A 72,089-nucleotide genomic window follows, 5' to 3' on the forward strand; every position below is an offset into this window, starting at 1 on the left:
TACCATATGCTAACCTATAAGATACTCTCAGTCAATTCAAAGATTTGAAATCATACCAAGTATCCTTCCTGACAAAAATTGAATGAAACTGGCAGTTAACAACTCAGTAACCTCTAGAAAATATGCAAACACATAGGGTCTCAACAGTATGTTCCTGAATGAATAGTTGGCCATAGAAGAAATCAAAACAATGCAATTTAGAAAGGAGGAAGTCAAGTTATCCCTGTTTGCAGATGACATGATTCTATATATAGGGGAACAATCAGACTCAATTAAGAGACTATTGGAACTCCTAAAAGAGTTTGGTAGAGTGTCAGGATATGAAATTAACAAAAATCAATACCCTTTGTATGCCCAGACAATGGCATGGCTGAGAAAGAACATCTAAGACCAATTCTATTCACAATAGCTGCAAAACATTAAATACATGTATTTAATTAATGTAACCAAGGAGGTAGACGATCTTTAATATGAAAACTGCAAGTCATTAAAAAAAGAAATAGAAGTCACAAAAAATGGAAAATTTTTTCCTAGTTCATGGATTGAAAGAATATTATCAAAATGTCCATACTACCAAAAGCAATTTTCAAATTCAATGTGAATATCATTCAAAATTACCAATGAAATTATTCTCAGATCTAGAGAAAAAGATTCTAAAATTCATAAGGAAGCACAAGAGACCCTGAATAACTAAAGCAATCATATATAACAAAAACAAAGCCAGAAGCATCACAGTACCAGATATTAAAACATACTACAGGACAATTATCAAAACAGCCTAAATAGACGTGTAGACCATTGGAAAAGAATAGAAACTCCAGAAATGAATCCACATATTTAAAACTTATTAACCTTTGACAAATGAGTTAAATCAATCCCTGGAGAAAGGGCAGTATCTTCAACAAGCAATGCTGGGAAAATTGAATCTCCAAATACAGAAATATGAAGCAAGTCTTCTACCTTACATCTTATTCAAAACTCAACTCAATATGGATCAAGAACCTAAATCTATGACCTGAAACCATAAAATTACTAGAGGAGAGCATAGGGGAAATTCTTCAAGACACTGACATAAGCAAAAACTTCTTGGAAAATAACCCAGAAGTACAGGTAATCAAAGTAAATATAGAGAAATTAGATTATATCATGTTGAGAAGCTTATGCATTGCAAAGGAAACACTCAGCAAAGTGAAGAGGCAACAGACAGAATGGGAGAAAATATGTGCAAACTATGAAACTGATAAAGAACTAATATCCAGAAACTCTAAAGAGCTAAAGAAACTCAAGAACAACAAAATGAACGATCCAGATCAGAAATGGGCAATGGTCTTGAACAGGCATCTTTGAAAAGAGGAAATTCCAATGACCAACAGACAGATGAAAAAATGCTCAGGGTCATTAGTCATCAGGGGAATACAAGTAAAAACCACATTGAGGGGCCGGTGCCAAGGCACAGTAGGTTAATCCTTTACCTGTGGTGCCAACATCCCATATGGGCATCAGTTCTAGACCCGGCTGCCCCTTTTCCAATCCAGCTCTCTACTATGGCCTGGGAAAGCAATAGAGGATGGCCCAAGTGATTGGGCCCCTGCACCTGCATGGGAGACCGGGAAGAGGCAACTGGCTTCTGGCTTTGGATCAGTGCAGCTCTGGCCATTGTGACTATCAGGGGAGTGAACCAATGGAAGGAAGACCTTTCTGTCTCTTCCTCTCACTGTCTGTAACTCTACCTCTGAAATAAATAAATAAAATCTTTAAAAAAATTTGAGGTTTCACTTCATCCCAGTTAGAATGGCTCATATACAGAAATCAACAAACAATACATGTTGGTGAGAATATGGGGAAAAAGGTACCCTAATCTGCTGTTGGTAAGAATGTAAACTAATATGGCCATTTTGGAAGACAGTATGATGATACCTCAGAAAGCTGAAAATAGATCTCCTATATGACCCAGCAATCCCATTTCTGGAAATTTACCCAAGGTAAATAAGATCAACATACAGAAAGGTGATCTGTACTTGCATGTTTATAGCAGCCCTATTCACAAAAGCTTAGATATGAAATCAATCCAGATGTCCATCATCTGATGAGTGGATAAAGAAGTTATGTGATTTGTACACCAAGGAATGCTACTCAGATGTAAAAGAGAGAGAGAGAGAGAGAGAAATTTTAAAAAAAGAATGAAATCCTGTAATTTGTAATACATTAGAGGCAATTGGAAATCATTATACTTAGTGAAATAAGCCAGTCTCAAAAAAGCATATATCAGGTTTCCCCTGATCTGTGGTAACTAATATAGCACCTAAATGCTTAGGAGTGAAATTGGCATTTTGAGATTTCATGATTGTTTACAGCCCTTGTCATGACTGTTTGGGAACAGTTTTTTTTTTTTTTTTTCTTCTTACCATTTGTTGAACCGTTTTCTTAGTGTAGTGTTAATCTTGTGAATGTAAAGTAAATTGAAAGTAGATCATTGTAAAAATTAAGAGATGGAATGAGAGTAAAGAGGAGGACAGGTAGGAGCAAGGGCAGTTGGGAGGGAAAGTTGTGAACTATCATTATATTCCTAAATCTGTTTATATGAAATACATGAAATTTACCATAAAGAAAACTGAAATAAAAAATAAAAAAAAATTAAAAAAAGGTGCTGCAATTGATTTTAAAATCTTGAGAAAATGCAGATAGAATAGTAGAATTATCTCTGCTGTGGCCCAGAAGTGCAGTGGAGGATGGCCCAAGTGCTTGGGAGACGAGGAGAAGCACCTGGCTGCTGGCTTTGGATCAGCACGGTGCGCCGGCCGCAGCGGCCATTGAGTGGTGAACCAACAGCAAAAGGAAGACCTTTCTCTCTGTCTCTCTCTCTCTCACTGTCCACTCTGCCTGTCAGAAAATAAAAAAGTTCAACAATTGATAATTCTACGATTCTATCTGCATTTTTTTTTTTTGACAGGCAGAGTGGACGGTGAGAGAGAGAGAGATAGAGAGAAAGGTCTTCCTTTTGCTGTTGGTTCACCCTGCAATGGCCAGCGAGGCCGGCTTGCTGCGGCCGGCGCATCCCGCTGATCCGAAGCCAGGAGCCAGGTGCTTCTCCTGGTCCCCCATGTGGGTGCAGAGGCCCAAGCACTTGGGCCATCCTCCACTGCACTCCCGGGCCATAGCAGAGAGCTGGACTGGAAGAGGAGCAACTGGGACAGAATCCGGCGCCCAGACCGGGACTAGAACCCGGTGTGATGGCGCCACAGGAGGAGGATTAGCCTATTGAGCCGTGGCACCAGCCTGAACTTTTCTTTTTATCTTTAATACTTTAGAATAGTTTTAAATTTAAAAAACAAAACTTGTGTGTGTGTGACGTAGTAACACAAAGAATTCCAATACACATGTGAGAATAGAACAATAGCAGTTATGTTTTCAGCTCAAAAATCAATTCAAAATAGAATAACTTGGAATTAAGTGTAAAATAATAAAAAGTTGATTCAGAGAAGGTACATAATTTTCCTAACCATTGGTTTCTATCTAATCTATCATCTAAATATTACCTATCATAATGTATCTAAATTTCCATTTTTTCTATTTTTATTTCATTTCTCTCTCTTTCTTACTATATTTAACTAATCAGTAAAAACTTTTAAAAATCTTTAAAGCTTTAATCTTTCTCAACTCTTCATTAGTCTTCAAGAATTTCTTATAAACAGCATTTTTTCAAGCAGGAGTAATTTTTCTACCCAGAGTTATTTGACAATGTATTGAGAGATTTCTGATTGTCCCAAATGGATTATTACCCTTGTCATCTAATGAGTAGATGCCAAAGATGCTGCTAAACATTTGGTAATGCATCAGGCAGTCACTTACAACAATGCTTCATTTATTCCAAAATATCAAGAGTGTTTAAGTTAAGCAAACTTAGTGTAACAAAATATGTATGGTACTTTTATAAAGAACTTTCTATTGGAACAAAAGAGATATTGATAAATAAGACTCTGATACTCCAGTTAGGTAAGCCAGGTAAAAAGAAGCTAAATATAGCACAGCCCATGGCATTTTCATACCCACATGTAGAAATATAACTTTAAAAATGGGAACTTAAATGACCCTGGCAATTTTTCATGTTTAGATATACTTCATCATAAATATCTAATTTGAAAATTCATGTCAAAGCAGTTATTCCAACTGTGTGACTGTGTTTTTACAATGGTGTTATTTGATAAATGAAGTTCTGTCCTTGTCTGACACACATAGCAAGATCTCAGTAATTATTGAGTAAATCACTAATTAAATACATGAAATAAAATGCATGAATTTCTTTAGATCACTTAGAGTCATATTAGGGTATAATTGTTCACCTATTTGATATCAATTATGAAGAATGATATATTGAAAGTGATGAAGCAATTTAATAGCTTTTTGAAGCAGAATCCAAAGTGGAATTAGATGTATAAGAGATTTATTTGGGGAAATTCTTCGACATGTAGAGGGAGTTCAAGAAAGTAAACAGAATAATCATACGGAGTCACAGTTCTAACAACAGTGTATAAGAATAGAAAATGTCTTGAACTGTTGTACAGTTCTAAAATGAGTGTGATGAGGACAGTAAGGAAACACATACTATATTTTCCCATTTGAGCAAACCCTGTTTACAGGAATGAAGTGCATCAATGTTTCCACTCTGCAGTCATCAACTGGGAGCAGCCAGTCCGAAGCTGCTCCCCACAGTGAAAGTTGTGCATGGTTCATTTTTATGGTTGTTACATAGAAAGAGAATGGTCTAGCCTATTTTCTACCTAAGAATCTGTACTAAGAACACCACATAATGACAAAATTGAAAATTTCCCTCTCCTTCTCCTACTTACGATAATAATTCATAGCTGTTAAATCTTTAAATAAGGAATTCTAGTGTGAGTTTCATATTAATTGTACATAATTCAGATTTGTAAACTCATAAGTGGATATCTGTAATCTATAGAGATTGCTAAATAGAGAATCCTAACTAAAGTTTTTGGAGGATAACAGAATAGTGTGTCTGACAAGTATAAAATGACAACCAATATAACTGATAATGTAATAATTACCTGATATGGAAAAAACTCACTATATCCACAGATCCTTATTAAAAAGTTTAAAATGTTCAACTTTTTTTATTCTGTTTTGTTTAAAAGGAAAAAGTGTTAAAATGATTTTAATATAAGAGTACCAGGATCCCTAACTTGTGAATCTATGATAATCCTCCCATAAACTGCTAATAGCTAGACTTAAAGTAAAAAATTTAAATGATGAATTTGACATAATTTGGTTTAAATTTGAATTTTACATTGGAAATATGTTCTCAGAATTCATATTTTCCATTGTGTGACTCTTCATTCTTTTCACAAATGCTCTTTTCAGCAATGATAAGGATATTCATGACTGCAGTATGTTGTGTTAATCTAAATCAAAATGCATGATCATATGGTATAATTTAATTTTTTTCTTTTTTTCTTTATTTATTTGACAGGTAGAGTTATAGACAGTGAGAGAGAGAGAGACAGAGAGAAAGTTATTCCTTCCATTTCACCCCCCAAATGTCCGCTATGGCCGGCGGGCTGCACCAATCTGAAGCCAAGAGCCAGGTGCTTCTTCCTGGTCTCCCATGCGGGTGCAGAGGCCCAAGCACTTGGGCCATCCTCCTCTTCCCTCCTGGGCCACAGCAGAGAGTTACACTGGAAGAGGAGCAACTGAGACTAGAACCCGGTGCCCATATGGGATGCCGGCGCCACAGGCGGAGGATTAACCAAGTGATCCACGGTGCCCGCCCTAACTTAATTTTGATATATGAGCTTAACTTCTTTTGGTGCTCATCTTTAGGTTATCCTACTTCTGCTTTATCTTTTGTACTAATGCCTCCTATATTTGTAGTGAGCATGCTAACACTCCCACTGAGAAAGAGATTTGTGCTGGTGCAAAATAAAGTGAACTAAGGATGGTACTGAAAATAGTAATAAGTGACTGACAAACAAAATTAATTTTCTATCTGTCACTTTCCACAAATGGCATTAATTTATAATCTTAAATTTATTTTATTTTAGATTTTGCCTTTTTAAGATTAGTTTATTTATTAGAAATGCAGAGTCACAGGGAGACAGAGAGAGGGAAAGACTGAGAAAAAAGAATTTTTCATTGGTTGGTTCACTCCCCAAATGACTGCAAAGACCAGGGCTTGGTTAGGCTGAATGTAGATGCCTAGGTCTCCGTGTAGGTCTCTCATGTCATTGCCAGGTGCCCAATCATTTGAAACATCTAAGGCTGCTTTCCCAAGGGGATTCGCAGGAAGCTGGGTGATAAATATATCTGCTAGGGCTGGAACCACTGCCTGTATGGGATGCTGGCATTGCAGGCAATGAGTTAAACAACTGCACCATAACACCAGCTCTGCCTCCTTATTTTTTTCCTGGTATCTAAGAGGCATATTTTAAAGGAGGACTAAAAAAAAACTCAGAAGTTCAATCTTTACAATTTTAAGACAATAACTTCATTTATTATCCTATTATGTTATTTTTATCTAATATTCTGAAAAGATATTGACCCCATGACTTCATATCTGACTTTATTGGCTATCTTCTTCTCCCACCAAACTATAAAGGAAAAAATGATAATCAAAGTAGAAACAAAAAAATAAGCAAAAGAAACAGATGGATATTTTGATTTATTTCCAGAGTCTACACATTTTGATCATTTATAAACCTTACTCTACTTAGATTTGCAACATTCATCTTGTCTTCCTGTGGAAGCCTCTTCAATTCACTTCATATCACTCTATATAACAGATATCTCAGAGTTTTTTCCCTTCTATTTTTGTCATATTTCATATGTGTCTGTGTTCTTTTTGCCATTCATTTTCCTATCCTTCATAGATTCAAAATTTATATCATTATTCTTTTTGTCCCCAAAGAATAGGAAGTTATTGAGAATAAATATACTAGAAATAAAATTAAAATCCCACCCTGGTGTTAATGTCTGAAACCACATACATATTTTCTGTATATTATCCCATTTATTATCACAATAGCCTTGTGATATAAGAACAATTGTTCACTATAGTTTCCAGATGGAAAATACGATTCTTTTTTTTTATTTTTATTTTTTATTTTTTTATTTTTGACAGGCAGAGTGGACAGTGAGAGAGAGACAGAGAGAAAGGTCTTCCTTTTGCCATTGGTTCTCCCTCCAATGGCCGCCGCGGCTGACGCGCTGCGGCCGGCACACCGCGCTGATCTGATGGCAGGAGCCAGGTGTTTATCCTGGTCTCCCATGGGGTGTAGGGCCCAACCAAGCACTTGGGCCATCCTCCACTGCACTCCCTGGCCACAGCAGAGAGCTGGCCTGGAAGAGGGGCAACCGGGACAGGATTGGTGCCCCGACCAGGACTAGAACCCGGTGTGCCGGCGCCGCAAGGCGGAGGATTAGCCTAGTGAGCCGCGGCGCCGGCCCGAAAATACGATTCTTGATGTGATTCCTAAATTTGGACATCAATTTGATTGAGTTGAAAGATGCCAGATTGCAGGTAAAAGTTTTTGGTTCTGAGTGTGTCTGTGAAAGAGTTTCTAGAAGACATAGGCATCTTTAAAAAACTGATTGCATTTATTTGAAAGGCAGAGTTACAGAGAGAGAAAAATAGCTCTTCCAAGTGGTCATTATGGCCAAGTTTGGACCAGGATGAAATTAAGAGCCAGGAGATTCATCTGGATGGCCTTGGTGGGTGAAAGCGGCACAAGCACTTGGACCATCTTCTGCAGCTTTCCCAAGTGCATTGGCAGGAAGCTGGATCAGAAGTAGAGCAGCTGGGACTAGAACCAGTGTTGTGATATGGGATGTCTGCCTCATAGGTGGCAACTTAATGCACTGAACCACAATAGAGACACAAAGACTAGCATTTGAATCAACAGACTGAGAAAAGATTATTTGCCCTCCAACTATGAGCGGTCATATCAATTCATTGAGCATGAATTAGAATAAAGTGATGGAGGCTGGCGCTGTGGCATAGTGGGTAAAGCCACCACCTGCAGTGCCGGCATCCCATATGGACTCAGGTTTGAGACCTGGCTGCTCCACTTCCGATCCAGCTCTCTGCTATGGCCTGGGAAAACAGTAGAAGATGGCCCATGCACCCGCGTGGGAGACCTGGAAGAAGCTCTTGGCTCCTGACTTCAGTTAGGCACAGCTGCAGCCATTGTGGCCATCTGGGGAGTGAACCAGTAGATGAAAGACCTCTCTCTCTCTCTCTCTCCCCCTTGCCCTCTCCCTCTCCCTCTCTCTGTAACTGTGACTTTCAAGTAAAATAAATAAATCTTTAAAAAAAAGAATAAAATGGCGGAGGACAGACAGATGCCCTCTCTTCTGGTGCTAGGACATCCCTATTCCTCTTCCCTGGACATAAGAACCCTTGATTCCTGGACCTTTGAGCTCTAGAGTTTACACCATTAGCATCCACCCATGTTCTTATTCATTAATCTCGGTCTGGAAGTTACACTATTGGCTTCTCTGGTTTTAAGCCTTCAGACTTAGACTGAATGATATCATTGGCTTTCCTGGTGTTCTAGCTTGCAGACAGCTTACTGTGGAACTTCTTAGCCTTCATAATCACATAAGCTGATTCTCATAATATGTTACTTCTGATCTATCATCTATCATTTATCCATCATCTTTGCTATTGGTTCTGTTTCTCTGAAGAATCCTGCATATATGAGTACATGTAAATTAAGTGTCCTATGCAAGGTCTCATAGTAAGAGTTAAAGTAATGGGTTAGACTTGAATACATCATATTTAAAGCTTGTGAACGATATCACTTTTACGATGCTGCCTCCCTAGGGGCCAGCATTTTGCCATAGCAGGTAAAGCTGCCACTTGCAATGCCAGCATCCCATATGGGCATCAGTTCATGTCCTGGCTGCTCCACTTCTGACTCAGATCCTGGAAAAAGCAGCAGAATATAGGCCAAGTGTTTGGGACCCCACCACCCATGTGGGAATTCTGAATGAAGATCCTGTCCCCTGGCTTCAGCCCAGCTGAGCCCTGGCCATTGCAGCTCATGAATCTACAGATGGAAGATCTCTCTGTCTTTTCCTGTCTCTGGAACTCTGACTTCCAAATAAATAAATGAATCTTGAAAAAAAAAAGTTGCCTCCCTGAAGCCTGCCAATGCTGTCAATTAAAATAAATGTGTTATTAAAATTAATGAGACATTACTTTAACATAAAAGTAATTGACATTTCTAGTACGTTCTGTTATATACTAATTTATAAAACTTGAACCATGGAAACAGGGTGATATCCAATATTTAGTTAATACTTAAGAATTATTCACCAGTTCCCTACTCAATATAACCTTGACTATGAGAAAAATAATATAGAATATTTTAATAAGGTGTTGTTAAAAATGCAGACATCATAGTTTAATGAAACATCAAAATTCAGCTAAAAATACCTGAAGAATGAGAAAAGTAGCATTTGTAAACTGTCTTTCAGACAAGTTTAGCAAGTCCTTAGAGTAAGTCATATTAAGTTAAATTACTGAAAAATAAACAGCATTTTGCTTGTAACTAATAGTCTTTGGAATTCTGACTAGCAACCATAGTACCTTCCAGCTTTGCACGCATGAGTCAGAATGAAATTCCAATAATTTCTTCACATAGCAATTGTATTTCTCTTGAACTGTGGCAAATATTTGAAGCATGAAAATCCTTTAATGTGAAACATTTGTGTAAGTATTTCATTGTTTTGGTTTCAAATACCAATTATCATTCAAATAATGGAACATTGTTTGGGTTATATATGTAAAGATGGAAAAGAGTAACCCTGGAATAGCATCACACTGAATTGACATGGAATCCCAAATGTTATATGCAAAAGAATATGATACAAGGACAGGAAAATTAAGCCATTGTCCTAGTGGGTGGAGTTAATATACCTGCATCATAAAACTGACTCAACTCTTCTGTGTCTTGGCATCTCTTTATATATCTTCTCCTAATTATTAAATAATACCGGCTTCTATTTTATATTCAATCTCTATATATAACCTGGTGTGAATACAAGAAGACATGAAGGCTCGTGATTAACTTTGCAATCTATGATAGCTATTAGACAATGTCATATTCTACATTAGTATAACACTTAAATAAGCTGTAATGAAATGTCTTATTTATTGAAGTCCTTAATGTCACGAAATATTTTCTAAAATGGCATGCATTTATTGGGTTTAGTAAAAAAATGAAGCAAATTCAACACAAATATTTTCTCTTGTTTGAAAAATGGATATCCAACTATTCTCAGAAATTATAGATCTGGCGATATTTACTTGAACAAAGATAAAAAATACATTTGGTATGAGCTTGTTAGGGTTCCCATGAAAAAGAACCATGGACTGACAGAATTAAATAACCAACATTTATTTTCTGACAGTTCTGGAGGCAAAAAATATAAGATCCACCTATCAGATTCATTTGTTTTTGAGGCCTATATCTTTGCATTGTATAGGACCATCTATTTACTATGACCTCACACAGTAAGCACTAAATCTGTATATTGTCTATGTCCTACTCTGCTTTTCATATAAGGACAGAAGTCATATCAGATTAAGGCCCACCAATAGGACTTCATTTAAGCTTAATTACTTATTTTTTTTTTTTAAGATTTACTTATTTATTTGAAAGGCAGAGTTACAAAGAGGTAGAGGCAGAGAGTGAGAAGTCTTCTATCTACTGGTTCACTCACCAAATGGCCATAAGGGCCAGGGATGGGCCAATCTGAAGCCAGGAGCTTTTTCTGGGTCTCCAGTGCTGGTGTAGGGGCCCAAGGACTTGGGCCATCTTCTATTACTTTCCGAGCCATAGCAGAGAGCTCAGTTGGATGTGGAGTAGCTGGGACTCAAACCAGCACCCATATGGGATGTTGGCACTGTAGGTAGCAGCTTTAACCACTACACCACAGTGCTGGACCCACTTAATTACCTCTCCAAAGTCAGTATGTCCAAATAGTCACATTCTAAGGTTCTTGAAGTTTGGATGTCAACATAAGAGTTCTGGAGAGACAGAGTTCACCCCATAATATCTTCTACAGATGTGAAAAACAGTCTTGCTTTTGCTTCAGATATTATTGAGTGTTCTAAACAGATTATTTATATTGCTACGGTTGCTAATTCTACCATTGTTTTGTTCACACTATTCTGAGCTGAAATGATAGGGAATGAAATTTATTCCCTGATCCTTTTTTTGCTAACACTCTGTATCCTATTTTGATCCATAGGTTTTCCTGTTGTACCTTGGAAAAAAGATTTAATAGCTTGGTAAATGTACAAATGGATAAAGTACTTCAGTAAGTAGAATTTAAACTTTCAAAAAACAACCTATTTGGATAGATTTTTATGTCAATATTTTGCCTTTGTTTTAGCTTAATCTTCAGTGAAAATAATCTGCAGAGGATTTGTTTGTACATTTCAGCTTTTTAATATATGTTACAAGTGTCCACACAACATATAAATTTACAAGTGATTTGTGTTAATATTTTCAATCCAGCCTCTGAGGAAGTGGGGAGAATATGATTTCTATTTTTTTTAATATATAGGTACAAATATCTTTCAACATTTCTGGATATTTAGTTAATCCAGTATTTAAAATTATAAAGCCAGCCCACTATCCTGTCTTTCAAATCCATTTTCTATAACTAATTAGAGAATGGAAGCTAGTTGGCTCTGCACAAATCTATATTAATCATAGAAAATAATTTATTTCTATATAAAAATCATTTTCCATATCAAGACATGTTCACAGACTTCACTAGGAGGAAACAAATTAAACAGATGCAACCATTTATCTCCATAAATGGATATTGCTCCTTTGCTTCCAAAATAAGATGTTATTTAATTAAAAGATAATTGGATATTAAACCTGAAAGCATTTTTAAAAGGCACTGCTTCACAGTTTTCTGAAATAGAGTAAATAAAATATAGTAGAACTAATAACTTGACATTTAGAATCCAGGATGTCCCATAGCTACTTTGGAATTAAATGTATCACTGCATGTATTGCTCGAGCAAGGCCACATACCATCTATGCTAATTTTTAATGTTTATTTTAATTCTCATTTAATTTTATGAAAAAGAAAGAATCTAAAAATATTCATAAGCATGCTTCTGTGGTTATAAGTAACCATACAACATTGCTTAATTTTCATAGGAATCTTAAATGATTTTTTTTTCTAAAAAACTAACCATCCTTTTGACAATTTTTAGTCTGGATTTCAAACGTAGTTTTTCTGGGACCCAACTTTTGCATAACCTAACATTGGGACACAACTTTTTTTTTACACAAATGGTAAGGATTAGCCTGCCCTGTCTTTGGCACAGAAATTTGGCTCAAAGACAAGTAATCTAAATGTATTGAATGTTGGGAGATTGCTTTCTAGTAACAGCCATTCTCTCAGTCTGAAAGATCTTCAACTGAGGACTAATAATTGTCCAGTCTTCAACAATGTCTCACCCTGGTACCTTGATCACAAATATTTGTAAAACCATTGATCCTGAACACCTTTAATTGGCACTTTGGGATTTCTGTTTTTAAATATATCATTATCTATTATTTGTCCTACTTCATTTGAATAATGATATTATTTGTTCAGTTATTTATCATTTCACTCCAACTTTGATGGCATCTATTGGATTTTTTTCCACATTGTCTGATTCAGAGCCTTAATTGCTAATTCACTGACAAAACATCAGATTTTTTTTTAAGCTCCATTATAATTTTCACTCCCAAGGTCAAGACTATTTTATACTAGTATATCATGATCATGAGATAATGTGTATTTTTTTTTTAATTTTAAATATATCAAAACCTTGAGGAAAAATTTAGATATTGAACAAAAGGATTAATGAATCATATATATGTATATATTACAGATTTAATTTCTTTTTTTCTCTCACTTATCCTTTCCTCAACCTCTAACACACTCCAACTTGATGGTAAGAATGTCTATTTTCTTTCTGTATTAGATAAATTATAAGACATTTTGCTGCATTATGGATGACCCTACAATCTCATTGTTTTATAAAACAAAATTAATTCTTTCTTTTATAACACACACTTATTTTTTTCTTTAAATATTTATTTATATGAAAGGCAGAGTAATAGAGAGAGAGGGAAAGACAGAGAAAGAGAGGTCTTCCATTCACTGGTTCACTCCACAAATGGCTGCAACAGCCAGGTCTGGGCCAAATGGAAGCCTTGATCCAGGAGCTTCTTCTCTGTTTCTGACATGGATACAGGGGTCCAAGCATGTGGCCTGTCTTCCATTGTTTTCCCAGGCATATTAGCAGAGAGCTGGATCAGAAGTGGAACATCCAGAACTCAAACCGGCACCCAGATAGGACGCTGGTGCCTCACTCTCCCTGAACATGATAGCTACATTCTTTACTGCCTACTTTTCTCACTCCCCAACAGAATTCGACTCTAGCACTGGGTTCATAATGTAGCATCTTGAAACCGTTTCCACAATTTCTCTGTTCTGAAAACCAGTAGATAAAGCTGTCAAATTATTTGCTTCCTAACTAAATCCTCCTCATACCTCTCACCACCACACATCCAGCATACATTGATAAAAGGGGGTCTTCCTAACTGCAATAAACACTTTCATTACAAACAAGGGAATCTGGTATTCATCTAGTATTCATTGGCTCATGACATTTCTGAAATTATGTTTGACGGGTCTTTGGGTCCTTCTTCAACATATCACTAGGAATATTAGTGGTACAAGTATTTGAGAAAATATCCACATGTCCATATTCAAATTGAGGAAGATAAGGTAACATGTAGAGATCCTCTCTGAACTGACTTGACAGCGTACTTGCTAAGACTGGATGATGCATTCTAGGCAAGGATAGGGCCGAAGGTTGAGACCTCGTTGAAAAGAGGAATTACAGGGTTCAGACTAAAATTTGATCAAAGAGCAAAATTATGTCCTCAAGTGAACATCATGACATAAGTAAATGCTTTAATAATGCAAAGATGAATCTGCACAATAAGTGTCGCATGTTAGTCAAGCAATGTTATTTTCCTGAATTGCTAAGTTTCATAAATGTAATGCCAAAGATAATAAATCTTCTGGGCCTTTAATTATGCTTTTCAGGGGAGTTACTTTATAAAACTACTTATTTAAAACCCTTGTTACTAGCAATTTCATTTTCAATCATTGTTTCTGCTATTTGCCTACCTAGCTGTTTCATTTTCTTCTCTCAAGGAATGAAAGACATTGCCTTTCTCTTAGTCCTCTCTATGAAGTAGAACTTTGAAGCTGTTATTCTTTGCCCTTTGGTCATACATCTTTAGTTGTGGCGTTCACTCACATTCTTGCACACATTTTCTACACACACGTACACAGGACTTTTTTAAAACACACCTTTCTAATTATACATGTACAACTGTAAGGTATTCATCATGAATTTTATTTTCTAATTTTTTTCTTTTCTAATATCTCTGGTTGTTTTACTGACATGCTTTTGATTGACTTGCTGCAAATGATATTTTTTGGATATAAGAAAATGCAGCTAGAAAGACTTGTCTCTATTTTTCATTAGGTATCTTTAATTTGATAAATCAACCTTGATTTCACGGGAACTCTAAAATGATGTCTGTTTAATGCACAGCCCAGGGTAGACTTCAAAGCACAACCATTGTCACATACATAAGCTTTTAAAGTATGTAGAGGTCTGATCATACCTCATTTTTTGGTGCTTTCTAAGGTTCCCTTTCTCTTCTATCCACACATCTTGATTTTCATCTAAATGGGTCTTAAAATATAAAAATGTAAATGACTCTGCTACTATCTTGTTTCTTTCAACACAGAGAGTCATGAATATTTCCTAGAAATTTTTTTTGGCTACCCAGTAAATCATCTTTTTTTTTGACAGGCACAGTGGACAGTGAGAGACAGAGAGAAAGGTCTTCCTTTTGCCGTTGGTTCACCCTCCGATGGCCGCCATGGCCAGCACGCTGTGGCCGGCGCATTGCGCTGATCCGAAGCCAGGAGCCAGGTGCTTCTCCTGGTCTCCCATGGGGTGCAGGGCCCAAGCACTTGGGCCATCCTGCACTGCACTCCTGGGCCACAGCAGAGAGCTGACCTGGAAGAGGGGCAACCGGGACAGAATCCGGCAAGGTGGAGGATTAGCCTATTGAGCCGTGGCGCCATCCCCAGTAAATCATCTTTAAATGAAATGGAAATCTTGCAATTTGATTATTGATTTAGTTCTTATTTATACACCAGTGAAACTGTCATCCTTCTACATTTTACTTGTTGAGGATTATGATTAGTGAGGCTTTAAGCCTGTGATTATAGAGTAGATTGAAATTATAATATTTTCAAAAATTAAAGAAAAATGTAAGGAAAGAACAAGTGGGATTGAAGGATGGAGAGAGGAAGAGAGAATATTATTATTATCTTAGAATTGTACCCATGCAATAAATGAAATCTGTTCTCTTTATAATAATAAAATTTAAAAAAAAAGAATGAAAAGTCTATTTACTAATAAAATTTTGTGCATCAGACCTCTTGGCCACAAATTGGCCAACTCAATACAGCTAATTAATTACATAATTCCAGGGGTCAGTGTTGCAAAACAGCAGGTTAAGCAGCTGCTACATGAGCACTGGTTTGAGTCCCAGCTACTCCACTTAAAGCCCAACTCCATGTTAATGCACCTGGGAAAGTACCACAAGATGCCAAAGTGCTTGGGTTCCTGCCACCCACATGGGAGAAACAAATCACTATCATGGCTCCTGGTTTCATCTGGTATCCTGTCAATTGGGCAGTGAATCATCAAATTTAAGATTCTCTCTCTCTCTCTTTCTCTCTCTCTCTCTCTTTCTCTTCATCAATCTCTCTCTCTCCTTCTCTCTTTCTCTCTCCCCGCCCCTCTGAAAATGTCCTTCAAAGAAAATAAATAAATCTTTTACAAATTACATAATTCCTTTGATACAGTTGCTCTTGGAAATAGGGAAACCACTTTGGCTATTAACATTTAGATCTGAGATATTTGCCAATATGTTTTGTTTTACCTTGTGGTATAAACTGAACAGTAGGAACAAAATGTAAAGAGATGAAAGCAAGATGCTATCACACTCAGAATTTTTTATTATTTTTGAAAAGGACATATATAATACCTTAGGTTTGAAATAGTTCTCTAAAATCAGTACTCAATGCATCATCCAATTTACTTATGCTTCTGTCCCAACCTCTCTGTGCAGTATTCCTATGTGTCTCTCTCTTTCTTTATGGGTAATGAGATTTTGTTAAAGGAAATATGTGAGGCCATTGTTTTTGCACTGAGTCTGTGCAGAGTGCCAACAGATGAGACCTAACAAAAATGGTGTCACTCACATTAAATGCCACTGAAATGTTAGAGAAGCAGATAAACCTCCAAAGAGAATTTTTCCTGAATGAAGGAGATTTCAACCTACAGAGGTGTTCAAAATGTTCATCGTAAAGGAATATCGAACAAAAAAATGCATGGGTTTCAAATTTTCATGCACCAAAATAAGCTAATATTATTAATTACGTTTTCCATAAACTTTTTGAAGTACTGTGACATGTGAGTCAGCATAACAAGAAAGTTCCCCGTTTAATCACTACAAAAAGTAACCCAAGGTAATCTGATGTTAACCAGATTTTTTTTTTTTTAGTGTTTTGTCATTATTCTCAACTTATGAAACCCACTATTATGTTATTGCTCAATGCAAACTTCCATTCTATTTTGTATCATAGAAGCTCTCCCAATTCATGTGTTTCAAATAAAAGTCAATTAGACCTATATCTAAACTTATAATTTTGTCTTTGACAATTTCAAGGAAATCAAAAGCGATTTCTCTTTAAGCAAATATTAATGTACTTGTTACATGGTAGAGACAATGAATGTATGTTACAGTCTTGAGTCAAATAATGTGGAGAGGTTGATAGAAAATCAATTTTTTAAAAAAATATCATGTAGGATCTCTGTCATTAATGTGGTGTACACTGTTATTTAATGCTATAACTAGTACTCCAACAGTATTTTTTCACTTTGTGTTGCTATGTGAGGGCAAACTGTTGAAATCTTTATATATACTGAACTGATTTTCTGTATATAGAGAGAACTGAAAATGAATCTTGATGTGAATGGAAGGGGAGAGGGAGCGGGAATGGGGAGGGTTGCGGGTGGGAGGGAAGTTATTGGGGGGGAAGCCATTGTAATCCATAAGCTGTACTTTGGAAATTTATACTCATTAAATAAAAGATAAAAAAAAAAAGATATATCTCAGATTCATTCAGCCTAAGTAAGTATTTCTATTAAAACTTGACTAGATTTTGCACATGAATATTTCCCCTTTTTGGTCTGCTATTTTAAAATCCCAAGTTACAAGAAAATGGAAGACTATGAAGAAACTCTATTAAATAGAAATTATAAAGTTTTTTTTTATCACTCTTTAGGCACAGATTATTAATGCTGCAATGACACTAAAGAGTATTAAATGCAAATTTGCAAGGCTCTAAAGAGCTTTATTAAGATAAGCAGCATTTTATTGAGTCAATTCAGTCGTTATTTTAATGAAAATCAGGCTAAATAAATCTCAGTGGACTCCACCACAGATGTTGTATCATGTATCCTGGGGAATAAGTAACTGAACTTGGCAGAGTGTAGAGAGAGGAACCTGGAAGGGGAAGCAGATGAGTGGAGAGGTGGAGTGCAGGGCTGCAACATTTCCTCCATTTCACTTACTGTAGTGCAACGTAGTGTCAGACAAGCCAATACTGTCTTGGTAGTAAAAGGCGAGTTTCTTAGTCAATGAAAAATGTTTCTTATCTTTGCTAAATGAAGAAATGCTGTCAATAAATATGTATATTTTTGAAATTCAAGAGGGTAAAAGGCAAGAAAAATTTTTAAAAAGCTAAGAATGGAAGAAAAGGAGGAACTAAATCAGTGGGAAGATAGGAAATTAGAAAATTAACAAGGGGATTGTGGGGGAGGAAGAAGGCTAGGATGGAGTCTACGAGGGAGGGAAAATAATTACTGAAGAGGTGGTAGAAACACCAGTGAGCCAGGCAGGAGTCTCAGTTTCTGGTCTTGTTGTGTGCAGCCAGCTCGGCATGCGACCTTAAACAAATGACATAACATTTCTAAATATCAGCTTTTCCATCCTTCACTTGGGATTGTCAGTCCATAGGTGTGTCTCTACATGTGAATGCACATTTTAAGTGGGAAAAGTCTTCGCTAGTTATTTCTGACCCCACACATTGTGCAAAATTAGTGTTTCTGGCTCTTGCCTACCAATGCCAATAGTGCCTCAGGGATTATAATAATAATCACAATACCACCTTGCTGTCATTGTTAAAGATCCTAAATGTCAAGATTTGTGAAGTGTTTGACAATCGTAAATTATGCATATTAAATTTAGGAGAAATTCTTAAGATTATCTATCCAATACTTTCAAGTATAGATATTGCTGTCTTTTGTGAAAAATGAGAGTATTAGCCTGATTTCCATGTTGGAAATATTTTGATGAGTGAATGAATGCTAAAATGAGTGAACATGTGAATATATAAGCACATAATATGTCAAATGATTTCTTGTACTTTAGTTTAATACAATAGTAATGTGAAGTACATTTTCAACTTTAATATTGAAAACTAAAATAATAAAATAAAGTGAAGAGAGTAGTATTGACATGTTCCAAGAATGAAACACATTTCCTGACTCTGAATACTGCAGTTTTCCCAATAATTTTTGAGCAGACATAAATGATGGAATGAGACATGTAGGTAAGTGGTCTCCTGGGTATCTCATCTCCATGTGAAATAGCCGTAGGAGTTACCACTCAAAATGATAAGCTGTCATTTTTCATAATACATACGAGGATACAACATTGTATTAAATTCCCAGCCAAATATTGCTAAACTACACCTCACAGAACTCGAATATACTTATGCTATCATTAGCAATGTAAGAAAATGGCCATTTCTCTGTGTTACTTCCCATTGTTCCCCCCCCCACAAAAAACATAATATACTTTTATCAAAGTATTTCTCATGCTTTCCATGTAAAAAGGAACAAGACTTTATTTGAAATTATTTGATAAATTTCATGTATGTTTAAAAGATACTTTCATTTTCTATTCTACAAATTATCTATTCACATATTTGTCAATATTATGTTAAGAATGATGCTGGCTCTGTAGCCTAGTAATTAAAGCCACAACCTGTGGTTCCAGCATCCCATATGGATGCTGGTTCCAGTCTTGGCAGCTCCACTTCCAAACCAGCTACCCGTTAATGTGCCTAAGAAAGCAGCCGAGGATGGTCAAATCGTTTGGACCCCTATACCCACGTGGGAAATCCAGAAGAAGTTCATGGCACTGGCTTCTGATTTGCAACCTCCGGGAGTTGCAGCATTTGGGCAGTAAACCACTGGAAGATCTCTCTCTCTGTCTCCCCCTCTCCCTGCCTCTCCATGCTTCTCCCTCCTTTTCTCTCCTTGTCTCACTCTATCTTTCAAATAAATAAATCTTTTTTTTAAAGTATGTATTCTTACTGATATCAAAATTCTCTTTATATATAAAATAAATTATAACTCTTTTTTCTTATTTTGGTTGCAAATATTTGTCCCAATTGCTTGTTGGTCTTTCACTTTTGTGATACTTTTTGTCAGGTTTTTTTTTGTTGTTTGTTTTTGTTTTTGTTTTTTTTTTTTGTTATTTTTGATGTTTCAAGGTAGTCTTTTTCTTTTCAAGGTTTTTGTTTTGCTTTGTCTTAAAAATGTTCCTTATGCTTTTATTTAAGTAAACATTCTCTCATATACTTTCTTGTAGTTTAAAGATAGTTTAGCATGACATAATTTGTCAACTTGAAATTATTATGCAAAAAATTAAGATATATTTTTTTCCTTTCCCCAGTGGCTTCCAGTTGTTTCAAAACCATCAGCTGAATAGTTAACTTTTCCTTTCTTGGTCTCTTTGAAATGATTAGATTATTGTTGTCCTCAGTGGTCTATTTTCCTTTTTCTATGGTTCCATCTTTTAAAGTAATTATGCATGTCAAAATGTCTTTCTTCTTAACCATCAAAATTCATGTGCAAAAGACAAAAATATCCATTTAAACTTTCATTTGCATATAATAATTTTCTTCCCCTTCCCTCTGGAAGTTTTAATTTAAGAATTGCATTTAATATTTTTATTTGTTACCTGCCTACCTACTCAATTAAAACAATTTCACATGTTAATTATATAATCTTCCATATGGGTAAAATAAGGAGATGACCAAAGTTTAAATTCACAAATCATATGGTTTATTGCTATACAAAGACATTTTGTCCTTAGGTTCCTAGTGGTTAAAGATTAGGAAAATAATAGGAACAAATCTCAGAGGGAACACACTGGATAGACATGGTGCATTAATCACATAGTGAATGAATTTCTAAATTTAAATTCTCATTGTTCAATTAGGGTAAAAGCAGGACTTTTATGGGAAGTTAAGCCTATTTAAAAGTTGGAGTCTGTGTCATACACGGCCAGCCCTTGAAGACGGTATTCAAAACAGACATCCATGATGACCCACGATGTCCCTTGATGCTAGAGGGCAGTGTTGTGCTGATCAGCACACTTTAAAGATAAACTCTGAGGCAAAATGTGTGGGCTTGTAGCTATCTGAGTGACTGGTCTTCAGAGAAGCAGCTATCAGAGTGTAGCCTGTCAGAGGCAAAGCTCTCAGAGGGTCTCACAATCTCGTATGTTCATATGTATTTTGAAGCCCAGGAGTAGCGATTAGCAATTCATGTATGAGGTCTGATAAGATGTGGTATTATATTCTCAGGGAAGGGGAAGTTAACTTCCAGTTTTTAGAGATGAGTTAGGATAAAACCAGATTCTCAAGAGGAATGGCGAGCACGCAACAAGCTCCTGTCACAGAAAACATGTCACTCGTGTAGTAAACCATGTGTTTGGAATCATTTCAGAGCTATATAGCATATGCTAAGATAAGATTTGCTTGAGAGGCATCAATCATTCCTTTTTCTAAAATCAAAGGTATAACTACCAATATTAAACAAAATATGAAACGATAAGGACATTTTTATCATTGGATTAATCAAAAACAGCAGAAAAGACCAAAAATCCTAGAGCTCTGCTGCTTCACAGTTGTGTGAATTTAGTGAAATTATTTAATCTTTGAGTCTTTATTTTATCATTTAGAAAATGTAATTAGCAGCAAACAGTTCATAGAATCCTTTGAATGTTAAAGTTAACACTTTACACAATACTGAAAACTTATTATCACGTATTATGACAACTTACTAATTTTATTTAATAATACACACTCATAATCTCACATAAACATAGCTGCTGTTGAATCATTAGTTCTAAGATCATCCCAGTTCTCTCTCTTTCTGATAATAATTCTTTGATTCTGCTAGATGACAAGACGTTGGATGAGGGCATATTCTGGAAGGGGAATGAGTTAAGTGTCTTTCCGAGGCTTCTTGTTCCTTATAAGAAATTCAAGCATATTTTTTAAAAACCTGGCATAGAAATTTTGAGACAGATGTTTTCTCATTTCTCTAATGTTACAAAGTGTCACAGAGAAGTGAAAATCTAAGTTTCAAAGCCGGCTCTGACATGGATTACTAATTTAGCCTTGGATGAAATTCTTCAAAATGAAAATTTGAGTAATAATGCGAACCTGGAGGAACTGCTTTTGAGAACAATTTTAGAGACATGTATTAGCCATGCATATATTTCACTTTGATCCATTAGTCACAGAATTTTTGGATGTTTCTTTAAAACTGAGACAATAGGTCAGTATGAATAAGTCATTCTTGGCTTAATGTGATCATATGCACATTATTAAAGCTACATTTGAGAGATTTTAGAAAGTATATTTGTCAGTACAGGCTATTATAACAAATTATTATAGACTAGATGGCTTAAATAATCAGCATTTATTTCTTCCAGTTCTAGCATCTGGGAAGTCCAAGACCAACGAGCCCGCAGATATATATGTGGAGCTCTTGCTGGTTTGCAAACAGCCATCTTCTTGTTATATCATCGCATCTGGGTGTCTCTTCTCATGAGAGCATTAATCCCATCACAAGGATTCCATCTTCCCAACCTAATTTCCTCCCAATGGACCCCTATCTATATATCGTTATATTGGCAATTAGAGTTACAACATATGAATTTTAAGGGAACACAAACATTCAGTACAGGGCAGAAATGGAATAGTTGATGTTAAATATATATTTTCTTATTTTTCCTATGCATATTCACTTGTAAGGGGTACTCTGTTTAGTGGATGGATGTATTTGTGGGTAAATTTATATTCATGAGTTTCATATTAGGTCGTGAACCCAAAAAGATGTGTTATAAGTTTGAGACTAAATCCAAGAGACCATTATATTTTTCTATTTATATTTTTCATGGCATTGCTATAAGCACTGATGATGGAAACACAGTTTTTGTTGCTGTTAAAGTAAATTCAGAGAAATCAGATTATAGCTGATGTAATTTAGATGTTTGGAGGTGGGGGATTTTCTGATAGCAAAATCTTATATATGTAGCTCCCAAAATGGAAAGCCTCTTTCAAGAGGATGACCTGTTTCAAGGAATTTATATTCCAGTGTGGTGATGCTGACACCAACTTTAAAACTTATTATTATTTTTTTGATTGGAGATGACTTAGATTTTGTACTTAGCCTTAGCTAAGAGTAAGTCTTAAGGGACAAAAGCACCTTTTATTTCTGTACTTCACTGCCTTTTTATGAAACTGGCTTCAAGACTCATGCATTGCTTCATTTTCTATTCGTTAATGGTTAATATGTAAATGGAACCATAGTAGGCACATTAATACTTCATTCACTGATACTCTATCCTATTCAAATTATCATTCATCTGCTCATGTTGTAGAAGAGAAAATCTGAGTCTTGGGAAGAATAAGTAAATTACTTCAAGTCATGCAGTTCACAGAGGGCAAGTTCAACTAGCTATATCTAACTATGTTGCTCATGCTTCTAGTGTTATTAAATTTTGTTTTTGTATTTATTTGAAAGGCACAAAGACAGGGAAAGAGGGAAACAAAAAGAGATCATATCTTCTGTTTCAGACCCCAAATGCCCAGAATGACCAGGGCTGAGTGCTAGAATTCAATCCAGTTCTTCCACATGGGAGACAGAAACTCAATTACAGGGGACATCCCCGTTGCCTGCCAGGATCCACAATAGCAGTAAGTTGGATCAGGAGCAGATGGAACCTAGGCACTCTGATGTTGCACATGGACATCTTAATCTGCATTTTAACTGCTAGACTAAATGCTGCTCACTCCTGAAGTCAATGGTTTTAAGCATTAACTTTTAAGGCCTAATTAGCATAATGATTGTGTATTTTATATATGTTACCATTTCCATAAATTAATAACTTGCTTCTTTTTTAAAAAAATTTATTTAATTGAGAGGCAAAGTTACAGAGAGAGGAAGAGACAAAGATCTTTCATCTGCTGGTTAACTCCTCAAATGGCTGTGATGACCCAAGTTGGGCCCATCTGAAGCTAGGAGTCAGGAGCTTCCTCTGGGTCTCCCACAAGGGTGCAGGGGCTCAAGCACTTGGGTCATCCTCTGCTGCTTTCCCAGGTGCCTTTGTAGAGATCTGGATAGGAAGTAGAGCATCCAGAACTCAAACTGGTGCCTGCACTGCAGACAGCAGCTTAACCCACCACACCACAGAACTAGCCTCAATAATTTGCCTGCTTCTTTGTGGTTTCTCAACTCTCTGGTTCCACAGAACAGGGCAGATGTCTAAATATTTGTTAAATTCTGTTTACAATAGAAAATCCCTAAGCTCTTCTTAGGACAGAATGAGGGTTGACATTTTAGTTTCTGAATTCTATAAAAAAAAAAAAAAAAGGCCATTGAAAAAGCCAGCTGATAGTTCATGAACCCTGTAATGAAGGGTAAGCCTGCAATCATCATTTCGGGGCTCTAATTACCTCTCTCAACTTGAGCATCAAATAAAAGTGCAACTCAGAATGGAAGGATAGGAACTTTGTGTTCTTATCAAACTGGGGTTAAGGGTGGAGGAGACATAACTGCTATGGTGTCACTATAAGTTGAATGTTGAGTGGCAACCAAAGACCTGTGCATTAAAGGCTTTTTCCCAGGAAGGTGTTGCTAAGAGAAAGTGGAAGCTGTAGGAGGTGGGCCTAATGAGACATTCCTAGGACAGGGGGGACATTCCCCAGAAAGAGAATCTCTTAGAATCTCTTAAGAGGATTCTTATAAAAGCTTGAGATTGGGCCCTTTCCATCTCTTTCTGCTCCTGGCTTGCCATCTGAGCCTTCTTCCACCATCTACCATGGGAAACTTTCCAAGGTCTGAATCATACATTTTGGACTTTGAACCCAAAAAACTGAGCTAAATAAGCCTTTTCACTTTACAATGATAATTGTTTTAAGTATTTCCTTGTAGTAATGAAAAAATCACTAATACAATAATGAATTTTTGGCATTTTTTTAAATATTTATTTATTTATTTGAAAATCAGAGTTACACAGAGAAGGAGAGGCAGAAAGAGAGAACTGTTCCATCCACTTATTCACTCCCCAGTTGGCTGTAATGGCTGGAGTTGCACTGATCTGAAGCCAGGAGCCAGAAGTTTCTTCCAGGTCTCCCATGCGGGTGCAGGGGACAAAGACTTGGGACATCTTCTACTGCTTTCCCAGGCCATAGAAGAAAACTGGATTGGAAGTGGAGTAACTGGGATGGGAACCGGTGCCCATTTGGGATGCCAGTACTGCAGGCAGTGGCTTTACCGGCTACGCCACAGTGCAGGCCCCTTTTGGTCAATTTTATACAGAATCCATCAAACTTGTTCCAACATGAAGACGGCAAATTTGGGTTGGATATTCATATTTCTTCCCTTTTTAAATGTGTCATGAAAATAATTATCTATGATTGGTAAAACTGAATCAAAAATCATGCCACACAATTAAAGAATCATGTCTAGACACATGATATGCAATTTCAAAGCAGCTTCTACCTTCTTTTATAAAAATATTAATTTATTTTCATTTTTATCTGAATTATTTGAGAAGCAAAGAAAGAGAAATAAAGATAAATAAACACAGAGAAAGAGAGATAAACAGAGAGACATTTTCCACCTACTGGTTTACTCCCCAGATGCCAACAACAGCCAGGGATAGGCCAGTCAAGAACCCAGAACTCAAACTGGGTGTCCCATGTGGGTGACAGGGAACCTTCCAGGGTGCACATTATCAAGAAGCCAGAGTTAGAAGCAGAGGAGTCAATACTTAAATCGGGCACTTAGTTACGGGATACAGACAACTCCAGTAACATCTTTAACCACTGCACTTTAACCACACCAGTTTCTGACTTCTGTGTGTGATACAGTTACATATTTTGTCAGTTTTTAAGAGGTATTATGAGGAAATGCTTTTCAGCTCTCTCCTGTATTCTTCACTATCCATGCCCATATATCATATTTTCTTCAAGTTTTCAAGAGGAGTTCTCACATGTAACTCCATTTGGAAACATATGTTCTCAGTGCACTTATTTTTATCATTTAAGAGGCAAAAGAATGAGCTAGAAATATAATTCTAAATGTATCCATTTCATGTTTTAGATAATCTCCACACACTTTTTTGGAATTATTTTGGTAACTGGCTCTCTCCTAGTCTCCACTCATCTATTTCCTACTTTTTAAATTCTTCTTAAATTGAAGACTTTTTTAAAATTCTACCCTATTCTTATCAGGTGTGTTGACTTGATTCTTATGGAACAGAAAAGAAATAAAATAGGAATTATCAGAAGAGAACTCCCTTAGCCTCCTGTCACCATAGTTATAAGTGTAGATGGTCCTTCCCTTCATCTTTCTTTCTAATTTCCTTTCAGAAATACCATTTTCCTCTGGAAGTACAGACAGAAAATGCATTTTTCTGTTTGTGCCCTACATTCCTGGTTTCCTACATTTCAGAAGAAAACCACCCATGACCTCTCTGTGTATTCGACCTCTCACTCTCGACAAATATCTTCCTCCCCTTAGACTTTCATGTATGCTTAATCATTTCCATTCTCAGAAAATAAATAAGAAATGAATTAAACAAAATAAAAACACTCTCCTAAACATCACATTTCCCTCTAGCTAACATTTCCTTCTCCCTTCCCAGAAACAGCTGGACTAGCATGTTGGAAGAGCACATGCTAACTATGTCAGTGACAGTCTTTTCAATCTTTATCATATCTGATTCTAAATAGCATCTAATCTTGTTGGTCTCCCTTTTCTGTGGCTTCCAAAAAATATCCTCTGTGACTTTTAAAAGTCCACATCTTCTAGATTTACTTACATCCTTCCTGCTATTTTCAGAATTTTGTCCTAAATATTGTTTGAATTCTTATGCTTTGATATCTGGGACATTTTGCTGACACAAAGGAAATCACCCCTCCAAAGGTTGACCAATTCTTGCTAGTATAGGACTCATTGAGAAGTACAACATTTATATGCAAACTCTCCCAGAACACATACCCATGTTCACTTCCACCATTGTATTGTTGCACTTCAGAGCAATATTCCTCTGCCCTAATTACCCAAATTGTCAAACCAGACAAAATGAGAGAGAGACACTAAAATTGGATCCAAGTGAAATTATTCAAACCAGCCAAACCAAAACCTGTTTACCCTCCCTGTCACTTTCTTGCCCATAACCTCTTTCGACCTGACCAAGCCTGGTGTTCCCCTTGCGGTCATGCACGAGGTGTTGTGCCCCCTCCCCTTAGGAACTGTGAGTAACAGATTGTCTTTTCATTGATAATTATCTACTGATCTATTAGTCTCACCATACCTGAACAATAGTAAGGCCTACATTTTAGAACTCTCCTTGGAAGATATTTTTCTCTATTCATTTCTAAATTTGTGTTGAATAGCTCCCTACTGAGCATCCCTTTAATTGTTGGAAATATAGTTATTCATCATAAAATTCAAGTACTGGACTAACAGTACTGCTAAGCACAGTGCTTTGGGGCTACTAAATATTCTGCAAAGCAAAGCTAATATGCAGAGGAAGAAAGATTTCCCTTAGCTCTGCATAATTTCAAGCATCTTGCCTGGTACACATTCAAGTGGCATAGATTTTAAAGGTGATTTAATCAGATATTCCCTTTGGTTCACATCTACATGTATTCTGTATTTTTCCTAGTTTGTCAGGAAGAAAATTACCCTGCAACTTAAGAAAAAATATTGTCTAATTCAAACTCATACTTACCTTTATCCCCTGCCAACACATCCCTAAAGAGCTCCAGACCCTTTACTAATCTCTCTTAACTTATATCCATCCCAAGTCTATCATCCTCCAAAGAAAACTCGGTGCTTTGCTGACCAGATTCACTTTCTCACACACATGTCCCTCTTAGAGTGTTCTCAATGTTTATGATCAAGGATCAGAAACATTGGTGCCAGCATGTACTCAAAAGTTGATACTATAGAAATCTGTTTTCTGTTGCAATAACAAAATCCCTGAAGCTGAGTACTTATAAAAGAAAGGTTTCTTCAGCTCAAAGTTTTGGAGGCCCAAGGGCATGTTGCAGACATCACAGTAGTAAGAGCATATGTGAGCAAGAGAGACTTCATAGTGAGGCAGGAATCTAGAACAGAGGCAGTGCCAATGTGTTTCCTTTTATAACAACCCTTTTGCAAGAACTAACCAGAGTCTCACAACACCTGTATCAATTTCTTTCCAATGAGCTCATGAATTTCCACCAAGCCCCATATCTTAAAGCATTTTAATAGGAGCTTAAAGCTTTTAATAGGAGTGACACGATCAAATCATATCAAATCACAAGAGATTCCAAACATGGAAATGATCCTGTTTCCCTTGACAGATGGCAGCTGCTAAGTGAAAAGCTCGTCCCACCACACTGCACTAAGTATCTCCTTGATCTCTATACCTCCAACCTGATCTCCCTCCCTCTCCTGCCTTCCATTTTCCTTCCTCTTTTCCCCTCCTCTCCTCTTCTCTCTTCTCCCCTTCCCTCTACCCCTACTTTCCCTTGCCTTCCCTTCCTCTCTCTCCTCTCCGCTTCCTTTCCTTACCTTCTTTTCTGTTTTCTTGCTTCCATTCCCTTCTCTCTCTACCCATTTCCTAATTTCAAATGACTCTTGCAATCACAGAGCAAAAAACAAATAAGTCACAACTTTTTTTTTTTCTTTTGTCTTGTATCTATTTTCAGTAAAAATATCTCTTCTACCTACAGAGAAGCTCCTCAGGAAATGGATTGCCCAGGTCACTATTTTCTCATTGTACATTTATACCTAAATTCAGCCCTTGCGACTTCACTGATAATGTCATCATTGTCATCTTACACACCAAATAAGAGTGACCTTCAAAACTTATTCCTCAAGATCATATTTCTTGCTTCATTAAAATTTTCTAAAGTTTCATATTTCTTATTGTTTATAACAAGTTTATTTGTATTAGGCATAACATGGGATTCAATTGTTTAATTCCTATTACCCTAAATTCCAAAATCATGTTCTTATCCATCTATCTCTTATATTGAAGCCATGCCAAAGACAAGTTGTTTTCATATACCATTCCCATCATGCCTCTAAGTTTTGTCAGGTAATTTCTAATTTTTGACGTGTTCTTTTCTTGTCTACCTGATGTATTCTCAATCATTTCTCAATTTCAGCTTTAGCTGAAATATTACCTATGAAGACTTTCTTGACTGTTCTAAGCAGACTTGTAGTGAACTGTTATGGTCCAGTAAGCATGTATCGAATTCCATTATAGCAGGTAGTATTGTGTAATGTGAAATAGTGCATACCTTGAGAGTCAAATGCAGTTAACTCAAAGCCCAAATAATAAATACTACTAACATTGTGGCCCCTTGAAGATCCTGCTGCAGTTTAAAAGCAAGTAAACTATCATAGGCCTCTTTCTCCCTGATCCTCCATACTAGGTACAATTATAAACACCGGAAGTACTGAGAAAGTTAAGAAAAAGAACTTTGAAAAACAAAGTTAGGGATTGTAGGAGGGTAGCCACAGCACAGCAGCAGAACAAAGCAACCCAGGTCCTGTCTTTCCCCATCACCAACTTTGAAATATGGAGCCCCGGCCGGCGCCGCGGCACAATAGGCTAATCCTCCGCCTTGCAGCGTCCGCACCCTGGGTTCTAGTCCCTGTCGGGGTGCCGGATTCTGTCCCAGTTGCCCCTCTTCCAGGCCAGCTCTCTGCTGTGGACAGGGAGTGCAGTGGAGGATGGCCCAAGTGTTTGGGCCCTGCACCCCATGGGAGACCAGGATAAGCACTTGGCTCCTGCCTTTGGATCAGCGCAGTGCGCCGGCCGCGGCGGCCATTGGAGGGTGAACCAACGGCAAAAGGAAGACCTTTTTCTCTTTCTCTCTCTCTCTCACTGTCCACTCTGCCTGTAAAAAAAAAAAAAGAAAAGAAATATGGAGCCCTTGTAGAGCTGCATTCCTCAATCCTCTGCCAGATTTGCCAGGAGTGCCTGCAATAATGACACAAAGTGAGCCCAGCCATACCAGCTACCAGCTACACACACAGGGTTAGCTGAAGTATCTGGAGGAACTGGAACTGAGAAAAGTACTTTGCCATTATAAGAAGCCTGCAGTTTCTTAACATAATGGACAAAATATCAAATCAATAACCAGGAAAGCCAGAATTTAATGAGAAAATATAATCAAGCAATGTCAACTCGGGGAAGAATCAGATGTTGCAATTATCTGGCAAGAACTTTAAAGCAATCAAAAAAGTGCTTCATTGCAATTAAATTTTTTCTTCAATAAAAATATATAATATTAAAGCAAACAGAGATAATGAAAAAGAATGCAGTGAACATTATAGAGCTAAAAACACAATAACAAGAGGGAGAAAAAAGACTATCTTACTTGATGAGACCAGTTTGCAATGATGATGAAAGGGAATATAATTTAAGAATTTGAGGATAGATCAATGATTGATCGAATTGTTCCAGTACACTTATTACCAGAGTACAAATTTGAGAAGAGAAAACAGTATACATCAAAGTCTAAAAATTATAAATATTATAAGTCTTTGAAGAAATAGTGGTCACGAGTCACTGATTAACTGAACTTCATAAATAATAGAAAAAGTTTCTTTTTGAGTGACCTAAGGAAAAGAATGAAAAACAAGGCACAGACTGGGAGAAAATACTTACTTTCCAGTAATATTTTCAACAAAGGAAAACACTACCTACAATGTATAAAGAAGTATATAAACTATAAAGCAATATAAATCCAATTTAAAATGCACAAAATTCATGACCATGAGTTCACAAAAAAAGTGCTCAACATCATTAGACACTAGAAAATGTAATTAAAACCACAAGAAGATATTGCTACATTTATCATAATAGTTACAATTAAAAAGAAAAAAAAAAAAGAAAAACAGGGCAAGCCTGGTAATGCAGCTATTTAAGGTGCTGTTTGGGAAGAGCCAATCCCATATTCCAGTGCCTGCTTTGAATGTTGGCTATTCCACGCTCCTGATTCCTTCATGGTAATGAGACTGGCAAGGCAGCAGCTGATGGCCCAAGTAGTTGGATTCCTACTGCACAGGTTGGAGACCTGGATGAGGTTCCTGGCTTCTGTCTTTGTTCTGGTCTAGCCCTGGCTATCGCAGGCACTTGGAGAGTGAACCAGAGGGTAGAGATTCTCTCTCTTTTTCTCCCTCCCTCCCCGCTATCCGCCTACCCTTTCTCTCTTTTAAATAAATAAATAAATAATCTTTGTTAAAATAAAAGAAAACAAGGAAGATGCTAAAATCTTGTGAGAGTACAGAAAAACAGACTCATTCACTGCTCTGTAGGGATGTAAAACATGAAGCTTTCTGGAAAATAATCTGCTGCATGAAAGCTTAGCATACAATTACCCAGTGATCTTGCAAGTCCACTCTTGCATTTGCACAGCAGAGAAATAAAATTTAGCCTTGGAACACAAAATGTCCTTAGCAGTTTCATTCAACAACAGCCACTATTTGGAAAGAACCCTAATGTCCTCCAACAGGTGGCTGGTGAAGCAAATTACGGAACTCTTCTGCCACAGAATCAACCCAAAGAAAATAAACGCAAAACAACCCACAGAGAATAAACTGCTGATTCACATAGCATAGCAACCAGAATTTATTGCAAGATAATTATGCTGAGCAATAAAATGCCAACAGTAATATGCAACATTCTTTAAGTGACAAATGTACACAGAGCAGGAAGAGATTAAAGGTTTCTATGGGTAGGGAAAAAATTGTGTATGGAGGGTGTGGTTATAAAAGGCTAGCATGTGGGAGCCTGTGAGGATGGTTCTATTATGCATTTTGAGTATTTTTGTCATTAAATGAATCTACAGTTACAGTAAAATTGCAGAAACACACCCATCCACATCTACACACAAAAGGGTACTTGTGAAATTGGTGAATCTGATAAGGCAACAGAGGTTATCAATATTCATTCCCCAGTTGTGATAGTGTCCCAGGCATAAGTATCTTTCACACAAAAAAATGTTGAATTTTAAAATGTCACAAATTATATTGTGTAAGAACATTTCCTCTCTCCACAAGAAATAAATATAGTTTCTCGCAGGTTTTCAATATGGAATCCCATAACAACTTTTTGCTCACAAGCTGCTTCCCCATATCATGGGAATAAAGTCCTGACCAAGTCTGTTTCAAAAACTGGTTTTCAGAAATATCCTATGTCATCTGGTTGCCATAATACACCGCATTTCCCATCCTCATCCTCCTCCAAATATAACTCCCGCACCACTCTTCTTGTCAAGGAAAGTGTGAGGACAGAATAATTTTATCAAGAGAGAATGTAGGAATTACTAACAATTTTGATTTTCCCTGTGGCAACTATGCTACTGTTATTTAATTGATTTACCGCATTTGATATGCCATGAGAGTACATGTAAGTATGTTCTGGCCAAAAAGAAATCCCAGATTTCCTATATCTCTGTAACATATCATGGAGACTATTTATGTGTTTGCATATTTTGCTTTTCCCATGAGATACTTGTGAGAACAATGACTATGCCTCCCTTAAGAAAGCAAGGATACCAACCTTTAATGAGAAATTCATTTTCAATTTTATAGGGCTTATAAAAAAGTAATAAAGAAAGCATATTGTTTAGGTCTTGAAGTTTTAATCCATGTGTCCTTGAAAAATATAGGCCCTGATGAAAGCCTTTCATTTTTGCTTTAATCATTTTTAGAGCTTGATGTATATTTACACAAAGTGCAACTTAATCAATAACACATTTCTGTCTCTCATCATAGCCTTGCTGTATCACTACACAAAAGAACTCCTATAATAATTCAGAGGTGGTACAACTTGGGGGATATAATTTAAGTGAAAAGTATAGATATTAACCATAAAGCCCATTTGTTCAAGAATGTCTTATTTATGTTTACTTTCTAGCACGTGTCTGATAGTAATTGAATGGCAAATCCAATAGGTCATTAGTATTCTTATGTGCTATCAAGTAAATAATTTTTTTGTCTTCTCCAAGTTCACAAATTAAAATTCCAATTGCCAGAGATGATATTGAGACAAGGGGTCTTAAAGAAAAAATAAGTCATAGGAATAGACTCTACTATTAGTGGCCTTATAAAAAGAACACAGCTAGTGAGCTCGCGCGTGCTCTCTCTCTCTCTTCTCCCTGTCTTATGAGGCCACAACAAGAAGACAGTTTGTCTGCTGTCCAAGAAGAAGGCCTTTACTAGGCACCACATCTGCTAGCACTTTGAACTTCTAAACCTCTAAAAGTGGGAAAAAATAGTTTTTTTAATCTGTATATTTTAGAGTATCATGTTATAGCATTTCAAAATAAGAGGTTATGAATTATGTCATTAAAATCAGAATTACTATTTGTAGCAGTATGCTTAGAGTGTAGAATTTCAGCTAAGGCATTTCTTATTATGGAGTAGAAATTATAGTTTTAAAATTTCCATCCCCATTCTCGCTACCTATCTCTCCCTATTTCTCTGCAATTCTGACTTTTTAAAAATTTTTTAAATTTATTTTATTTTATTTTTTTGACAGGCAGAGTTAGACAGTGAGAGAGAGAGAGACAGAGTGAAAGTTCTTCCTTCCTTTGGTTTACCCCTCAAATGGCTGCTACAGCCAGAGCACTGCGCCAATTCGAAGCCAGGAGCCAGGTGCTTCCTCGTGGTCTCCCATGCGGGTGCAGGGCTCAAGCACCTGGGCCATCCTCCATTGCCTTCCTGGGCCACAGCAGAGAGCTGGACTGGAAAAGGAGCAACTGGGACAGAACCGGCGCCCAGACTGGGACTAGAACCCAGAGTACCGGCGCTGCAGGCGGAGGATTAGCCTAGTGAGCCGCAGCGCCAGCCAACAATTATGACTTTTTTTTATAAAAGATTCTATTTATTTTATTTGAGAGGGAGAGTTACAGACGGTGAGAGGGAGAGACAGAGAGAAAGGTCTTCCTTCTGCTGGTTCATTCCCCAAATGGCCGCAACAGCCGGAGCTCTGCTAGGAACAAGGTGCTTCTTCCAGGTCTCCCACGTGGGTGCAGGGGCCCAAGCACTAGGGCCATCTTCTACTGCTTTCCCAGGCCAAAGCTGGATAAGAGAGGAGCAGACTGTATAGGAACAGGTAGCCTTCTGGGATGCTGGACTCTCGGGCAGAGCTGTAGCCCACCATGCCACAGCGCCGGCCCCATCACTCTGACTTTCAAATAAATAACTGTTTAAAAACATTTTTCCAGGCCGGCGCCACGGCTCACTAGGCTAATCCTCCGCCTTGCGGCGCCAGCACACCGGGTTCTAGTCCCGGTTGGGGCGCCGGTTCTGTCCCGGCTGCCCCTCTTCCAGGCCAGCTCTCTGCTGTGGCCCGGGAGTGCAGTGGAGGATGGCCCAAGTGCTTGGGCCCTGCACCCCATGGGAGACCAGGATAGGCACCTGGCTCCTGCCATTGGATCAGCGCGGTGCGCCGGCCGCAGCGCGTCAGCCGCGGTGGCCATTGGAGGGTGAACCAACAGCAAAAGGAAGACCTTTCTCTCTATCTCTTTCTCTCACTGTCCACTCTGCCTGTAAAAAAAAAAAAAACACCACATTTTTCCATCACCAGAAATTTTAAATGGAAGGAAAAAAGACTAGAGTAGAAAAATGTGATAAAATTTTTTAGAAATGAAATCTGATCACTAGTATAATTTCAAAATGAAAAATTGGTACATTGATTCATTTAATTGAAATGGTAAAAATAAAAGATAAATCCTAACCTATAGTGACTTCATGAAGACAAACAGGAGGGATCAATTGATAAAATAATTAAAAGAAATTAATCAAAAATTTTTTAAAATTATTAGAAAAACAAAACAAATTCAGATCTTGGTTTGGTAGTTACTGAATTCAATTATTAGAATTTTACTAAAAAAAATGACTGTTGATTTAAATAAAATGTTTACCTCATAACAGATTTCCAAAGGAAGTAAGAGAATACATACATTTAAACAGAAAGTTGGAATCTTTAGAAATTCATCATTATAAGTGTACTGACTGGCACTGTGGCACAGCTGACTATGCTGCTGCTTGGATGTCTACATCCCATACCAGAACTCTGGATCTAATGCAAGTAGTTCTTCTATTCCAGCTTCCTGACAATGCATCCTGGGAGACAACAGATGACAGATCAAATGCTTGGGCTTCTGCCACCTACATCAGAGACCTGGATGGAGTTCTGGGCTCCTGGCTTTGACCTGGCTCGTTACTATCTGCTGCAGGCATCTTTCAAGTATGTGAAAATAAATAGATTTTTTAAGTGCAAATTACAAATGTACTATCCACAAAGTTGTAGGACACTAAACAGATGTTTCGTGAAAGCTTGTCGAATAGCTGAGAAGAGAATGATTTTAATTTTTTTAAAATAAATATCTGGGGAGTACAGGAGACTACGTGATAGAATACCTAAGACTTTAGTGAATACATGGGACAAATGTGAACCAATATTAATGTGAGATAAATCAAACTAAAGCAAAAAAGAACAGACTACAAAAATAATTGCTGGATTTAAAAAAATTAAAAGCAGATTATGTTATTATTCATTATCCTCACGTTAATCAAATAAAAATTATCATTAGATTTGCTTGCAGCGTGAAGTCTGTTTTGGAATACTGAGGGGCTTTCATGTTATTTCAGTAGTTGGCAGTGAAAGAAACAAAAATGGTGCATAAATGAGAAAATAGCAGATCAGGGGAGTGTATGGAATCCAGGGAGGATGTGGACATTGTCGCAAGACCTGAGTAGGTCACAGAGGCTGATACACACTCACTGAGCAGTCTGTGGAGACAAATTTATTTTTCATTACCATAAGTGGTATTTGTTTAATTCTGTTTAGAATTCTTTATCATTAAGCTTTCAGTGATTTTCCAAAAGGGGTTCAAAACCTAGCATGTGCTGCTAATTGTCTTCTAGGTTTTGGCATTCAGCCTGGAACTACATCGGAGGAGTTGATTCTTTCTTTCAGTAATATTTACTCAGTGCCTTGTATGCCAGATCTGCTGCTGGCGTTTAGAAATATAATCATGAAAACAGAGTTTCCACTCTTGATCAAACTTTGAGATGACTAGCAGAGACTGATACTAATAAAATAGTCAATGAAACAGGAAAGTATAGCTGTGGTGAGTGAAATGAAAATATGTATATATATATATATATATTCATTCATATATATAGTGCATGACAGCCAATTAAGAGGAAAACATGAATGCATGTTGGCTGTTGGAGTGTCTGAAGGGTTTGTTCAGAATGTGATATTTGACCTGAATTGTGGAAGACACCTATCATTCATACAGCAAAATGTGAGTAGAAGAAAGCTTCAGGAAAAAAAAAAAAAGTAACTTTATAATCAGTTTATTTTCTTTTAAAGAATTATTCAATTTATTTGAAAGACGGAGTTACAGAGAGTGGTAGAGACAGAGAGAGAGGTCTTCCATCCTCTGGTTCACTCCCCAGATGGCTGCAATGGCCAGAGCTGTGCTGATCTGAAGCCAGGAGCCAGGAGCTTCTTCTGGATCTCCCACATGGATGCAGGGGCCATCTTCTACTGCTTTCCCACGCCATAGCAGAGAGCTGGATTGGAAGAAGAACAGCCAGGACTAGAACCGGCGCCCATATGGGATGCCAGCGCTTCAGGTCAGGGCTTTAACACACTATTCCACAGTGCTGGTCCCTATAATCAGTTTCCAAAGAAAAGACAGAAACTGCACAGCAATTTGAATGTAAGTTAATACAAAGAATAATTAACTGTAAACAAAGAGTGGATTAATGAGAGAGTGGCTAGTCAGTAGTAAAAAGAACTGAAAATATAAGGAAAGAAGGAATCCTGGGCAACCACTTCCTGTAGGACGTAGATGGGGCACCCAAACTAGGCTCCTACCCATCTCCTAGAGCTAAGGGCGACATTAAGTTAGAGGATGCACAGTTTATGTTGCATGACAGAGAAGCATCTGTGGTATCACAAGATCTGTCTTCTAGGGTGTCAAGGAATGCTTTTGAATAGCAATTATCCCATAAGAGGAACTCCTCTACAAAACAATCTACGAATGCTACCAACTAAGCTGTTGGTTCTGGGCTTCTGAATTCTGTTCACTACCAAATACACACTAAGATAATATGTATTCTGTGATAATCAACACTAGAGGAGTCACCCACACAACAGGTGAACCCTGGGGACATCCTGTGTATAGGATCTTATCAAGAGGAGCATCTATGGCCAGGAAAAAATTTTTTAGCATCTTGTGCTGATAAAATTTAATCCTGTGCCAATAGGCTAAGGAAAAAAATATATAGTGGGCCCAGCTGTATTCCTGGAGCAGACAGTAAAGGAAAATTTGGATAAGCAGACAATGGAATTGATCATGCAGAGGACCAAAACAGGTAAAGTAGAACTCATTTGAAGACATCATACAAGCTTTAATAAATGTTACTTTCTTTATTAATTCAAATCAATGTAATTCAATATTTCATACTTTGTAGAGGAATTAACATAAACATTAAAATTATGCAAGAATCAAGCTACATGCAGTTTGAATTATATGATAATCTAACAAATGTTACTGAACAAGTTCTTTACAAAGTGAGGAAGCTAGCATGTTTCACCACTTTAAGATAATTTCAAATATTCAATGCATGGAAGTAATATCATTCTATCAGATTACAGCTTCTTAATGCTAGAATTGACACTACTAATAACAGTGTGTGATTATAACTAACATTTACAAGAGTATGAGTGTGATGTAAGTATTTCCCTGTAGTCTGCAATGTGCAGTTTTGATAAAGCTTCTATTTCAGCATTGGCCAACAATAAATTTGAATCAAAGGTAATCTTTATAAGTACTACTATTCTCATCAATATAAAGTAAATAATCTAACCAAAATGCTCACTCTCTGTGATTTAAGTAAAAGACATAGACTGTGTAACAGTGTGACAGTTAATCTGGCTTCTTGACTTTCAAACAATTGTATTGACCAATTCCAAGTACTGTGAAGACTGTGATAATATACAAGATGTCATCAGTTTGCAAGCTTATTCTTAATGATAATTTTAAAATCTATGATTATTGGCCGGTGCCACGGCTCACTAGGCTAATCCTCCACCTTGCGGCGCCAGCACACCGGGTTCTAGTCCCGGTTGGGGCACCGGATTCTGTCCCGGTTGCCCCTCTTCCAGGCCAGCTCTCTGCAGTGGCCAGGGAGTGCAGTGGAGGATGGCCCAAGTGTTTGGGCCCTGCACCCCATGGGAGACCAGGAGAAGCACCTGGCTCCTGCCATCAGATCAGCGCAGTGCGCCGGCCGCAGCGCACCAGCCGCGGCAGCCATTGGAGGGTGAACCAACGGCAAAGGAAGACCTTTCTCTCTGTCTCTCTTTCACTGTCCACTCTGCCTGTCAAAAAAAATAAAAAATAAAAAAAATAAATAAATCTATGATTATTGAGGATAAATATATTAACGAAATTTTAATACATATTTCCTTGAAATCTCTTCATATGTACATGTAGAAAGTAATGAAGAAATATAGTTAGTATTGAAGTTGATACTTTATGTAAGTCATTTGTTTAAAAGATTTATTTATTTTACTTGAAAGGCACAGTTACACAGATGGCCGGCGCCGTGGCTCAACAGGCTAATCCTCCGCCTTGCGGCGCCGGCACACCGGGTTCTAGTCCCGGTCGGGGCACCGATCCTGTCCCGGTTGCCCCTCTTCCAGGCCAGCTCTCTGCTGTGGCCAGGGAGTGCAGTGGAGGATAGCCCAAGTGTTTGGGCTCTGCACCCCATGGGAGACCAGGATAAGCACCTGGCTCCTGCCATCGGAACAGCGCAGTGCGCCGGCCGCAGCGCGCTACCGCGGCGGCCATTGGAGGGTGAACCAACGGCAAAAAGGAAGACCTTTCTCTCTGTCTCTCTCTCTCTCACTGTCCACTCTGCCTGTCAAAAAAAAAAAAATAAAAAAAAAAAAATAAAAAAAAATAAAAAAAGAAAGGCACAGTTACACAGAGAGAGAAGGAAAGGCAGAGAGAGAGGTCTTCCTTCTGCTGGTTCACTCCCAATTTGTCCACAACAGCTGGAGCCGTGCCAGGAATCACGAGCTTCTTCCTGGTCTCCCACATGGGTGTAGGGGCCCAAGGACTTGGGCCATCTTCTACTGATTTCCCAGGCCATAGCAGAGAGCTGGGTCTGAAGAGGAGCAGCCGAAATTCAAACTGGTATCCATACGGGATGCGGGCACTACAGGTGGCAGTACTACCTGCTACACCACAGCACCTGCCCCAACAAATCATTAATTTTTTTAAAGCGACATTCTGTACAGCTCTTGTTTCAGTCACGGAATTCTCTCTCAAACCTCATTGTTTTCTGTTTTTCAAATGTCCCTGAAGAATGTGACAAAGGATCAAAATAAGCAACCGCTTTCCATGAATTTCTGCTTCATAAAGTAGAGTTCTGAATAGCATGCAGAAAATACTTTCAATAGGATTTATGTCTTAGATTGATCACTTGAAAATGTGCAAATCCTTATATGTTGACTCTTTCAAGGAGACAAAAATGAAAGGAGAAAGCTTTTTTGAACACCAGTAATCATTGTAATGCCAACTACCTTTCCCAAAATGCCTGCAAGGGATGCAGACGTAAGTGACTTAAAGTTGCTCTTTACTTTTCTGGTTTTATAAGAACTAATGTCATAATTGACTATGGGCTATTTAGAGATGATTCAAAACATTTTCCCAGCAATCCAGCTGTATCTAGACTATGTTTCAGATGCTTGTAGAGTTTTTAATATTTTTGTACTTCAATTTATTTGTGTATTTTCTGTGAAATTTATTGTCTTACTAATTAAGAAAGACATTTGTCTGAAATTTAATTAAGAGAATCTACATACAAGAAATTGTCCGGTGTGCAGCTCTTTCATATGCATATACACAGAGCAATATATATACATTAAGTAATATTTTGGTTCATTTGTTAACTGTATACAAAACAGTGCCCACTTTGTTGGATGCTTTATACACAGAAGAAATCTACACACACAACATGAAACTTCAAGGTCAACAGTTACTTTTACTGCCTAGGCTTAGCAATAGAAAAGTGGAAAGATAAGTTCAAGATAAAGAAGATAATTAATTTAAAGATTGATTTACTTTTTTGAAAGCTAAGATGACAATGGACGGGGATAGAGCAAGACAGAGAGAGAGAGAGAGAGAGAGAGAGAGAGAGAGGGAGAGGTCCGAGATCTGCCATCCATGATTGACTCTCCAAATGACCACAAAAACCAGGAATTACCTATGCTGAAACCAGGAGCCAGGAACTCCATCCAAGTCTTCATGTGTGTGGCTTGAATTCTGCATGTATTTGACCCTCCCCTGCTGCCTCCTAGGACCCTCAGTAATAAGCAAAATCAGAAGCACAGTAGTTGGCACACAAAGTAGGAATCGCAATTTGCTGCTTAACTGTACACACTCCAGATAATTTAATTTTCTTGAGTTAATTTAAAAAAAAATCCTTAGAATAAGCTGTTATTTGGGTTTTTCTTAATTAAGAAGTTGAAACCCGAGAAGCAATAATATTGTATTCTAGAAATTAATAAATCAGGGTGTTATGAATTTATAAATTTTGGAAGAAGTGGTAAATGGCAAGGTTAGCACATGAAACTGTCTTGAAAAGCCAGAGAAATAAGCCTAAACTCACATGATAGAAATTGGCTGGATTTAATGTGATGCTTTCAAATTAAAAAAATAAATAAACAAGGATTTAATAGAGTAACTATACAAATATAGGAGAAGATAAGTAGCATAGTATAAAAAACTTCCCACAGATCAACAGACAGGTTAAATTAATAATGAGCCATCACAAGTCACGCCTCCAAGAAAAGCTATTTTGGGCTTGCTAACACTGATAGACATATACATTGAGAAAAGAGATAGGAACACTGAACAGCAAAGTGCTAGTATGCTGCTGCCGGCCATTTGGTTGAATTTCAGTATGTTCAGTCCAAAGCACCAGAATTTTGGAGAGATATTGACAAAGTGGAAGACACTCAAGGCTGAAGACATCATCATTGTGAAGGGAATTGACAGCAGGACAGATGAAGCCTCCTTAAAGGAACTGTGGATATTGAATCCGTGGAAGAGAAGATGCAAGGGGAATTTGAGAGCTCCTCTTAAATAGACCAAGGGCTTTCATGTGCAAGAGGCACATGATTTGTTGATTTGTTCCTTAAGGCCGTGCAGTTTCAAACTGGAATGAAAAAGTGGAAACTCCAGGGAGCATGACTTTAGCAAAGTATAAAGAGGAATTTTCTACTATGCACAAATGTCCAAAGATATCTCAGACTGACTCTGGAGAGGCAAAACCTCAGGCTGTTATATTTTCTGCATCACTGGAAGTGTTCAGGCACAGCCAAGACCAGCATATATTGGGCAAGTTGTTAGGGAAAACTGAACTAGTGGCCCCTAAAGATCCCCATCCATTGCCACCGAAGAGCCTATACAAAATACACTTTAATTCTTCTGAACAGTAAAGAAGAACATTCATTCTGTTAACTACATTTATTTAGTAGTGATATCTCTATATTTTTATTTTCTCTAGTCTTAATTTCTAATAGCAAAATATTTTTAATTTTCCAAAATACATAAGAAAATATTTTGAAATTGTATAAAAAATAAAAACATGGGCGCCAGGTTCTAGTCCCAGTCGGGGTGCTGGATTCTGTTGCTCCTCTTCCAGTCCAGCTCTGTGCTGTGGCCTGGTAAGGCAGTGGAGGATGGCCCAAGTGCTTGGGCACCTGCACCTGCATGGGATACCAGGAATAAGCACCTGGCTCCTGGCTTCCGAAAGGCTCAGCGCCGGCTGTAGCAGCCATTTGAGGGGTGAACCAATGGAAGGAAGACCTTTCTCTCTGTCTCTCTCTCTCACTGTCTATAACTCTACCTGTCAAATAAATAAATAATAAATAAATAAAAACATAATTTATCTCATAAAATTAATGATTTTTTAATATGTTTATTCGTATGTCAAGAATTCTGTGTCTACCATTTAGCAAAAAGGAAATACTGAAAGGCTGGCATTGTGGTAACAGGTAAAATAGCTACCTGTATTGCCAGCATCCCATATGCATGCTGGTTTGTGTCCCCACTGCTCCGCTTCCAATCCAGCTCCCTGCTAATGGCCTTAGAAAAGCAGCAACAGATGACCCAAGTGTTTGGGCTCCTACCACCCACGTAAGAGACCTGGAGGAAATTCCTCGCTTCCTGCCATGCTACTGTGGCCATCTGGGTAGTGAATCAGCAGACGGAAACTTTCTCTCTCTCTCTCTCTCTCTCTCTTACAACTCTAACATTTAAAAAATAAATAGATAATTTTAATGGAAAATACTGAAATACTGAAGCGACTTCAATGATCATGAGAAAGTATTTTATCACTAATCATAAAATGTAATGAATTTGCAGCATAATAGAATCTTAGTGATTGAACCAGTTTGTTTTCAGACCTCAAAACATTGGAGTCCAGTGACAGATAGGCCTGTGTTGACTTTAACTATTTTTGAGAGTGTCATCATTACTGTGGCTTTTTTAATTAATTAATTTATTTATTTATTTTCCACTGCAAAGATTTACTCTGCAGGCTCCTCATGCACTTTCAGGCCATGGATCATGGAACCCTTAGACACAGTCTATGCTACTAACAAGCAGCTTTCTATTACCCTAGATGTTCCTACAGGGACTCTGGCTCTTTTCTCAAGGTCGTGGTAAGAGTCTATAGCCTTTCCCTGATCATCCCAACTGCCTGTAGGGCCCACATCTCCTTCACCACCCTGGAAAACTCACCTCTCCTTCAGCATAGTCCTGTAAAAAAAACCTTTATCAATCCTTTGTGGTCTGTTCCATCAGACACTTCAGTTACCCTGTCTCTTTTTCCATTTGTACACAATCAGCTTAATATTCATAAGCAGACCTGATGCTTACTTAAACTTCATTAAACTTTTGGAGGTAGGCATGGAGTCATGTGTTAATCTTTTGAATTTAGAAAACCAATACTAAATTCCAATCCCTTATTTCTTTTTATAAATCTTGGAATGGAAATGATGACAGTCTTATTTTCTTAAAATGCTTTCAGTGTGAATGTGATGCATAAATGTCAGGGTTACTATATCCCAATGCGTTGTTTCCTAATAGATGACCCAAATCAGACTTTATCACATAGTAGAATACTGAAGATTTCCATACAAAGTAGAAGTTGAAGAGCTGGAACTCTTTTTTGTCTCTACTTTATCAGCCTTTTTCTCACTTGTTTCATACCATCCCTCTTCCTTCTCAGTTTATTGGATGTTTCTAAAGGTGTTCAGGCATTTTCTTTAAGAGGTAGGCAAACGTAGCTGGTGGTTATTCAGAGCTGAGATGAAATGCAGTTAGCGTCCATTTATCTCATAAAATAGAATCTGTTTTTCATATGCTGCTGAGTTACAATACCTCAAAATCTAGTAAGCTAAAGTAAAATTAAATGAAGACTGCCTAAAAAAATTCCCGAGCAGACAGACCCAGTTAGGTCTTGAAAATGACCTTAACCTTGTTTGATTTGCAAACATAAGTGGAATTTAATTTGGACTCTTTCATTTAGATGCTTATATTAAAAAAAAAAGTGAAACAAGCACAATTAATATGAAGTTACTAATTTATAGTTATGTAACTAGGGATTTTTTCCAGTGGAGTCACCCACATAAGTAACTGCAAGCCATCAAATCTCTTCCCTTCTCTTATGCAATTGTGATATAAAAACTTTCCCCTTGCACTCCTGCAACTCTGGGTTTAGGACTACAGGACTCAGGGATCACTGATCAAATGAACACTTTAAGATTTTATTGTGTCTCTAATATTGAGGTACTGTTTTTTTTTTTTCTCACTATTTGTTTAATTCTTCACTTAGTGGAGTGTTAAGCTTATGACCATAAATAATCTGAAAGTATGTCATTGCAAAAAATTTTATCGTGCTTCAGTTTGTATTTTAAGAGTTAAAACATTTTTATTTTCTGATATTTTGAACTACAAGATTTAAAAAGAAAACGTCTGCATTCAGAATGGCTAAAAAGTAAGCCATGATATTTCTCCAAAAGACTGCAATGGCTTCTGTAACTGTATGTCAAACAAATACAGAAGACACCCACAACTGAATCCTACTTAAATAATTTAGTTAGTTAATAAATTTGCTACTATAACTTAACAGGAACAAAAAGGGGGTTATCTGTAAAAAATAACTAGAAGGTCAAAATAAAAAAGTATGATAAAACTAATTCATAGTACAGCTAGCATATGGAGTTCTATTTCATGATTTTTTTTAAATCTAAATTATTTAATGGATAATGAAAAGCTAAATTATAGGATATGAAATATTCATATTACCTCATCTCTAATTTATTTCAGTCCCATATTTTTTATCATATAAGACACAGAATATGTGCAAACACATAGAATGTAAGCTCTTAAGGAGAGCCGTAATTGGTGATATATATGGAAAAATTTCCAATGTAGAGCCCATGTAGGGCTGGGTGCCTAGTAGATATCTTAGCCAGGTAACTGTTTTGAACTAATTATTTGGCTATTATTATTGCTTATGGAGTAATTGCTTGCTATTAACACCAAACCAAAAAAAAAAAAAAAAAAAACTAGGGGAAATATATATGTAAGCTTCCTCTTTTTTAGTCATTTTGTTCCTTTTCTACTTGTCTAATTGTCAGTATTGTGGCCTTTAAGAAAAACATGATGCTTATAACCTCGTTTGTGATAATAAAGATATTTATGAAATCTAAAATGAAATCTGCATAGTCACGGGGAGAACAGCATGATGGATTCTCCCTCCTCACGTGTATCACCCATTTCATCTCTTGTCTCTGTTTATGTTTCCACTATTCTTGTTAAGATCTCAAGAACTGAGAGAGAAAGAACTCTTACATTTGTCTCCCTGTCTCCATTTTCTGTTTGCATGCATCCTTTCATGCTTCACTGACAGATTAAATTTATTGAAGTACACATCTGGTGATTATTTTAAACAACAAATAAAAGCAAATGGACCTCTTTGACTCCCACATTTGTAATATATTTACCACATCCTGCTTTTTGATGGCTGAACTGAGTTACAGTCCTTTCATGTATCAGAATTTTCCCTACGTACTTCTTTTCTTATTCTATTATTTTTTACCTGAAATTCTTTCCCTCAAAGGTATGAAATGCTGTCTAATCGTCATCATGATGCCCTCAATGCTGAACATTATGAACACTTATTTTTGGTACATAAATAAATTAAATTTTAAAAGCACAAAAAAGGATAAACTCAAAAGTATGTAAAGATTCAATGCTTATTCAATCATTGATTTAAAATATTCATTAAATATTTACTATCAACTGAAATATGTAAATCTTAGTGATCAAAATATAAAACAAATATACTTTCTATGATTTAGGAACTCACAGACTAATGAGATAGATTTGATAGTCAATAAGTCTTTACTCAGTATTAGAATCTAAACAGGAGATTTGTTAAATAAGAAGCACTTAAGGCCAGCACCGTGGCTTAACAGGCTAATCCTCTGCCTTGAGGCGCCAGGTTCTAGTGCCGGTTTGGGCACCAGATTCTATCCCAGTTGCCCCTCTTCCAGGCCAGCTCTCTTCTATGGCCCGGGAAGGCAGTGGAGGATGGCCCAAGTGCTTGGGCCCTGCACCCCATGGAAGACCAGGAGGAAGCACCTGGCTCCTGGCTTTGGATCAGCGAGATGTGCAGGCCGCAGCGGCCATTAGAGGGTGAACCAACAACAAAAAGGAAGACCTTTCTCTCTCTCTCTCTCTCTCTCTCTCTCTCTCTCTCTCACTATCCACTCTGCATGTTAAAAATAAATAAATAAATAAGAAGCACTTATTCAATGTTGCTCACTTAACAAAGTACAGCTTTCACTCTTTGCAGCCTTTTCCAGAATAAGGTAAACTACAAGTAAGATTTTTCTTGGATAATGTGTAGTAAGATTTTATCTTATGATTATTTATTTTACAATACAGAATCAAGAAACTTTTAAAAATATGGGTTTCTTATGTCTATTATCCATTTATGTATGACTACACTTCTACCAGAAAACTCCAAGAAAAATTTAGTTTAAGGAAACTAAACAAGGCTTGAGTGAATCACATGCTAGAGGAAGCTGAAAGACTATGTGATACTGTCCATTTTGTTTCTAAATAAAGGTATGGCATCTAGCTAGACCAAGAAAATTTCCTTTATGAAAATGTCACAGTTGAATTATCCTTAACATTATTATCAAAATTACTCCTGCTGCTATATCATGTTTTAAATTTTTCTCTACCACTTATTTATATATAAGACAAACACTATCTCTGTGGTTGAAACTCTGTTCAAATTATATCTTAAAAATATGCACATAAAGATTCTCCATGTACTTTTTCACCCCAAAGTGTGCAGCAGAGCCAGGACTGGTCAGGGCAGAACCAGGAGCCAGGAGCCAGGAGCCAGGAGCCAGGAAACCCATCCAGCTCTCTGATTTGAGTGGCAAGAACCTAAACACTTGGGCTATCAAGCACCTGCTTTCACAGGCACATTAGTAGGAAGCTGTATCTGAATCAGGGAGATGGGACTTAAACTGGCACTCTCATATGGGATGTGGGCATCCTAAGCAATGACTTAACACACTGTATCAAAGTAACAAACTTTCTTAAACAATTCTGTTTGTAGACACTCTAACCAACTTGTAGGTACTTTGGCCACTGTTTACAACAGCTGATCTGGTTTCTGTCAGCTGTGTTAGAACAGCTACTAGATCAGTATTGCAATATCAGTGTTATAAATGCTGTTTATGTCATTTACTTCTAATTTTTCATGTAGAAAGCCATTTTGCAGGTTTTAAGTTCCACAGAAAATGTCTTAACATTAACCTACAGTACTCTGAACCAAGGTTGATACTTTGTCATTTTATAAACCAAATGACCATATTAGGAAGTGTGTTCTAGAAGTTAATGGAAAAGAACACATTATAAAACAAAAAACAACAACAACAAAAAAACACATGGGGCCGACACTGTGGCACAGTAGGTTAGGCCTCCATCCGTGGTGCAGTAATGCCATATGGCCACAAGACCTGGTTGCTCCACTTCAGATCCAGCTTTCTGCTGAAGGCCTGGGAAAGCAGTACAAGATGGCCCAAGTGCTTGGGCCCCTGCACCACATGGGAGACCCAGAAAAAGCTTTTGGTTCCTGGCTTCAGATTGGCAGAGCTCTGGCCCCTTTGGCCATTTGGGGAGTGAACCAGTAGATAGCAGACCTCTCTCTCTGTCTCTCCCTCTCTGCTTCTCAAATAAATAAATGAATGTTAAAAAAAATGCATGCAAATCAAAACTCTGCATTAAAATAAAACTCTTTAAATTTCATTTCCAGTTGGTCTGATGAAGGTGTAAAACAGTGTGGCAAAACTATATTTGCAGCGGTACTGGTACACACAGGCATTTCTTCTTTATTTTTTTTCCACTTTAGCTCCAAATATATGGGAGAACATGCAGTATTTTTCTTTCTGAGTATGACTTATTTCATTCAATGTGATGTCCTCTAGTTGCATCCATTTTGATGCCAATGGTTAAGAATGATCACTACAGCTGGCGTTGTGGTGTAGTGGGTAAAGCCATCGCCTGCAGTGCCAGCATCCCGTAGGGTTGCAGGTTTGAGTCCTGGCAGCTTCACTTCTGATCCAGCTCTCTGCTATGGCATAGGAAAGCAGTACAAGATGGCCCAAGTCCTTGGGTCCCTGCACCCACGGGGGAGACCCAAAGAAGCCCCTGGCTTCTGATTAGCCCAGTTCCAGCCATTTGGGGAGTGAACCAGCAGATGGAAGATCTCTCCCTCTCTGCAACTCTGCCTTTAAAAAATAAGTGAACATTTAAAAAATAAAAAAAGAATAATCACTATTATACTTTCAATGATCTGATTGTTTTTAATTTAATGAGAGAAATGGTCATCTTTTCATTTCATTTTTGTTTATAGTTTTTGCCTATATTACTAGGTTCTTTTTACTTGTTGAACTCTTTGTTTAGTGGAGCCTTTAGCTTTTGACTATAATGGAAATTAAAAATATGTTATCCCAAAAACTAAGAAAGAGAATTGGAGAAGGGACTGGGAGTAAAAGAGGGAGGGAGGAAAGAAATATTATATTCTTTAAGTTGTACCTATGACTGCATTGATCTGATCTCTTTGTACTAATATTATATTGACATAAAAATAAAGTATCACATGATTAAAAAATATGCACATATAACATGATCATTAATGTTGCATAAGGATAAATTTTATTTATGAAAGACTAACTTGTGAAATATGAAAATAGATGATTAATTAATATTTTGTTTATGCCACTCACTATTAGATTTGTTTCACATACAATATTAAAGATTAATATTTGTTTTTGAAGGTAATAATTTTCATAGGCTCTATATTTGCAAAAAAGGTAAAAATAATAGTTATCAATTCATATAATCTTATCTGTTTTATTTATTATCATAAGTTATTATAAAAACCTACTAGATTGCTATCGAATATTAAAAAAGGTTGACTCTTTGTTCATCCTTATTGATTTTCACATGTAGTGTTGTCACATCCCTGCAAAAAAAGGAAACAAATATGATTAATGAGAATCCATTTTGTCTTTTGTTGGCATCAATGACAAGCAAGTGATGCTAGAGTTGTCAACTCTCTTCCTTTGCTATTGTGGATATATTGGATATATTATTTTCCTGTCATAGTTAAATATGAGACTACAATATGTAAATATTTATTTATTTTTTGAGAGTCAAAATTACAGACAGAGAGAAGGAGAGACAGAGAGAGAGAGAGGGGTCTTCTACCTGCTGGTTCACTCCCCAGATGAGCACAACAGCCAGAGCTGGGCCAATATGAAGCCAGATCTAGAAGCCTCTTTTAATCTCTCTCAAGTGTGCAAGGGTCCAAGCACTTAGGCCATCCTCCATTGGTTCCTCAGCACATTAGCAGGGATCTGAATCATAAGTTGAGCAGCCAGGACATAAATCAGCAGCCATACGGGATGCTAGCTCCACATGCAGAAGCTTAACCTACTATACCACACTGCCTGCCATAGTATTAACTACTTGAAAGATGAAGACATTTTAAGAAAATCAGAAAAATGTGTGATAGTTTAACTTATTGTACCACATGTAGCAACATTGGAATTCAGGTAAGAGATATAATATTAAATATTTTCACCTTTCTAATTATCATTACTGCATTCGGATCTGGCTGAAGAGCCCATGAGAGTATTGTAGGCATGGAAAGCCAAGATACTATGGAAAAGAAAAAAAAGAAGAAGACCTAAATGAAAGATCTCTGTTAGTGAGATCCCAGTGGAAAGAATGGGGCCATCAAAGAAGGAGGTACCTTTCTCTGAAGGGAGGAGAGAACTTCCACTTTGACTATGACCCTATCGGAATAAGATCATAGCGAACTCTAAAGGCTTCCATGATATTTTTTTTAAAAATTGATTAATTTTCTATGCAATTTCCAATTTAACACCAAGTTTTTTTTTTCATTTTCAATCATCTTTATATACAGAAGATCGATTCAGTATATACTAAGTAAAGATTTCATCAGTTTGCACCCACACAGAAACACAAAGTGTAAAAATACTGTTTCAGTACTAGTTATAGAATTACTTCACATTGGACAACCCATTAATGACAGATCCCACATGGGAAGTAAGTACACAGAATATTCCTTTCTTTTTTTTTAATTAAACTTTTATTTAATGAATATAATTTTCCAAAGTACAGCTTATGGGTTACAATGGCTTCCCCCTCCCAAAACTTCCCTCCCACCCACAACCCTCCCCTTTCCAGAATATTCCTTTCTTAAAGATTTTTATTGATTTAAGAGGTAGGACTATGGGCAGAGAGGGAAAGACAGAGAGAAAAAATCTTCCATATGCTGGTTCACTCCCCAAATGGCCTCAAATGCTGGAGCTGGGCCCATCTGAAACCAGGAACCGGGAGCTTCTTCCAGGTCGTCCATGAAATTGGAGGGTCCCAAGAAATTGGGCCATCTCCCACTGTTTTCCTTGTCCAAAGGCAGGGAGCTGGATCAGAACAAGAGCAACCAGACAGGAACTGGTGCCCATATGGGATGCCTGCACTGCAGGTGGAGGTCTAGCCTACTATGCCATAACACTAGACCTCTACCAACTAATCTAAACAATCCCTGGAGCAAAGGCAGTCTCTTCAAATAATGGTGCTAGGAAAATTGTGTCTTGGCATGCAGAAGTATGCAATAAGACTCCTACCTTAAACCTGACAGCAAAATCATCTCAAAATGGAACAAAGAACTAAATCTATGACTGGATATCAACAAATTACTAGAGTACATTGGGGAAATTCTGCAAGACATTGGAATAGGCAAATACTTCGTAGAAAAAGCCCCAGGAGCACAGACAATCAAAGCAAAAATACACAAATGTGATTAATCAAGCTAAGAAGCACTGCAAATTAAAAACTCAATAAAGTGAAGAGACAACCAATAGAATGGGAGAAAATATTTGCAACTATGCAATTGATAAGGGATTAATATCCAGAATCTATGAAAAGTTAAATAAAAAACTCAACAACAAAACAAAATTCAGTTAAGAAATAGGCTAGGGGCTGGCACTGTGGTGCAGCTGATAAAGCCACCGCCTGCAGTGTCAGCATCCTATATAGGCGCTGGTTTGAGATCTGGCTGCTCCACTTCTGATCCAGCTCTCTACTCTGGCCTGGGAAACCAGTAGAAGATGGCCCAAGTCCTTGGGCCCCTGCACCCATGTGGGAGATCTGGAGGAAATTCCTTGCTCCTTGCTCTTTCTCTCTCTCTCTCTCTCTCTCTCTCTCTCTCTCTATCTCTGACTCTCCTTTTCTCTCTGTGTAACTCTAACTTTCAAATAAATAAATCTTTTAAAAAAAGAAATGGGCTAAAGGTACTTTTCAAAAGATGAAATTCAATTGACCAACAGACACATGAAAAAATATTCAAGATCACTAGGCATCAGAGAAATGTAAATCGAAAGCACAATGTTTCACATCACCCCAGTTAAAATGGCTCTCATGCAGATATCAACAAACAATAAATGCTGTTGAGGATGTGGAAAAAAAGATACACTAATACACTATTATTGGGAATGTAAAGTACTTCATCCATTGTGGAAACAGTGTATGGAGATTTCTCAGAAATCTGAACATAGTTATACTATATGAGCCACTCTTCTCACTCCTGGGTATTTACTCAAATGAAATAAAATCAGCATATGAAAGAGTGATCTGCTCCCCTCCATGTTTAATGGAGCTCAATCCACAATAGCTAAAATACAGAATCAACCCAGATGTCTAACCAATGACTGGTTAAAGAAAATGTGGTGTTTATACACAATACAGTTCTTCTCAGCCATAAAAAAGAATGAAATCCTCTTTTTTGTAGGACTTCTGGGTGCTGGTCATGTTCAATGTCTTCATCTAGGAACTGGGTAGGTTCAATCTGAAAATTTGCCGAGCTGTATGTTTATAACACGTGTAGAGCTGTATACATTTGTATGACTCCAATACTCAAATAAAAAGTGAACAATAAAAAATTCCTCTCTTTTGCAACAAAATGGATGCAACTGGAAACCATTATAATTAGTGAAATAAGTAAGCCCCAAATAGTCAAATATCATATTTTTTCCCTGATCCGTGGTAAGTAATAGAGTACAAAAAATGCAATGTATAAGAGTGAAATTGACATTTTGAGAGTTGATTACTATTTACAGTCCTTGTCTCTACTGTTGAGAAAAAGTGTTTTTCGTTCTTATTATTTGTTCAATTCTTTACTTACTGGAGTATTAAGCTTATGATTATAAAATTACCTGAAATTATGTCATTGTAAAAATCAAAAGAAAAAATTAAAAAAAAGAAGGAGAAGAGAGGGTGGGAGAATTTGTGGAAGGGAGGTTAGGGTCGGAAGAATCACCATGCTCCTACCTCATATAAGCTTAAAACTGGAAAAATAAATATAAGCTAATATTATATTATTACATTCATTGGTAATCCTCATTATTTTCTTTTTTTAAAATATTTGCTTATTTATTTGAAAGTCAGAGTTACACAGAGAAGGAGAGGTAGAGAGAGAGAGGATTTCCATCCACTGATTCACACCCCAATTGGCTGCAATGGCTAGAGCTGTGCCGATCTGAAGCCAGGAGCCAGAAGCTTCTTCCAGGCCTCTCAAATGGGTTCAGGGGCCCAAGGATTTGGGCCAACTTCCACTGGTTTCCTTAGCTATAGCAGAGAGCTGGATCAGAAGTAGGGCAGCCAAGTCTCGAACCCGCACCCAAATGGGATGCCAGCCCTGCAGCCCTCATTATTTTCAAGATGCATTGTCTATGTAGTTCAGAATGTCTTTTCTGTATTTCCCTAACTAGACTCTAGATATCCTCCAAACTCTTGCCAGTTATTAATTTTCTTATTTATTTCTTCATCTTCAAGCATTGCAACTATGTGCATGAACACTTCCTTCTTCAGCCTAGATTCCTATAATGACCCATTCACAGTAGCTATCTTCTGGGATATGGTGTCTATTTCTTCTTGTTAACTTTGTTATGAGAAATATTTTTCTGAAATTCTGGTTAATAATGTTCCTATACTATTTTATAACAATTTGTGATATTCAATCTTATTATTTACAGTATCAACATAATCATTACCATGAACAATATAAAACATCATTGTTACTTATAAATAAACCTTGTGTCAGTTTATAAGACTAAATGAAGTAAGATCCTACTATTGACTTAATTATCTGAAATCTCAATCATAATCTTCCATGTCAAAGTTAGAAATCATTTCTAAAATGATGGATATATAAAATGACTTGCATAAATGATTACATATGTATAAAAATTTATACATATATATGTGCCTTTATATTTATATATCAGTTTATGATAATAACAATAATGGTCTCCATAGAAACTCACATCCCAAATCCAGAACTTCTGAATTAGTTATGTTATATTCTACAAAAAGACTTCGCACATGTGATGAAGACTGTGGGTTTGGAGAAGGGAAATCATAACATATTATCTTAGCAGGCTCAATATAATTACATGAGACCATCAAAATGGAAGAAAAAGGAAGAACTGTTAGTGAGGGCCAAGGTAAGAAATACAAGCCATTCAAAGTGTGACAGATTTTCATCTGAAACTGCTCACTTTGAGCATCAAGAATATGGGCTATAAAACAAACAAACAAAAAATTAAGTCACCATTGACAGTCACCAAAGAAACAGGACCTACAACCAAAAAGAATTAAATTCTACCAACAAGCTAAGTATTAAAATATTGATTTCTCACTCAGGACCTCTAGAAAGAAACATAGGATTCCTAAACATTTAGCTTCTAGACCGACGAGACTGCTTCTAGCCCTCTGATCTACAGAAATATAAGACTAATTCAAGTTAAATTTATATTAACAGAAAACAAGTGGAGAACTGAGGTACAGATCTATATTTCAAAAGTTACTTATTGCATATTTTATTATTTTAAATACAGTGTCACTCAATTAATTTCCCAAAAAGTATTTTTTTTCTTTTTCAGAAGTTACTTTGAACACAAATTTTAGCAGAGAGGGCCGGCGCCGCGGCTCACTAGGCTAATCCTCCGCCTTGCGGCGCCGGCACACCGGGTTCTAGTCCCGGTCGGGGCACCAACCCTGTCCTGGTTGCCCCTCTTCCAGGCCAGCTCTCTGCTGTGGCCAGGGAGTGCAGTGGACGATGGCCCAGGTCCTTGGGCCCTGCACCCCATGGGAGACCAGGAGAAGCCCCTGGCTCCTGCCATCGGATCAGCGCGGTGCGCCGGCCGCAGCGCGCTACCGCGGCGGCCATTGGAGGGTGAACCAACGGCAAAAGGAAGACCTTTCTCTCTGTCTCTCTCTCACTGTCCACTCTGCCTATCAAAATGAAAAAAAAAAAAATTTAGCAGAGAAGCCATATCTGCTACTACTTAGATAATCTATAAAAATTTAGTATCTGGCTAATTTAAAAAAAAATAATAATCTCCCTAGGCTCTAGTCATGAGTTGCCAGGGCTATGGAAGCCTTTAGAGTTCGCTGACTTTGATCTTATTCCGATAGGGTCATAGTCAAAGTGGAGGTTCTCTCCTCCCTTCGGAGAAGGGTACCTCCTTCTTTGATGGCCCCGTTCTTTCCACTGGGATCTCACTCACAGAGATCATTCATTTAGGTCTTTTTTTTTTTTTCCGTGATATCTTGGCTTTCCATGCCTGCTATACTCTCATGGGCTCTTCAGCCAGATCTGAATGCCTTGAGGGCTGATTCTGAGGCCGGAGTGTTGTTTAGGACATCTGCCATCCTATGAGTCTGCTGTGTATCCCACTTCCCATGTTGGATCTTTCTCTCCCTTTTTGATTCTATCAGTTAGTATTAGCAGATACTTGTCTTGTTTGTGTGATCTCTTTGACTCTTGAACAGGAGTGTCAAATTGTTAAGTCAGCAACAGGAGTCACTGTGTACTTACACCCCATGCGGGATCTGTCCCTAATGTGTCGTCTAAAGCCAAGTGATGCTATGACTGGTACTGAAACAGTATTTTTATACTTTGCGTTTCTGTGTGGGCGCAGACTGATGAGGTCTTTGCTAATTATATACTGAAGTGATCTTCTGTATATAAAGAGAATTGGAAATGAAAAAAAAAAAACAACCTGGTGTTAAAATGGAAATGGCATAGAAAATTAATTATTTTGAAAAAAAAATTATGTAGGATCTCTGTCTTTAATGTGCTGTACATTGCTATTTAATGCTATAATTAGTAATCCAATGGTAGTTTTTTCACTTGATGTTGCTATATGGGCAAAATGTTGAAATCTTTACCTAATATATACTAAACTGATCTTCTGTATACAAAGAGAATTGAAAATGAATCTTTACATGAATGGAAGGGGAAAGGGAGCGGGAGGGGGGAGGGTTGCGGGCGGGAGGGAAGTTATGGGAGGGGGGAAGCCATTGTAACCCATAAGCTATACTTTGGAAATTTATATTCATTAAATAAAAGTTTAATAAAAAAATAGAGAAGGTTCAGTTTCACAGTAAAATTGAGCAAAAGGCCCAAATAATTCCTTCCATAGACCATCTGTTCCCATGAAATGTAGTCATAGCCGTCCCAGTTATCAACATTACACATCAGAGTAGTCCATGTGAAATCAGACAAGACCCCCTAACATTTACCCTGAAATGTGGCCCCTTAAAGTTCCCTAGAAATGCTATGAAGTAGGCAGGCATACAGGTTAAAATTGATCAGATTTGTGAACTGGAAGACCACACCCCTGTGTAACCTCATGCTCCTACCTGATGCCTTTGCCACGCCCCTGTGTGGACTCATTCCCCTACCTGGCCACACCTGGGTGCCCACCAGCCAATCAGGTTAATTAGCCACTCCTCTTTGGAGTGGGTTAAAAGCCTAGGGCACAGTGTGCCCGGCCCTGCTCTTTTTCCCTGGCCTCTTGCTTGTAAGGGGCTTGCTGTTGCCCCACGCCTCCAGGGCGCATGGCCTTCAGGCCATGTGCTCTCGGCTTCCTGGCCTAGATGCTCATCCATGTGGCTGGTTCCTGGTGCTCAGTATGAACTCCCATTCACCTCTCTCCCCTCAATAAAGCTCTCACTCTCCTATGCATTTTTCTTACTAAATAAAAGCTTAAAATGTACCATGCTGCCTCATTTATCTGTGCCGGTATGTAGAATTCTTCTCTAAATATTAGGCAAGAACCCTCTCAGGCTTATTAATATTGGGGATCTAGTAATAAGCCCGTGGTGAAATCGTAAGGCACCCCAAATTCTAGTAGCGCATATGGCACCTCTGATAGCATTTCTAGGGAACTTTAAGGGGCCACATTTCAGGGTAAATTTTAGGGGGTCTTGTCCGATTTCACATGCATTACAAGTGCAGACGCTACACATTAAAGGAATCCTGATACTGCACATTTTATGGGTTTGGACAAATATATCATGACATGTATCTCTCATCTAGGTCATACAGAGTGGTTATATATATATATATATATATATATATATATATATATATATATATATTTGCCTTCCTTATTTGAATGATGGGGTAGAAGAGAAAGACCCAGGAAAGGAGAATCCACTTACTGGATCATGTTCTACTTTCTTCCCAGGCACATTAGCAGGAAACTAGATTAGAAGTGGAGCAGGCAGGCCTGGAACTGGAACTCTGATATGTGGTGCAGGCATTGCAGGAGCACTTTAACTCATTTTACTGCCATGCCAGTGCAATACACAGCAATCTAACAGCTCTTAATATCTCCTATGTCCTTTATATTCATTCCTCCATCTTTGAAACACAGTGTGATGATGAGTCCTTATAACACACAGAATCTGCTATGCTTTTGTTGGGCTTTGCCTAAAATCTCCATTATAATACAGCGCCTGGCAGATGTTTGAGGGGCGTGTCTGCGGCTGGGCTGCTGTGGTTAAGCTACTTAGTAAGATCAGACCACCAGCAGGGATAGGTCTGCTTTAGTTCCGGACACGTGGACAGTGCGTGATCCTTATAATTTGCTTAAGGTGCCCCATGCGTGGTCCAAACATGCCTGCATGACCTTTTCGCTGATTGGCTCCCCTACTGCACATGTCTTTCGTAAGCTTTATAAGCCTGCACACTTCTTCAATAAAGTAGTTCCTGCTTCGACAGAACTCATGGGTGCTTGTGGTGTGTTCATCACCCGTCGACCTTACCTCTCCCGTTTGCCTTGTTGGGGAGTGTCTGTACTGGCCCCTGCTGGTCAGGGGCCAGCCTCAGGCTTGAGATTCCGACATGCTTTGATCTTGAACTTCCCAGGCTCCACAACCATGAGCCATTGCTGCTATTTATAAATGATCCTGCCTCACATTTTGATAAGCAGCCATAATGGACTAACTCTTTTAGAAATTTATTTTTTTAATTATTTATATAATTTATAAAGTTTATTGAGGTAATGTTTAGATAAGAAAAGGAAAAGTGGTAGAACTTCCAATATGTGTGTGTGTGTCCATAGTTTTAGTATGCAATCAGATTTCTAGTTATTTTAAAATCTGTATATACATTTGTACATATAATATACAATGTTGGAATTACTTTCTGTATATTGCAAATAAATTGTTTTCCTTCTGCATTAGACAGTAACTGGTGTGATTTTTCTCTCTGAATTGGTTAAGCTTCTTAGTTATATTTTCTGAAATGTAATTAGGGTAAAATGTTGTTATTTCTCAGGATGCCTTGTGTTTTATATATTGTCTAAGAATGTAGTTGTTTTTAAATACTTCTTTATAGCCGGCGCCGCGGCTCACTCGGCTAATCCTCCGCCTTGCGGCGCCAGCACACCGGGTTCTAGTCCTGGTGGGTGCACCGGATTCTGTCCCCGGTTGCTCCTCTTCCAGGTCAGCTCTTTGCTGTGGCAAGGGAGTGCAGTGGAGGATGGCCCAAGTGCTTGGGTCCTGCACCCCAGGGGAGACCAGGATAAAGCACCTGGCTCCTGCCATCGGATCAGCGCGGTGCGCCGGCCGCAGCGCGCCAGCCACGGCGGCCATTGGAGGGTGAACCAACGGCAAAAAGGAAGACCTTTCTCTTTGTCTCTCTCTCTCATTGTCCACTCTGCCTGTCAAAATAAATAAATAAATAAATAAATACTTCTTTATTTATTTGAAAGGCAGAGTCACAATGAGAGAGAAAGAGAGAGAGAGAGAGAGGGAGAGAGAATCTTTAACCTGCTTGTTCATTCTCTAAATGACTGCCACAGCTGTTGCTGGCCCAGACATAAAGCCAGGAACTTCTTCCAGGCCTCTCACATTGGTAGCAGGGGCCCGATTACTTGGATCATCTTCTACCTTCTTTCCAAGCATATTAGTAGGGAGCTGTGTCAGAAGTGAAACAACTGGGGCTGGCGCCATGGCTCACTTGGTTAATCCTCTGCCTGAGGAACTGGCATCCGATATGGGCGCCGGATTCTAGTCCCAGTTGCTCCTCTTCCAGTCCAGCTGTCTGCTGTGGCCCGGGAGTGCAGTGGAGGATGGCCCAAGTCCTTGGGCCCTGCACCCCATGGGAGACCAGGAGAAGCACCTGGCTCCTGGCTTCAGATCGGTGCAGCACCAGCCGTGGCGGCCATTTGGGGAGTGAACCAATGGAAGGAAGACCTTTCTCTCTGTCTCTCTCTCTCTCTGTTTATAACTCTACCTGTCAAATAAAATAAATATATAAATAAAAAAGAATGCATTCAATATGGGCACTGGTTTGCGGCCTGACCACTGCACTTCTGATCCAACTCCCGGCTAATGTGCATGGGAAAACAGTGGAAGATGGCTCAAGTGCTTGGGCCCCTTAACCCCACTTGGGAGTCCTGGAAGAAGCTCCTGGCTGCTAGCTTCAGTTTGGCCCAACCCTGGTTGTTTTGTCCTTCTGGGGAATAAACCAGTGGATGGAAGACCTCTCTCTCTGTCTCTACTTATGTCTCTGTAACTCTGCCTCTCGGTTAATAAATAAATCTTAAAAGAGAGAGAGTGATAAGGAAACAGCATGAGGGAAGGAGCTTTAATAGAACTTCAATTATGTTATGTATTTTATGTGTAAATGAAGCAGAGCTAAATGATGACCACTTATAACAAAAATATTTCTCACAATGCCTTGAGGACAGAGTGAAAATAGAAATGGTTAGCTATCTTAAACCCCCAACCAATACTGTGAAAGTGTAAACTGGAAGGGAAGAAGTGAGATCATGCCAAGATGTGTGTAAACAATCAACAACATTTTAATGCACTTGGAAACTAAGTCTCCTCCTTGTTAATATGGAAGACTCTCTAAATTCTAGGAACATAATGCTCCCTTAAGTTAATTTTTGCTCAAATCGCAGGCATCTTCTTTATCAGATGAGTCCTGATGAGAATAAACTCAAAAGCAGTTTTAAACCACAGTACACCCTCGACAGAATGTATTTTGCCATCACTTTTACTCTGACTTGGCTGATAAGTTAGGGACAGGTGCAAGCTATCAGGTTTCAGAGCCCAGCCATTTATGGACTCTGTGAAGGTATACTGTCGAAATCATCTTGAGGTTCAGTTATCCACAATGTATAGATTAGATTAATCAAAATGCTCTTCAAGCCCTGACCTTATATGTGGACAAGTGAACTATACTTCTATTCGCCTATCTTTTCTCAGACTAAAACTGCAGTGTATATATAAAAAAGCAAACAATAAAAAATGCTATTGCATCATTTCAAAGACTAAGTTTGGAGATAATATGCCAGAATACCTTCAATTAAATATTTAGCAATAGAGCTTGCAATAAAGTTCTAGGCAAATGGGTTGAATGTCTAGGGGAAATTAATATTACTGCTGTAATGTCCATGCTGCCTTAAAGATATATAGAAAGTCAATTTTAGGGAACTCTCCTGAAACAAATGTTTATTATATTATTGGCGTAAATCTTTGTAATTATACTTGCATGGGATCCTCATTATCATTTGGTCACGTTAAATGCTTGTTACGGTGTTATAAAAACTTGAAATGACTAAAGCAATGGCACTGACTTGAAAGGAAATCAATACACACAGAACTGCATTTTACCCAGTTGAAAAGTCCTTTAATACTTAATTTTTGCATAAAAACTCATCTATCAAGGATACAAAAAATGAACTTGAATTATTAAGCTAATTTTACTAACAGAACAAAATATGTGTGCATGTGTGTGTATACACACAAATAACTCCACTGCAGGACAACCATCTGTTTGAATGGTAAACAGTCACCACCTGGCTTCTATGTAAGATCATTGCTCCCACAGTAAATGTCATAATTTCCATTTCAGAACCTTTCTTCAGCTCTCCCATTCTGTAGCTTCAAAATAATAAATCACCTGCTTTCTTGGTGAAAATAAATCCCCTAGCTACTGATAATGATTGAAGAAAATATGCCAATAAAACACCATGGGAGATTGGTTCCTCTCCACTGTATTGTTTCTGTTTGACACAAAAGAGATGGCAGCATTCTAAAAGAGAGAAATAGCAACATTTACTTATATTCACATCTAAGACATGTTAATGTCAATTCTGCTGCTATAACAGCAACTCAAATTCTATGATTGTTGTTGTGTTTTTGAAGGACTGCTTCAGCCACAAGATTGACAGATCGTGGGGTTTAATCCTAGGTTAGCATATTACTAATGTGTGGTGAGAAAACCTCGTGTTCACTTAATAATGATTTCTTATTTTCCAAGTATATACTGGATATAAAAATGCTATTTTTATACTGTATAAAATAGTCTTGGAGATCCAATGAAATAACATAAGAGAAATATTTGGAAGCAATCTAAAGCACATCAACTAAGACTTTTTTTTTTCTTTTCTTCATACTATTTGTTGAACTCTTTTACTTAGTGTAGGGTTAACTTTGTGTTCATTAAGTAAAATGAAAATAGATCTTTGATAAAATAAAGAGGGGAATGGGAGAGGGAAGAGAAAGAGGGGTTGTTGCATGGGAAGGAGGGAGGATAGGGTGGGAAGTATCACTATGTTCCTAAGCCTGTATATATGAAATACATGAGACTTGTATAACTTAAATAAATTTTAAAAAAGAACAAAAAGTGCATTTAACTATTCAGCATTTTATGATTCTTTATTTTTACTGTCAAACATGTTTTGTGTTATATGTGACAGTTTTTTTTTTTAATCTGTTCATCTAGACAAGGACGTGTCAGTTGATTCTAGATGTAGCAATTCTAAATAAAATTAGAAAAAATTACATGTAAATATTTAGATGATCATAAGATTTTTTTAGTCAAGTGAATAAATACCTAGCTACATCATCTCTAAATCATGTAAGATATTTCTAGTTATGTAAGAAACTTCTACATTGCCTTAAAATATAGATGTATCATTGCAAATGATAAATGATAAATGATAAATGTTCCTTTTGATTCATATCTCCACCAGCTTTTAGTATTGTAAGATTTTTTTTAATTTTAATTTTTAAACATCCATTTTAATTTTTTTTAAAATTTACTCATTATAATAGAAATTTATATTGTTATTAAATTTTTCAATTTCTTATTGCCAATTTGTTCTTGCAAATCTTGTAATAAATTTATTTGACATCTGTATATATTGTATATCTGTATATATTTTCTCATTTTATTTTTTTTGTTATTGGTTAATATTAAGTACATTCCACCTTAATGGGATTGAATTGGAATCACCTGGCACGTTTCTAGCTCTACCATAAGGGATAAGTCCGAGTGAGCATGTGCAAAACTGTACATCTCTTCCCTTTCTTATTCCCACTTTTATATTTAACAGTGATCACTTTTTAGTTAATTTTAAATGTCTAAGAATAATTGTGTGTTAATTAAATAGTTCAACCAATGGTATTAAGTAGAACAAAAAATGCTAAAAGGAATAAAATAGTAAGTTGCTCCTCGACAGTCAGGACAAGGGCTGATCAAGACATAATTTCTCATCGTGTCCATTTCACTTCAACAGGTTCCCTTTTAGGTGCTCAGTTGGTTGTCACCAACCAGGGAGAATATAAGATATTTGTCCATTTGGGACTGGCTTATTTCATTCAGCATGATATTTTCCAGATTCCTCCATTTTGTTGCAAATAACTGGATTTCATTTTTTACTGCTGTACAATATTCTATATATTGTATATATATTCTTTATCCAGTCTTCTGTTGATGGGCATTTGGTTTGATTCCATGTCTTAGCTATTGTGAATTGAGATGCAATAAACATTGAGGTGCAGACAACTCTTTTATTTGCCAATTTAATTTCCTTTGGGTAAATTCCAAGGAGTGAGATGGCTGGGTTGTATGGTAGGGTTATATTCAGGTTTCTGAGGAATCTCTGAACTTACTTCCATAGTGGCTTAACCAGTTATCATTCCCACCAACAGTGGGTTAGTGTCCCTCTTTCCCCATATCCTCGCCAGCATCTGTTGTTAGTTGATTACTGCATGCAAATATTGTATGTATTCTCACCGGGGTGTGGTGAAACCTCATTGTGGTTTTGATTTGCATTTCCCAGATGGCTAGTGATCCTGAACATTTGTTCATGTATCTGTTGGCCATTTGGATTTCCTCTTTTGAAAAATGTCTGTTGAGGCCCTTGGCCCATCTCTTAAGTGGCTTGTTTGTTTTGATGTTGTGGAGATTCTTGATCCGTTGTATCTTCTGGTTATTAATCCTTTATCAGTTGCATAGTTTGTAAATATTTTTCCCATTCTGTTGGTTGCCTCTACACTTACCTGACTGTTTCTTTTGCAGTACAGAAACTTCTCAATTGGCTGTAATCCCAATTATTATTTTTTTAACTTTTACTTAATGAATATAAAATTCCAATGTACAGTTTATGGATTACAATTGCTTCCCCCTCCCATAACTTCCCTCCCACCCGCAACCCTACCCTCTCCCACTCCGTCTCCCCTTCTATTCACATCAAGATTCATTTTCAATTCTCTTTATATACAGAAGATCAATTTAGTATATATTAGGTAAAGATTTCAATAGTTTGCACCCACATAGAAACACAAAGTGAAACATACTGTTTGAGTACTAGTTATAGCATTAAATCAAAATGTACAGCACATTAAGGACAGAGATCCCACATGAGGAACAAGTGCATAGTGACTCCTGTTGTTGACCCAACAAATTGACACTCTAGTTTATGGTGCCAGTAACCAGCCTAGGCTCCCGTCATGAGTTGCCAAGGCTATGGAAGCCTTCCAAGTTTGCGGACTCTGATCATATATAGACAAGGTCATAAAAGACAGAGTGAGGATAGTAACCAATGATCCTAAGAGTGGCATTTACCAGGTTTGAACAATTATACAGCATTAAGTGGGGAAGAGGACCATCAGTACACACATGTTGGGAGTAGAGCCATTGGAGGTAGAATAGAGGTTTTGATTATGAAGGAATGAGGCCCAAGTACGCTAGACAGGGTCTAGAACAAAGGACACAGTCATTATTAGAGGAGCTAAGAAAGGTGCTGTCTAAGCTACAATTAAGTTTTCTGATTGAGAGGCAAATAGAACCTGACAGAAGGAGCTTGATAATAATTTGTTGGGCTTTAGGCCTTATAAGTTAAGAGGCCCAGACCTACCTATCTCTTCACATGGGGTACATCCTAAGGGAGGTGTGAACCTCCAAGGGGAAGGCACTCTGTTGACTTTCATTACTTAGCTGGCCTGGGAGGAGAGCTGGTCAGGTAAAGGCAGGTGGCATCTCTAACAAAAATTTTATAGTTCTGCCTTCAATGTTGCTGACACTACGTGGCCGTCCCCTCAGCTGCAGTGGTCACTTTGGAAGCTGGGCTGAGTGAAGGGCTTTTCAGCTTAGAGCCAATAAGATCTGTGGCTCTGACCTGGGCATGCTTCGACTCCAGGGCAGGTCCATGTCCAGTGATCCAACTCTTGGCAGAGCTGCCAGGGCTCTTCATAAGCTGACTTCTGCTGAAGCCCAGCCTTACCACATTGAAAGCCACTGCAGTAGGCTGGCTTTTTGGGTCTCCTTGAGGGCAAATCACTGTACAGATCAGCCATTAATAGGCCTGCCACCCATTGCTTCTAATGCCTAGCTTTCTTTTCCTCCTGGTTTGTGTTAAAGCAGACCAGAGGATGCATGCAAGACAAGGGAGTTCCCAAGTCCCATCTCTAATCTTCGGTGCCCTGAACTACAAGTGTATAGTCACAGGCATGTTCTGTAGCAGTTTTTCTAAGGTAGACAATGCCCATGTGGAAAACTATATTCTCACTTTCAAACGTTCTTTCCCTTTGGTCTGAAAGGGAGGGTTTTTCCTACTTACTGTTTACTTCACTGATGGTGAAGTAAATCTAGCTATGAGATTATTATTTAAGATCTTATTTTGGCTATGCTATTACAGAAAAATGGTAGCCATCTCTTTTATAAGGTCTAAAGATTAAATTGTGCATCCTAAAGATTTCTTCATAATGGAATTAGTTTCCTACCTTGAAGAGAATAGAGAAATGAAAGAACAAGTTGGGCTTAGAATAGAGAAATGAGGGATCAAGTCCTAGATCGCTTGCTGACAATAGCAATATCACATGAATACTTAGCAAACCATTTCAACCATTAGATAACAACTTAAGAAAACATTTACCAGAAGGTCCAATGCCTTCTATAAATTTTAAGAATCATGTATTTGGAAACACGTCTTAAATATCTAACATGGTGTAGTTTGTTTAACCAGTAAACTTAAGCACAGCCATATAAAATGTTTTTAGTTTCTACCAACAAGTATAAAACATATGATGCAGAGATTCAGGTCACACGAATTAAAATGTATCTTTGATTCATTTTAGCAGCTTAAACTTATGGACAATCTTATCTATAAGCCAATTAAAATAAAATTCTTAATAAAATTTTCCCATGTGGACATACAATATGGAAACACATATAACATAACATAATAGACCAATATAGCAATTTTAATAATAGCTTTTAAAATATTTAACTTTTTTTGTAAATTGCCAAGTGATTTGAATTGCTTTTTTGTTTTTAGTAACCTCAGTTAACCATACTTTCTCTCGGTTGGTACTGTTAATACATTATTGGCTTCATCTGTTTACAGAGCCATCCCAAAGTACTGAATACAGTAGAAGTGGCTGGAAAAAGTCCATAGGAACCTGTAGGAGGACAGCTAAAGACAGAACCAACAACGCTTTAGTTTTATGAGCAGCAAATCATATATAACTGTGGATGACAGAAGACTTTAAGTCGCCATGTTTAAAATTATAAACTCATCAACCAACAAGAGGCATTTGCTTACTTCACAGTATTTTTGAAAGCACCTGTAGGATTTTACAAGTATTTAACCCTTTAGTCCTCTGAGGCTTTCACATTAAGATAACTATCATGTCTAGTAACACAAGATCATTAGACATTTTAATTCTCAAACATTTGTATTAATAGCATTTTCCATTATAGAAACTTAAAATTTAGTACCACGTCACATCTTGACAGTCCTTCTAATATAATCCAAATAGCCTGATTAGTTGGTGTCTCTATAAGATGAGAGACATAGGTCCTTTGATTTTTTTCAGTTGGGCCCAAACTGGAAAAACCAAAGTCTAAGATTTACTGGAAATTTTAGAGACCAGATTGTTTGAAACTTTGATTTTTTGAATGCCTGTCAAGAATGACAAGAAGGCTCAAGATCTGAAATATCTGGTTGAAATAATATTCCTTAAAATCATGACATAACATAGACCAAATTTGATCATTGTTACAAGGTGATTATTCAAATCTTTGAAAATAAGCACATATTTAAATAATCCATAGCTCTTAATAAAAATTCAGCTGTTTTTGAACAATTAGAATTTAACAGACATCAAGAGAACATAATAGATTACTTTCACACATTGCTTTAACACAGAATCAGATTTTAATTCTATGTCAAAGAGAAATTGAGGTTCCTGTGATCTTTTGCTGTGAGGTTTCCAACCTTTACCTTCTTTCATATTGATGACCATGTTTCTGTGTTTCTGTGTGTAACACATCTTTAAGCATCTTTTGCAGGGCAGGATGAGTGGCAACAAATTCTTTCAATTTCTGTTTGCTATGAAAAGTCTTTATTTCACCTTCATTCACACATGAGAGCTTTACATAAGTTTTGATATGTTGTGTTGTTATCCTCATTTACTTCCAGAAAGTTTTGGATTTCTCTTTTGATTTCTTCTATGACCCAGTGTTCTTTCAGGAGCATGTTGTTCAGTCTCCATGTGTTTGCATATGCTCTAGGGATTCCTGAGTTGCTAATTTCCAGCTTTATTCCATTGTAGTCTGAGAAGATGCATGGTACGATTTTTATTTTTTTGAATTTGCTGAGGCGTGCTTTATGGCCTAGTATGTGGTCAATCCTAGATCAGGTTCCATGTACTGCTGAGAACTATGTGTATTCTTTAAGTGTAGGATGATAACTTTTGTAGATATCTTTTAGATCCTTATCAATCTTCTGTCTGATTGATCTGTCTGTTGCTGAAAATGGATTATTGATGTCCCCTAATACTATTGTATTGGAGTATAAGTCTCCCTTTATGTCTCTTAACATATCTTTTAAATAACCCATTTGGCCTATAATTTGGTGGATATACATTTATAATAGTTACATCTTCCTGTTGAATTGATCCCTTAATCACTATATAGTGCACCTGTTTGTCTCTCTTAACAGTTTTTTGTTAAAGTTTATTTGTCTGATATTAAAATGGCTATGCCAGATCTTTTTTTTTATTTCTGCTGGAATGGAATATCTTTTTACAACCTTTCACATTCAGGCTGTCTGCATCTTTGTAGGAAAGATGTGTTCCTTGTAAGCAGCATATAGATGGGTTTTGCTTTTTAATCCATTCAGCCAGTCTGTGTCTTTTCATTGGAGAGTTGAGTCCATTTACATTTAATGTGAGATTTCCTTCCTTTACCTTTTTTTTCTATTGATGGCCATGTTTCTGTGTTTCTGTGTTTCACACATGTTTAAGCATCTATTGCAGAGCTGGACTAGTGGTGACAAATTCTTTCAATTTCTGTTTGCTATGAAAGGTCTCTATTTCACCTTCATTCACAAATGAGAGCTTTGCAGGATATGATATTCTGGGATGCAGTTTTTTTTTTTTTTTCTCTTAGTACTTGGGCTATATCTCACCATTTCTTCCTATGCTGTAGGGTTTCTGATGAGAGTTTGCTCTGCAGTTTTTTCCCTAACACTTCCCTGAGTTTTTTGTTTGTTTGTTTGTTTGTTTTGTTTTTGCTGTGGTGGCTTTTCTCATTATACTATGGCTCTTGATTATGTGGACTGCTTGCTTTTGGTGAGTCTCTAGAGGCTTGTGGTGGGTGTAGCCTGAGAGCGCTATTCAGTTCTTCAGGGTTAAGGGTGTGCCTAAGATGACACACCCAGGTTTGGTGTGCTAAATCATCTCTCTCACTCGCTCTCTCTTTTTTTTTTTTCAGAAGGGAAATAATTCTGCTCAGCTGAGCTCTTCTCCTCGATGGTATTCAATGCCTGCGCTCTAGCCCCAGTGGGAATAATATTCGTCTGCTCTTTCCCAAGGTCCACACAAAGGATCTGTGCAGTCCTCAGTGTAAGCTCAGATTCCCCTGAAATGTCTCTCACCAGGTAGCGAAGGCCGCCCAAGTTTGTGTCATCTCCCATTGAGACTACTCAACATCTCATTTACACTGTAAGTTATCCTACATACTCTCAGGTTTTTTTTTTTTTTAATTTTTCTTCACAGTCTGGTTCATAAGCTCCACACATTCACTAGGTCTTAGTCTTCTGTTATTTCTCCCCACCAGAGTCAGGTTTTTCTGCTTGGCTGAGGGCAGGTGCAGCTCCGAGCTGGCCCAGCTGTTACATATGTCCAAAATAGTGCCTGCTCTATTGTCTCACATGCCTTTTTAAAGTGTGTGGAGAGAAAGAATTGTATCTCTCCTCCAGTTAGGCTGGTGTACTTTTCCCCATGGGGTTTCAAGCCTCGTTCCCTCTAGGCTCTTCTTGCACTTTTCTGCCAATGTCTCATGCTATTGTGGTTTCGCCTCTCTTCTCTTTCCAGTGCAGGTGCAGAGGAGAGTCTTGGCAGTTGGGCTCCCAAGCCGTGGGCACCTGTATCCTCCACATAGATCTACTGTGTCCCTCTAATTCCAGAAGAGTTTCCTATGCAGGTTTTTCCCTAACTCTTCCCTACTTCTCTACTTTTATTAAACTATGTTTTCCTGGACTATCAGTGAACTCCCTCCCTATTCCTCCATCTTCTGATAAAAGATTGATCTCTCTCTCTCTCTCACAGTCTCTCACTTTCTGTTGCATCTCTCCTTCTGCCTCTATAATTATGATTTTAAAATAAATAAAATAATTATTTTTTACAAAGATCTTCTTGGTAGCTTTGGGACACAATTCCTATATCAGATAACTGTACATAGTTTCTTCAAACTGTAGCTTCTTATTTACTTGTTTAAAATAACTTTATGGACCAAAAAAGTGTTTGGTTTTAACAACATCCAATGTGTCAGTCTTTATTTCATATTTTTTTTGAATTTGTATGTAAAAACACATAACTGTGCTAGATCTTCTCTCATATTATTTTTAGAAGGTAGATAATTTTGCATTTTACTTCCTGTGAACACAGGATGAATATGAAATTGCTAATATATTTGTGTCATTCATATGCAAAAGATTTATCTAATAGGCTATATTATCTCTGGGTTTACTGTATGCTTGGGAACAACTTTGGTAGAGTTTCCAAATGAAAACCATACTCTTCCCTTCCTGTACTACACAAGCACGGGCCCAAGAAAGCATGTCTTAGGACTTTAGATAACTTTGCTGCATCATCATAATTTTCCCACTTGTCTTGCACTTGCTCAGAAGTATACACACACTTCATGGTGGGAAGGGCCAGGCATCCACTAAGCCAAAATCTGTTCTTAAGTTTATTTCTTATGATTTTCACCTGCCATTTGCACTTGAAAGATGTTAGAGGTTCTCCATCAGCCCACCCTTCCCAGACTTCTGAGAATCTTTCTTTAATATGTAGTACCAAGGGCTGATCCAGAAAGAAATCAGATAGGGGTCGTTCTCTTTGGCTTCTATTTCTAGAAATTGTGTTTCAAAATAATTCATTTCTGATTTCTTTCTGAGGAAGCAGGTCAGCCTCCTTCACACCCAAGAACTGCTCATGAAAACTCAACTACATGGATCATTTGCATTCTCTAGACACAGGACTGACCAAGTTGCCTGTACCTGACCTCTCTGCCCTGCCACCCCTGCTGCTGGCCAGTGTGTAGCTCTTTTCACCCAAAGTTATATATCCTTCCTCTCTAGGATCTAGAAAGAGCTACAACAAACATGCTGGCTACTTGGTGACCATGAGATGGAAGATCATCCCTCAGTGTCTATCAGCAGCTGAGAATCAGAAGAGCCCTATTACAGGGACGACACAGGTCGCTGATTTTAATTGTGTTAGACTTCAATACCCTCTCTTCAGGAGTATGTCATGGAAACAACATCACCATAGATGCTGGTTGAGTAAGTTCATTGAAAATATAATATAATATCATGTGAGCACTTCCACAGGATAAAAATGTCTCATATGTTCCAAAACATCCCATGTTTACTTCCCATTTTCATTTCTTTAATGGAAATAAATTTTATTAATGTTCTATTCTCCTTTAGGCTTTATTAACTGTATTTTCTCACATTTTTCCTCTTGCAGGAATTGTGTGTGTGTGTGTGTAAAAGAATACCTTGAGACATTCTGAAAAGGTCAAATTAAAAGATAAGTTTATATTGTCACCAAACAGAGAGAGGGAGAGAGAGAAGAGAAAGAGAGAGTCTTTCATCCACTGGTTTACTCTCCAGATGGCCATAACAACCAGAGTTGTGCCTATCCGGAGCAGCTGGGACTCAAACCATTGTCCATATGGGATGCTGGCACTGCAGGTGGCAGCTTCACCCACTAAGCCACAGTGCCATCCCCCAGAGGGCAGTTTTTGGTTAGCAAACCTAAGATTCTTAGTAGGATGGTACACCAGATGCTAGAACTGGTAGATTATTTATTTCAAAATTCCTTTATTTTTTCTTTTTCCAAGGTGGGAAATTTCAGTTTTCATCAGAAAACTTAAGTATTACATGAATATATAAATTGACAATTTTTAACACCGGAAAATGAATTTTAGTATAAAAGAGTAAGTTTTATTGAGTAACAAGCTATATATGAGTAACCACTCAGAGAATTAAAACAATTCAATACTGGCAGTCCTATTGTGGCAACATGTTTTTCTCTTATTTTGAGACAGTTTACTTTTCTAGAAAGCATCAACAATTTGATAGCAGGGTATCCTGTAGGGGAGCAAAATCTATGATGACAAATGGAGTAATAAAAAAAAAGTGAAGGCAAGTAAATATAATAGAGTTATAAAAAATATAAATTAAAAGGAGGAAAATAAAAAACTACAAAGTTATCATTCTAGTGAGTTCCCTGAATATTTTATAATCCATCATTCATATGGATTAGAAGAAGCTAATGTTCTAAAAATTCTATTGTATATGTATAAATTATAAAATTTTACAAAAAAAGAAAAAAAAACTATTTTTATAAAAGTGAAAATAACCACTTATGTAGCTATGTAGAGAATCATTTTCAGTTTATTTATCTTTATATGTGTTTGCAGATGTCATTACCAAAAAATGATGTCTGCCATGTTCCCGCAGCTATAATCCATTAGTTTAATGGATTGGAATTATAGGTTGCCTTAAGAATTGTCTATTTTGTGGCAAAATCAAATGTAAACCCTAGAGTGATAATCCTTAACAATATTAAATATAGAAAATCAGTGTGTTCAAGATGATGTCAAAAGGATTTTGGACATTTCAACAACCCAACTAAAAGTAAATTAATGTTTAGAACAAAGTAGAACTACTTGTGTTTTCATAACATCGTTCAGTAGAGAGTCGGAACAATGTCAGTAGCTAACCGACAGAGCTAAATTCGAAATGATACTTAAATGATGAATTATACTATACATATTCAAACACTATACATATGACCTTTTTGTGTGTTTATGTTTTTATTTCACAAAATAGTACCTTGTTCAATTGTATTCATTCATGTTTTTGAAAACAACTAAAACATAACTCAAAAAAAAAAAATGAAGTACCTTCTCTGTACTCAGATGTGACTAAAACCTACAAATATGTTTTTAAAATGCCCTTATGTTCACCTTCTAACTTTTATTTGTCCTTCCTTCCTGTTGTGCAATTGTATTCATTCAAGTTTTTGAAAAAAACTAAATCATAACTCAAAACATATGAAGTTCCTTCTCTGTACTCACAGATGTGACTAAACCCTACAAATAGCTTTATAAAATACTCTTATGTTCACCTTCTAACGTACTTATATTTGCTCTTCCTTCCTGTTCCCCTTCTCTTGCTAATGTTTGTTTATTTATCATTATTTATTTAAAAGGAAGTGTGACAGGGAGAGTTAGAGTGAGAGCAAGAGAGAAAGAGAGAGAAAGAAACAGAGAGAGAGAGAGGGGAGAGAACGAGATATTTTCCATGTGCTGATTCCTTCTCCAAATTGCTGCAACAGCCAAATCTAGGACAGGTCAAAACTAGAGACCAGGAACTCCATTCTGGTCTCCAGGGTTGGTGGTGGGGATATAAGTACTTGAGCCACAATCAGTTGCATCACAGAAAGCAATTACTCTGAAGCTAGATTGGAAGCATAATAGCCTGTATTTGAACCAGGCACTTCAATATTGGCTGGGGGCAGCCCATGTGCTGGCGTAATGCTGTGGCTGTGCCACAACATCTGCTCCGTGTTCACATTCTCTTATTCTGTCAGTCTTCTTCCTTTCACATTCATCATGTGACGTTACCAACACCCGGGAGTTGGGAGTTTCCTGGTCACAATAGAGTCCATGGGCAGCAGATGCAGAGAGTTTGAAATCTGACCTTCTGTAATTCATTGTTAATGCCAAGAGGAAGTGGGAAAGAAAAGGTTCAGCTTTTCTTCTATGGGACATTCATGTTGACATGGAAACTGTCTAGGGAGGTGAATCACATGGGATGCCAGACCAATTCAGCAAAGGCATGTCCAGAGGATGACTTGTTTATAGTCAGATTTCAAAGAAGAAAGAAATGGATATCATTGCCTCCATTACGTAACAGAGTTCAGTCACTTTGACACATTTCTAAACCTATAGATTTGATATATCTTTGAGATTTCATTGGTGGCTGAGCTAACAGTGTTACTATTAAACCCATTGCCTATCTTTTTAGATTTTAATTTCCATATGATTTATGTACCAAGGGTAGCTTCCTTCCAATAAATAAAGTCCAGACCCCCAAAGAGATATTGTTTTGAGGTGGGGTCTTTGGAGGTATAGAATAATTCATGAGGGTAAAGCTATTTCAATCAAAAGTGTCATTATTTAAAAAAAATACTAGAACTCTCAATTTTCTCTGCCAGGTGAGAACACAGGCAGAGCATTACCAGTAAATGCATTTTGGACATAGCCTCTAAAATTATAAAAATAAATCTCTTGTTTAAGCCACTTTGTTTATGGTATATTGTAATGAAAGCCTAAGTTAAGACAAGCATAAATCTTTAGAATCTAAAGCAAATATTGAATGTTGTTTAGCCACTTAAAGGTTAATTTTCAGGCTTCATTTTAATAAGATCAAATTTCAGAGATAGCAAATGATCATATTCAGAGACATAAATCTTAAAAAGATGAAGAGAAATAAGAAAGAATTTCTAATAAATTAGACGTAAAGGTCACCAGAAAATTATGACCAACATTTCACCAAGAGTTAACATTTAAAATGGTAATAATGAAAGGGTAAAAATAAAACAGCTTTAGCATA

The sequence above is a fragment of the Lepus europaeus genome, chromosome 2 (genome assembly GCF_033115175.1).
Source record: "Lepus europaeus isolate LE1 chromosome 2, mLepTim1.pri, whole genome shotgun sequence".
Taxonomy (NCBI): domain Eukaryota; kingdom Metazoa; phylum Chordata; class Mammalia; order Lagomorpha; family Leporidae; genus Lepus; species Lepus europaeus.